This window comes from Ixodes scapularis, unplaced genomic scaffold (genome assembly GCF_016920785.2).
Source record: "Ixodes scapularis isolate PalLabHiFi unplaced genomic scaffold, ASM1692078v2 PGA_scaffold10__122_contigs__length_95168666, whole genome shotgun sequence".
NCBI classification, from domain to species: domain Eukaryota; kingdom Metazoa; phylum Arthropoda; class Arachnida; order Ixodida; family Ixodidae; genus Ixodes; species Ixodes scapularis.
The window spans coordinates 30,566,336-30,627,283 of NW_024609836.1; the positions used below are offsets into that span (position 1 = coordinate 30,566,336).

A 60,948-nucleotide genomic window follows, 5' to 3' on the forward strand; every position below is an offset into this window, starting at 1 on the left:
AAATTCCCGGGAAGCCTGGAAGCCGACATTTCGTTAAGGGGCTCCTGCCTTCCCCAGGGATAAGCCTTTTTAGCGAAGCCGGGAAGCTTCGCCGTGAGACCTCGTAAAGATGCCCGCGGGTTGCTTTAAGCGCCCCTTCTCCAGATCCAGGAGAAACCTCGAGAAGGAAGATTTCGCCTTTAATATCTTTCCTTTCTTTTTTTTTTACGGCTAGTGTGGGTTTTGTTTTCTATTTTTCTTAGCTGTGTACGTCTTCCGATTATGTCTCTTCCTTGTTACTTCATTTTGTTTTGCTGCATGTCAACTCGCAGATGAAGTAAAACAGCCGTTTCACTTCATCTGCGAAACTGTGCTCCGGCACGGGAGTGAGGGCATAACCAACACCACCTCTACTCGTTGTCGCATCGAGAAAAAAGGAACTCCTGCGCATTCATTGTGCGCTGCGCGAAGTAGTTTTTACGAGATTTGGTTTGTCGGAGGAAAACACTATGCTTTCTGGGCCCGTTTGCTCGAAGCTGGTTAACTAACCGCGGTTAACCGGATTTCCCTACGAGGGGGAATTTTAGCTCACGTAAGGACGGCGGGGAAACATGGCGGTGCCCCGGTGAGTGAGCGCCCGCTCGCTTTGGAAGTAATACGTCGTTGTAGCTGCAATATCGGGCGCGTTTGTCAACAATGAATGGTGCAGGAGGCTTTCGATTTACGTTACATCGCTTAAAACGCAAAGCATGATTTCGATTTACGTTACATCGCTTAAAACGCAAAGCACGCAAAGCAATTGCCTAAGCCTTATTGAACGCAAAGCGTTCATTTAGGCTTAGGCAATTCCTAAGCCTAAATGAACGCGATAGTTGTCGGCATGGCAACGTCTTTGGAAAGCGGATTGCCTTGACTCAATCGGCCGGGTACTGATAGCACACAAAAGCAGACAGCGTCCCCATGCACCTTTCGCTAAATTTCCCAAGCACCGAGGTGCACGTTACGATACTCCGTTTCACCTTAATGTTGTACCGCAAAGAAGTCTAGAAGCGGGAGCTCATAGCATTAGGAGCTGCTCTCAACGCACGCGAGCTTGTGCCGCCGAGATGTGCCCTAGAGCAAGGAGCTCGCGCTTTTAGCCTTTCCTGCGGTACATCATGAGGTGAAACAGAGTAGAGTGTAGTTACACGCGCTGCGCGTGCTGGCGTCTGCAGTAGTAAGTATTCTAAAGCAAAAAGCCTACAACAAATTTTGCCGTGCACGCGCGTTCGTCAAAGTTTTATTATGATTATTTACTTCGAATATTCTATAGACAATTGCAAGCATGGCGCCACAAGTGGTGCCCCATGCGTGCAAGCGCGTGCAACGCGCGGGTGAACGTAGCTTTGGCAAGCTCGTAATCGCACGGGCGTGCCTGCTCGAGCAGAGACATGCCGGCGGCCAGTCGCCCAGCTTGCAATCGTCTATAAGTGGAAGGCCAGCGCACGCGGATCGTTGAATTACACTTCCAGTGTTCTCCTCGATGTTCGGGTAATTTACTAATAGGCCAATTTTCACTGGAACCGAATTGGAGGTTTTTTTTCAATTTATGACGGTGTTATATACAGTTCTTACATGCTGGCCAACCATACTGCCGGTGTAACGCCCGTCTTTCACTGCTCACTTCTTTCTCATCGTTTCTAGGACTGAACTTCGTCGTCCACTTTCGAACTTGGAAGGAAATTTCAACGAGGCTTGTCTTCACTTCAGACAGCCAAATATTTAAAAATTTTCCAAACAAGGGTTAATTTAGTTTTACCTTACCGATTACCTGTACCACGAGCAATAAAAATTGTTTCCTGAGCTCAAATGTATGCCGCGCTGTGTCGCGAAAACACGTTAGCGCGCATTTTGGGGTCCCCCCCCCCCCCCCCCCCCCTTTAGGGAACCTCTCCACGGAAGCCACTTATATTCGCTACGGCCAGGTGGTGACACTAGCTACCACCCCAATAATAAAACACGGAGCTATCGCTCATCCAGCCCTCGTCAAACTTGGCTAGGTACTTTTAGGTACCTAGTAGGGAAAGGCGGTTAACTTTTAACCGCGGTTAAAGTTAAACGGCTTCGAGCAAACGGGCCCTGGCGTTTCAAATACGGAGGTCTTGATAACACAACATAAAGCTAATCCAAGATGTGCCTACATACATCTTAATTCAACACATGAAACGGGGAATTAGAACCGTTTCCGGAAAAGCTGGATTTTTTTTTTTTTTTTTTTACTACGGTTATACGTGTTTTGGCCACTTCAACGCGGTGCGAGGCGTCTGCTTAGCGCAGCAGCGACTATGGAGAGAGAGAGAGAGAGAGAGGGAACACCTATTTATTGAGGAGAATCAGAGGAGTTCGCTATTTCCAGAGAATATCAACGAACCTCTTTGCCCTTTTTGGCTGAAGCGCGGCCACTGGATCTAAAGAAAATCCAGCGACTGTGGCTGAAGTAATCATTTGTGAGTGTGGGTGTCTTGACTTTTCTCAACTGCGCATCAAGGTTAAATTATTATTCTAAATTGCAGATTGCGCCGTTTTTCCCATATCCAGCGGAGGCAAAAGATGAAAAAGAAAAGATCAGCTAGAACGTTAGGGAAAGAAACACAGAGAGAAGAAACACTTCATGATTAGCGGCGTGTATGTCTGTTTCTTCTCTCTGTGTTTCTGCCCCAAACGTTCTAGCTGGTCTTTTCTTTTGCATAAATGTACCAGCTAGCTCAACTATAACCCGTTATACAAAATATGTAATTTAGACCTTTTTTTTTACTATTATGCATGAAAATGAACGAAACCGATTAATCGATTAATTAGTCGATTGAAGGGTGTTGATTGATCGACTTAAAATGTTTAATCGACGCCCGCCCCTCGGCGACCATTTGCAAGTACAGGCTGTTGACGCCAAGAGCGACTTTCACTTGCTGTTAGCAATTCAAGAAGTTGGATCGGATAGAAAAAAATAAGGTGGAGCTTTTATACATGATGGATGTATCTCTGAAGCAGAAAGTTGTCGCCGCTGCCATTGCTAATGCAAACATCGGAGCGGTCAGAGATAAATTTGGGGTCATGCATATCAAACAAACAAGGGGCATCTGGAACACCCCGGTAGATAGAGGACTGAAGATTAACTTCGACCAACTGGGCTTATTTTGACGTGCAACCGAAATATCGGATTACACGGCGCCTTTCCGCAACTGATTATTTTTTTTTTTTATTCGCGCGCTTTCTTTTTGTTGCACGGGACGCTTGGGCGCGTGGTGCTCATCCTAGCTAATCCTAGCGCGTGTTCTGTGCGCAGCAACTGGGCTTCAACCCGAACATGAGGGTGAACCTCCGAGACCTGACGGCGCAGTTGGAGGAAGAGCTGAGTCCCACGGCCTTCACCGGGAGCGTGTACGACTTTGCCCTGGCGTCGTACGAACACGAGCTGCAGCACCTCAAGTGAGTGACAAACTTAGTGCCGAGTTCTTGCGCTCTCTTGCGACGAGAGAACATGCTGGCGCCATCTATGAGCTGACCCTGGAACTGCATTTCATTTGAGCGGCGGTTTTCCGGTGTTTTGCGGTATGTAATGTACGTACCGTCTATGAGACACACTCGTTTAAAACATTGGCACGATTTTTTTTTTCAATATAAAAATAAGGATGACGCGCGAGAAGTAAGAAAAGGAAATATAGGGTAATTGCCAGTGTTTCCCGGCCTCCCGGTAGATGGAGCCGACGTGGGCTCCATCTACCGGGAGGCCGGGAAACACTGGCAATTACGTATGAAGTTTTTAAGGAAATGCTGAACCGAAATTTGTATCTCACAAAATAAGGCCGCAGGAGCGTTGAACGGGACGCTACAAACTCCAAAACATCAATGACGCATCGAGATCGCAAACGGATGGGCGTATTTTCGGGAAAGAAGGGCGCGATCAAGTGAGGAATATTGACGTCACGATTATCCTGGAACAGTTGAGAATGAGGGGAAGCGGCCTCGCTTCTCCCTTGCTCGCCTCAGTTCACCTGCTCGAGGGGACGAAGCGAAGAGGAGAAAGGGAATGAGAATCGTGAAGTGAGATGCCTCGTACGCCTTGTTCAATCGTGCACTTCGAAAACGCAGCCATCCGTTAGAGATATCGCTATATGAGTGATGTTTTCGGGTTTTGCATCGTCTCGCTTATTTGCTCCAGCCTTGTTTTCGGAGCTTCGAATTTCGGTTTCGCATTTCTCTGACTGGTTTTAAAGGCACACGGTCGCAGGCAGTCGCAAGTGTGGGGACCAGCCTTTATAGGCACACTGCCATTTGTTCTCTTTGGCGAATCATAAACGTTATGTTTGCACGATGTTTCACTTTGCTAGGGCTACCTATGCGGATCGAAAGTTCCTCTGCCTCTAGAACAGGGGTCGCAATGATGTCAGGACGGCGAGCTCTTACTGGCTGATTGAAAAAAATAGTGGGTAGACCTCGAGGCATCTAGCATTAAGGTCTACCCACTATCCTTCCAATCAAAGCCAATCAAGTTTCCTGCGACAAAATCGCGCCAGATGCGGAGTCCAGATAGAGAACATCCAACACACTTCACACGCTTCGTACCAGCATCTTCCGCACTCCCGCACTCTGAGTGCGGATAAGAATCCAAAATTATTCGCACCCGGGGTGCGAATAGAGACAGCCGATCACAGTACAGTGCCAATCGGTCACTATGGATTCGGCAGTGAACAAGTACAAATTTATTCCGTAAACCCTGAAGGGAAGGAAACACGGACGCAGGACAAAAGCTGAGCTCCGAACACAGCTTCTCGCTCCAGAGTTTACACTGTCAATGTAACTAGCTCGCCTGTATTGTTGCTTTAACGTAGTATTGAAAGGTAACTCACCTGTCGCGATGCGCTTTTGGTTTTCAACAGCCTTCTCTGCTCTCCACTTTGTCTTGGGGTCTTCCCAACACTTCTTTAGCTGAGCCTCGTCCCGCTTCTAGAACCCGTGAGTGCTATTCAACTCCACGGTAAGGGCAGCCCACGCCTCCGCCTTCACCTGGGCCGTCGTCTTGTTTGTGCCCTTACTTTCTATAAGTTTGTATTCCGGCACTAGCTCCGCGAGCAAGGCTTCCTCGTTGTCCGAAAAAAACTTCTTCGGCTTGTACATCGCGTGGCAGATAAACAAAAGGAACTTTAGGAAAAAGAAGATAATGAGAAGTGAAAGATTGAGGATTCCGAGGAACCAGTGCGATCGTGAGAAACCAGTGCTAGCGCGAGGGACCGACAAAGTTCGCTGAAGAGTGAAAAATCCAGGATACCGAGGGACCAGTGCGAGCGCGAAGAACCGACAAAGTGCACTGGAAAGGGACAAATTGAGAATACCGAGGAACCAGTGCGAACGCGAGGAACCAGAGCGAGCGCAAGAGACCGATTTGCTGGTCGTATGTTGCCAGACGAGAATAACGAGGACGCGATGTGGAGTCAAAACAAGCCAAACATGCGTTTGTTTAAATTAAACACTCGCGTTCTCAGCTGCATACAATTCCAAAACACTTTTCACGACAATTGTTTTATAATCTACTTGTTCTACGTACTCATTTCGAGTTCCGACATAAAAATGTACTATTATCTCGACACCGGACACGCTCGGACTTTCTTTATACGACGGCTGTCGTATTAAAACGAGAACGTTTAGTGATGACCCAACGTGACAAAAATACTCGTATAAATACAAAGCTTCCCGAGACAATCTACTGGGCTTTCAATAATTTAGAGTAATTTAAAATAATTCTGTTATACAGCTGTGTCGTGCTCGTATGTCTTGTCCAACAGCATGCCTGGTAGCAGTTCCGTAAATGTTTTACACACATTTCTTGGCTTTATAGGAGGTCGGGGGATTTTTTCAACCCTGCTCCTGCCTTCTTATGGAAAAAAAATAATTATAATAATGTTACATAGTGGGGCCTAATTATTTCTTTATATGCGCAGAAATGTATTAGCATTACAAATAGTTTATACATACGATGTCAACTGGTACTGTGGTATGTACATACAAACCATGTGAGCAGAAAACATTTTTATTTATGATGACATAGTAACTGAAATAATGACACAGTATGATGACATACTGACTGATATGATGCCACAGTGACTGAAAGTCAAACAGTATATATATATATATATATATATATATATATATATATATATATATATATATATTAGTAACTCCGACAGTACGCATCTTTCACTTATATATATATATATATATAGATATATATATATATATATATATATATATATATATATATATATATATATATATATATATATATATATATATATATATATATATAAGTGAAAGATGCGCACTGTCGGAGTTACTAATTCGAAGTTTATTACGACGTTTCGAGCGGGAAGAGCAGTCCCCGCTCGAAACGTCGTAATAAACTTCGAATTAGTAACTCCGACAGTACACATCTTTCACTTATTAACTTTTCCCGGTCCATTGTTTTTATATTTACCTTATTTTACCTATATATATATGTATATAGTAGCGTTTATAGGACATAAATCAATTTTGATCTATACACTCGCACCCGTCTTACAGGCCTTACAGGTATTACAGGTAACGTGTAAGGTACTTCGGGCAGTCAGGGAAAATGCTTGGAACAGCGTCTACATAAAGCACATGCTTCTTTGCAGCGTGCAGGACTCTCCCACTGAACTACGCATGATACCATTTCGATATCAGTTAGTCGGGGAAATGCTTGGCACAAACATGATCACTATGTAGTAACTTGCAATCGGCCCTCGGGATTGCACGACGCCACTGCTCCAGGCGAGCGTCATTCGATGGAGTTTTAAACAAAGACGCCCGCTCTGCACAATTTCGGTACACCGAATTGCAGTTGGGAACGAAGCACGTCTTTCCCAGCCTTATAGCATAACTTGTTCTTTTTCGGGTTAAGGCTCACCTTCGTGCACGATGGTGGCACCTGTGATCGACTGAGCACCAAAGCAAAACACGAGGCCAGCCACTGACCGCACACCGCCCCCACACCACCGCACCGCGAAGAAGGCGAGCACGCCACGCCGCCGACACCGTAGCCGCCGAGGAGGGACCTCATACCTACGGTGTTTATAGCTCAGCGCCGTCCGCGGCGGCGCGGAACTAACTACTCCTGGATCGAGGCTAGCTCCGAACACGATCTGGTCGCTCGCTCCCCGCGGGAAGAGCGCCCAGAGTCATCACCTAAATGTGTTTCTTCCACCGTAATTCAGACAAACCGATTGAGATGCTCTATAAAGTACCTCCGGTTCGGAATGCGAAACCGCCTGAATGTCGCGGTGGTGGACGCGCCAAAATCAAAACGAGTGCAAGAAAGGTGACAATTTTTCGCTTTTAAAATTTCCCTATGATGCTTCTAAACTTGAACAGCTTGCGAGGACTGTACGTGCTGCCGCCAGATAGTTCAGAAGAAAGCCCGCGCATTTATCCTTTGTTTATACTATTGCTTTTGGAAACAAAACCCGACTACCGGGAAATATCTTTTGAAACAAGAAATGGACCGTCAAAATGTATTGATATGACCTAGAAAACTAATAAAATAAACTTTTACTAAAAAAAAATTGCGTCGCGAAGTATTTTTAGTAAGAAGACATATCTCGGGGTCGAGATCTCGAAATAGAATCATGTTTCGGAATCGCTCCTAACACAAAACGAGTGTCGCTATGTTATGATTTTATTTGTAGCCAAGTTTACTAACTTTCGAATATTCGCGTGGATATCTTTGGGTAAAGTATGTGGGTTTTCCCTTGCTGCTACCCGTCCCGGAGAATGACACAAAGCACCGGTTCGTCAAAACGTAATCATTTCTTTAATCTTACCGCTACGCGCCACCATCAAAGGAAGCCCTCACGCATACGCAACGACGGCGTTTTATCAGCGGCGGAGCGCCGCTCGTGTGGGCTAGGGTGCTCTTACGTGGCCGATTGCATTTGGGCCCCCTCGTAATGAATAAGCACAGATGATTTAGCATCCGGGCAACCTGATCCAACGCTTTGGATCCCCAGGTGGCCCACAAGTGGTGTATGTTTGTAAATATGTACCTTTCTCACTTTCCCGCAGTAATACTCTCTGGGCGTTAAGCATATAATGACTGAATGAATTATAAAATATTGCGCTATACGCCTCGCAAGTGGGCTCATTTTCGTCTTCTGCGCATGAGAAAGGAAGTAGCGGTGACGTCAGAACGCCGAGCCCTGATTGGCTGATCGCGACCCCCTATCTCAGCGTCGTCTGCTCCTTTGCAACGTCGTCTGCTCGCAACCTCGTCTGCGTCTCTCTCACCTTTTCTGCGACTTTCGGAAGTGCAGGTCTTTACGAGCGAGCTCGACTTCGGTACGTTGTTTTTGTCTAAGAACTAGCAGACGCGCATCAAGGAGGGAAGTCAAATGACTCACTGGCGAGGTGTCCCGAAGCGTCGAGGTTTGTTTGCTAAAAACGGAGAGGGTGTGAGCGTGTTAGTGTCCGCAAGTTCCCTTCCAAATACTTTTTCCCTCCTTTCGTGTGCGGCGAGACCCCTGATTCTTTAACGGCGTCGGCGGGTTGGCGCAGTTAATATCGTCTGCGTTACGCCTGCTAGTCAAAGCGATGGCTGCTTTACCTTTCCCGCGTCTGCGGGAGATTCACCGCTTTTTCACCGGCGAGAGTCACCGTTGCCTCGGGAAACAAGGAGATAACAAGAGGAAGAAAGTGACCTCTTAATCTAAAACTGAGGTCAGCGATTAAAGTATAATACGGGAAGGGTTCACAAGGGTCGCGCGGGCATATTCCATTCAGCACACCAGCCGGCCGTGGGCAGACGGTCGCCGAGTCGCGGAGTGCCTGCTAGGCCTAACTGCCGTGCTCGCTTGGTCGCGTTCGGTGGAATCGTGGCTGTTGGAGCTTTTCCCGGGTGTTTGTGAATCCAGCGTTCTTGTTCGTCGTGGTCTGTTTCAAGTACTTTTTACTTTTTTTTCTTGCTGCTTGAAGTCGGGACGCGTGAGAAGCGCACGTAGAAAAATAAACTTCCGTTGGTCGTCGCGACCGCGACGCTGTCGGCCATGCTCATTTGATCGTAAGAAGTGCGTAAGACAGCTTCGGAGCTGTCGTAGGATTTCGTTGTAACCTGCGCAAAACTTACGAAAATTTCGTTTCGTGAATACGGATTTGTTCTTAAGTTATGTCTTACGCACATTTTCGGCGTAAGATCGTCGCCTGCACTTCCAAAAGTCGCAGGAAAGGTAAGACAGGCGCAGACGACGTTGCGAGCAGACGACGTGGTAAAGGAGCAAACGACGCTCAGATAGGGGGGCCGCGATCAGCCAATCAGGGCTCGGCGTTCTGACGTCACCGATACCCCCTGCGCAAGAAGCAGACGAACTTGCCCTCCGCATTCCTTTTCCTTTTGTTTAGGGAGGTGAACGTTATTGTTTTAATAAGAGCTGCCCTCCCAAAACGTCCTGACTACCTTTGACCGCCCACTAATCCGTCTTACGTGCTCCCATATGGAGCGCGAAATGGTTCCCGACCGACAGACGATAGTCGTTTCTTTGTGGACATCCCTTTAGAAGTTCCCCGAAGGGGTTTTTTACTACGACCTTTCAGGGCTTTAAATGTATACTTATTTACTTTAGGCGGATCGTAGAAAAAAGTTGGTGACAGATTAGCAGTTTATAAGAAGATCCTCCCACCTTTTTCAACTTCAGCAAGAACCCCGCAGGGGGCACCTGCATTAGTAGGTGTTTGATGAGTGGCGTCACCACGAACCTCGAGCCATGCATGCGGGTTCGCGCCCACATCTGGCTGTGCGTGGCTTTCCCGTGTTCGGAGAAAATGGCATCTTGGTGGTTCAGCCGAGCCCGGAGTAGGTTTGACCTTTCGGTGCCCCGCGGGTGAGGCAATACACCACTTGGGCCCCCGTTTCTCGTAGACGGGTGTCCTGGCTTGGCCCGACCAAGATGATTCAGTCAGTCGTTTCTTTTCCTCTCCTATCTTTAACTTCACTCTTCTTTTCCTCTTCTTTCCTATTTCATTTTTGGCGGCCAGGGCTAGCCTTTGGTGGCGACAGAACTCTTTCTTGATCCACACTTAGTTATAGCATCCTGGTAGGAGTGGTAGAGTAACATACTCTGGCAAGCCAGACCTGTTATGAGATGTCACCTATCCCCTTGTTGGACTCCGTGGTGGGTGGTGCGCTACAGATGCCGAAGTCATTCCCATTTCTCATGGGTTCTTAACTGAACACAAATCCTGAACGGGCCCTGAAAAGGGTCCGGACCGAAGTACACATTACACAAGCGTTTGTACCTGTGGAGAAGTTTTCTCGATTTCTCGTGATGCATTTCGAAACCGAAAAACCGTTATCCAAGCTATTTCCCTTCCTGGTTTCTAAGACTCTCGAATCTGCAATTGGGAGGAATTTCAAAGCTAAAAAATGCCACCTGGAGATTTCCTGAAATGTAGATAACCTTCTTGACCAAGGAGTCATTGCTGCAAAACGATTTTTTTTTTATTCGTCGGGACGGTCAAGAGATGAAGACGAAGCATGTCATTTTGACTTTTGAGCTGAAGACGCTTCCAGAATCACTGAAATCAGGATATCTAAACTGTAGATTTCGGCCGTATGTGCCAAATCCTCAATGTTGCTTTCATTGCCAGAGGTATGACCATAGCGCCCAGAGCTGCCGTGGAAAGACAATGTGTGCCAAGTGTGACAAAAATTACCACCCAGCAGAGAACTGCTTAAATGCACCTTTCTGCATCAACTGCAATTAACATTGTCTATACGAATGTTTTAAATCGTCACTGCGTTTTTTTTAGAAAGGATCGTGACTCAGACCATTATTCTGGGGATGTTTCCATTGCTGTATGGAGTGGCATAGCGTGTGTAGAAGTACCTCTGTGTACATCACTGAAAGCAGTTGTGGTACGTTTTCTTGCTGTTCGTCTTATTACGGTTGTGTCTTTGTATTTACCACTTCATTGTTAACTGCATCTTCATGATCTTCAATGATTGGTTCGGCAACTTCCAGAGCCTTTTTAGTTTGTGGTGATGTTAGTACTCACAGTCCCATGTGGGGGCAGTAAGCTTATTGACTCTCATGGCGCTGTTGTAGCAAGTTTTTACTTTGCTCAGATGTATGTCGTTTAAATGAGAAAGAACCAACGTTTTGTAGTTCTACTTATAATTACTCCACAGTCATTGACCTCTCCATCTCATCACCATCATTACTTCCTTGTTGTTGTTTTTGTTGTTGTTGTTTTTGTCTAAGGTTTTAAACAACTTATTCTGGAGCGATCACTTCGCGGTTGTAGTTGAAAGCCTCGTTCCTCTGCCGACTATTTTAAAAAGGAATTCCTAGGTGGAAATTGGACAAAGCCGACTGGGCACTCTTTAAACTTGATGCAGTGTTTGGCCCATCAGTCCTAGCAAATTTGTCACCCGAAGGAGCGAAAATGTATGTTACCGAGCAAATCATAAGTGCCGCCGAAGACGCCATTCCTCGCATCTCTTAAAATATACCCAAGCGCTGTAAGCCTTAGTGGAATGAAGAATATGCCACCACAAGGAAAAAGCGGCATAGATCACGGGATACCCTTCGGAGGTACGCTAGTGCTTCAAATAGGATAGAATTTAAAATATTAAAAGCAAAGGCCCGGTGGACTAGGAGAGAAGCTATGCGGGAGTCACGGACCTAGTACATTTCTACCTAAATAGTTTTGTCTCGGAGAGGGAAGTTTGGAATAGGCACAAAAAAGTCAAAGAGGGTTACCATTGTTTTGATATTCCTTTGTTTAGCTCCCCTGCTAATTTGCTGAAAGATGTTGCTAATGTGCTTGGAGAGCACTTCGAAAATTTTTACAGCTCACGAAATTGTCGGACGGAATTTAAACATTGTAAGGCAAGTGCAGGGTGTCACCGTATTCCCATGTCCAGTTGTAGCTCCGAGTCATACAACAATCCTTTCACAATGCAAGAATTAGAGTTGGTTGGGTGATTTCAGATAAGATCGACCAAAGCATGGCTAGTCGACATTTTCAAATCAACTGATGTTTTTATATGTTATTGTCTAGTGTCTGGTATGAACGAATCCAAACTTAGTTTTGACTAGAAAAAATACTTGGGGACAGGAAAAATCGTAAGGCATGAGGTGGTGGACAGTTGCATTAACGCGCACTGATGGAGGGGGCCCGTTTGAGAGTGAATAACTAAAGCGATAACATTAGGAGAACTCTAATACCTTTTAGGCGCAAACTATGGGTAAAGCTTGCTTGTAATATAAAGTAATCATATTTATTTAAAATTTATTTATTTTTCTAAAAATTGACAAACATGCCTGCTCGAACGACAAATGGCAAACGTTGGAGGTCTGTATCTCATGAAATAATTTAATCATTATGATATAATTTGCAGATATTATTCTACTAATATATAGCTCATATTTAAAAAATAACTAAGGTATCTGTGTGATACAATAGTTAGGATATATTTAGTCCAACATTGAAAAAAAATCAAACAAAGAAAAATTCCGATGCGAATAAAAAAAAAACTCCACCCTCGATTTTTTTTAAGTTTAGGTAACCTGTTATACTCTATTTCGGCATTCATTTCCATTAAAAACATGTTGCATCATTTTATTGAGAAAGAAGATACAACTCCCCAAAGTAGGGTCCTTTTTCAAAGCCTACACTTAGCAGTGTTTTATACAAGAACTGACTCTGAGTTCCAGTTTCATGAAACCAACACACATCTTATATATATTTTTATTCAGATGAGGCCAATGATAACTAAAGAAATCGTTCACACACTTAAATTAAGGAGAAACTACTGTGTACAAAGAGGTATCATATTACGGACTAGTGATCCGAGAAAAGATCATGCAGCCATCGGCCACTAGGAACTTTGTTTACTTTATTCTCCTGCGACACTATATGCTATTCCCTCTTCCGCTCTACCTTCATCTCTCTCTCTCTCCCTCATATATATCCCTGATATATATCCAGAACAAAAACATGTTCAAGCATTCCCTTTCTGCGTGGTAGTGTTCTGTGGCTAGCAAAAATCATTTCCTCGCTAAGCTCACGATTATGGCAAAATAGTTGCCGGAAAACGCAGACGACACTCGTCGCTAGTTCTGGCGAAACGGCCGATTCAATCTTTTTTTCGCATTTCCCCGCTCGCTGTCAAGGACAAGGGGGTTCGCTTCAACCAGCAAAACATGGCCGCCGACGCCTGTTTACTGAGCAGTCATGCCTGTCGCCATCTCACTCGCTGGCGTCACGGGCGATAATATCAGGCACAAAGGGGCACACCAACCGGCAGCATTATCCCCAAATACTCGAGCCTCGCGTAAATACATAGAGTGTAAACGCTGTCGCCATGTTATCGTAGTAAGACCGCCCCCCCCCCCCCCCCCCCCCCCCCCAACGGGGGACTGCAGTACGCGACGGCGTACTAACACAACGGCGACGATATCGACATCGCGGGCTCCGAATTTTCCCATAGTTCTACTCCACGGGCATTTCTCGAAACGCTTGATATTGTGTACGCCCGCCTGGAAGGATTTCAGGCGCGTAGTTAAGATAAGGCGGTTCTCCGCGGCAAAAGAAAGCAATTTCACAAAAGCTTAAAAGCGGCGGCGACGCGTGTGCGGTGAACGCTTGTAGTTTTGGTGTAGACAGGGTGTGTGTGTTCTCGTTGTTGACACCAGCCGGCGATAAGGCACTGCAGGCGGTAGCTCAGTACAGCAAGGGCTAATCCGAGTGACCATCAACGTAACCCCACCGCCAACCCCCCGCGAACCGGTCGCCGACATGGCTCAGGCTGTGTCATGAACCACGTGGTAGAAGCTCGGGTGCTTTCATATCAGCGCGTGGAGGGACGACAGTGCGATTCCGGAAAGTCTTTTTCGAAGGCCGCTGACCACAATTTTTTGTCTGGAGACTTTCCCTCTTTCTTCCTTTGACGGGGATCAAGCTTTGCCGACAGCCTCAGTTGTGACCTCTCTTTTCAAATGTACGTTTGCAGTGAGTGAGCTCCTCAGCCTCGGACTTGTCACTTGTGCACCCAGTAGTTCTTTCACTTGGCAATTATACGCCATCAGTTGGGGTTTAATTTCTATTATTTATGTATACATTATGAAGACGTCCTGGAGCTCCGAACGAGTGTTTTGTGCAGATTACTTTTGCAAACACAAAAAGACTATACCAAAGCAGCGGAATTTTCGAAGTGTTGGCGAGTTGGACCTAAACTCGTTGAAGCAAATTCTTCCGCCTGACTGTTCCACCAAAGTGAGTGCGACGGACTACCTGTGCTACCATTGCTTCATGCACATCACTAAGGAGATCTCGATGCGAAGCTCAGAGCAGTGCCCTGACATATTTGTGCCAGCTGAAGAAGCAATTGAAGATCTAAATCGCAGCATACTACCTACAGATGTGTCGCCGCTGAGACAACCAAGCGTCGTAAGAAGTCGGGACAGGCCTGCCTATGTCAAGAGAAAGCAGACAGAACTGGAGCAGGTTGCTGTCAAAAATATACGCTCAAGGCTACGTATTGCGTACGACAGGGACGCACCATCGGGGTCGTCCGAACCAACATGCTCCACATGCACTGAGTGGGTGGACAATTTTCGGCAGGCCTTTGAAACCGCCACCTCTCTCCGAAAACGTTGTCAACTGCTTACACTCCTGCCGTCAACACTGACGAAGAATGAGGTTCAAAAGATAATTCCACAGGCCTCAATGTACCTCATCAGTAAATCCCGAAAACTCAAGGAAAAGCATGGCGTGTGGTATGAGCCGGATCCTTACACGAGGTGCAAGGTGAGCCCTGAGAACCTGTCTGCTGCCCTAGAGTACTTCACGAAAGACGAGCTACAATGTTCGCGCCAAAGTCCCAACCAGAAGGACGTCATCTCTGTCATGCTCAACGGAGAGAAAACGTTCGTGCCAAAGCGCTTCATGACACGCTCAATACGAGAGGCCTTCCGTATATACAAAGACAAGCATCCCGATTCCGGCGTTGGGCTAACGAAATTTTATTCGTTGCGCCCTAGATGGGTCCAATGTATTCCACACCAGGAAGTGTGCGTTTGTGTGCGCTGCGCCAATTATTATCTTTGTATTGCCGCTCTAGAGAATGTTACAGGCTCAACATTCAACACTGGTGAAATGAACTCGGCATTTCTGTGCGACCCAGCAACAGAACTGTGCCTTCAAGGAGACTGTGATCACTGCCCAAAAGGCCAGTTTCTTACACTCCAGGAACTTGATATCCCGGAGGATGAAGAGATTGTGCTTGCAACATGGGAGTCCGGCGACCTTGTGAAAAAAACTTTGGAACCTGAGACTTTCCTAAAAGTCATCCAAGTGACGGTTGGAAGTTGGGTACTTCACAACCATATCCGGCAAACGCAAGGTAAAGCGATCTACGATGAAAAACAGTGCATGCAACGCGGGAGCATTGTCTTTCATTTTGACTTTGCTGAAAACTGGACCACCGTGCTTCCTGACGAAGTGCAAGCATATCACTGGAAAAAAAAAAAAAAAAAAACAAGTTTCGATATTTACATGTGTAGTGACGACAAGAAAATCTACAAACAGCTTTGCCATCATCAGTGAGGACCTGTGTCACGACGCCGCTCACGCTTGCTTGGCTCTAGAAAAAGTGAAGGAGTGGGTTGAAGACAACGTTGCGGTATACTCGTACGTGACGTACGTAAGTGACGGCGCCGCCAGTCATTTCAAGAATCGCTACCAGCTTCACCAATTTGCAAAGGACGATTGCCCACAAGCTTAGTGGTTATTTTCTGCATCTGGACATGGGAAAAATGCATGTGACGGAGTTGGCGGACTCGTGAAGCACCAGGCCACGCTGAACAACCTGAGAGAACGTTCAGTAGGCGCAATTCAGACGGCCAGGACAATGGTGAGCGTTCTATCAAAGAAACTGAAAGGCGTGCATCTTGTATATCTGGACGAAAATGAGGTTGTTCGGTATCGTGAACAAAAAAAAGAAGAGTGGCTGACGGTGCGCGCCTTCCCTGGCATTCAGTCTTGGCACGCGTGGCGGCTCAGCAAGTCATCAACAGAAGGGACCTGTGACGTATATGTAGCACGGACAGTCGGATCTGCTTGGAAGCAACTTTATTAAATGGGTACAGCGAGGAAAACCTTAGCGTAAAGTGCCGAATTTGATTTCCCAAGGACTGCTCATTTTGAATGCAGGGACATCTTATTTATCACATTTTTCTTCACGGGGTATTTAACCTACTGTTTTTGTTGGTGGTTACTAATAATTTTTATCTGATCACTATAAAAAAAATCCCAAAATGTTATCCTCGAGCAGGATAAAATATATCGGCTTGCCACGATTCATTCATACACCGAGAGCATCGAAGCTGCTCCAGTTAGGCACTAAGGCATCCGTCACCTGAAATTGTTTGTAATCGTAAATACACAGCCAACCTAAATATCTTACTATTATATCTTTGTTTTTGTGTGTGGAAGTAAAGTTATTTATTTTACTCTAGATGTAAAATATACCGGAAGGCCCAACTTCACACTGCATCATCTTTTCTCAAATCATTAGTCTCTAATATGATACCACTTTGTACGCTTATGTAAAATGCTGTATATAGTTTCTCCTCCCTTTTACTGTGTGACCGATCGCTCTTTTTATCAATGACCTCATCTGAATAAATGTATATAAAAGATTTGTGCAAGTTTCATGAAACTGGAACTCAGAGTCACTTCTTGTATAGGACACTGCTAAGTGTAGGCTTTGAAAAAGGACCCTATTTGGGGAGTTGTTTCTTCTTTCACAGTGCAATGATGCAACATGTTTTTAATAGAAATGAATGCCGAAATAGAGTATAACAGGGTACCCAAATTTTAAAAAAATCGAAGGTGGTGTTTTTTTTTTATTCGCATTGGAATTTTTCTTTGTTTGATTTTTTTTCCATGTTTGCCTAAATATATTGTAACTATTGTGTCACTCAGATACCTTATTTATTTTCTCAATAATAGCCATATATTAGTAAAATAATGTCTGCAAGTTATGTAATAATGATTAAATTATTTCATGAGATACAAATTTCCAAAGTTTGCCATTTGTCGTTCGAGCAGGCATGTTTGGCAATTTTTAGAAAACTAAATAAATTTTTAATAAATATTATTACTTTATATTACAAGCAAGTTGTACCCATAGTTTGTTTGTAAAAAGTTTTAAAATTCTCCTAATTTTATTGTTTTAATTATTCACTTTCAAACTTGCCCCCTCCATCAGTGCGCGTTATTGCAACTGTCCACCTCTCCCTGCCTTACGATTTTTCTTGTCTCCAAATTTTTTTTCTGGTCAAAACTAAGTGTGGATTCGTTTATACCAGACACTAGACAATGTCATATAAAAACATCTGTTGATTTAAAAATGTCGACCAGCCACCCTTTGGTCGATCTTATCTGAAATCACCCGGTTCTTGGATCCAAGAAGAGGTCTGCTTCGGGTCTTGGTGGAATCCTTTATTGAATGCTCAGTCAATTTTGTTGGGAACCATTGAACACACTTTTTTTTTAACTATCGGTGGGAAGCGGCTTACTTTCCTCAAATCTGAGAACAGGCACATGTGATTCCTTTGCTCAAACCTGGGAAGGATCCTTCGGACCCACGTAGTTATCGTCCAATCGCATTGACGAGTTGCCTTAGCAAAACATTTGAACGCCTCATAAATAGGTAATCGATATATAGGATAACCACTTTTTCGCTAATAACCAGTGTGGCTTTCGAGAAGGACGGTCTTCTTTGGACCACATAGTCTGTCTGGAGATAATACGTGAAGCTTTCGTAAATATGCATCATGTTTCAGTTTTCTTCGACCTGGAGAAACCATATGATACGACATGGCGGTATGGTATCCTCCTAGATTTGTAAGATTGTGGCGTGCGTGGTAGCATGTTGCGTTGTATAAGCAGTTTTCTTACAGTTCGCTCTTTTCAAGTTCGACTTGGCACCATACTATGCGATCAGTATTTCCAGGAAAACGGTACTCCGCAGGGAGGCGTATTAAGCGTCACCTTGTTTGCCGTAAAGATTAACTCGTTGTCAAAGGTGATACCACCCTCCGTTTCATACTACATCTGCGTGGATGATATTTACATTTCAGTTTCTTCTTGTAATTTCTCTAGCTGTGAGCGGCAACTGCAGCTTACCATCAACAGAATTAGTAAGGGGGCTGACGAGAATGGGTTTAAGTTTTCTCCCGAGAAAACTATCTGTGTCATTTTTTTCTGCGTCGGGGGCTGTTTCTAGATCCAGAAGTGACGTTAAGCAGGTTTCCTGTTAGTGTCAAAACAGAGCGTAAATTTTTGGGCGTAACATTTGATAAATATTTAGACTTTCTTTCCCACCTGAAGGGCCTGAAAGAGAAATGTCTTAAATCAGCCAGTATTCTTAACGTCTTACGATACAAGTCATGGGGATCCGATAGAATATGTCCGGGTATCAGTTGGTAGAGCGCTCCCCTTGTAATGGAGAGGTCCTGGGTTTGATACCTGGACCAGGCGGATTTTTTCGGTCGCGCACCAGTCACTTATGTTTGGAGTTTTGTGTTTGTCCTTTGTCCCTCTTGTTCCCCTTCTCCAGTGATTATTTTCGTCATCCTTGTCCAGCTCGCCTGCACCTTTGCATTTCATTGCATTATAATCATAACCTTAAATTGCAAGCTTCACCCTTGTTGGTGTTAGACTGGTGGCAGCTGATAAAACCCGTTTGCTCTACTGACGTCTAACCCCTGGTTAGCTCAGTTGGTAGAGCGCTCCACCTGTAATGGAGAGGTCCCGGGTTGGATACCCGGACCAGGCGGATTTTTTCGGTCGCGCACCAGTCACCTAGTTGTGTTTGTGTTTGTCCTTTGTCCCTCTTGTTCCCTTTCTCCAGGGATTATTTTCGTCGTGACTACTCCCCATTTTATACCGATGTGCCAAATCATTGCATTTTGTAGGATCAGCAGTTTATTCTGAAGGATTCAGTAAGGTTTAGCGTCTCAAGGAATGTGCAAGTATTTACATGGCAGAGCTCTATGCGGTGTTGATGGCCTTTGGAGTTTATTATGACCAGCAAAACAATAAAATCTATTTTATTCCGGGATTCTCAAAGTGTGCTCACCACACTTTGCTCAGTGATGGGTAGTAAAAATAGACTCGCACAACTTGTCCGATCTAAGGTACAATGTGGGCTGTGGCTTCGCCGAGACATACAATTTTGCTGGGTGCCTAGCCATATGGGGATCCGAGGTAACGAAAGAGCAGACGAATTGGTCACTAGCTCTAAGCACCTATTGCCAACTGCCTCACAGATACCGTTTCAAGACATAAAGTTCATAGTAAATTCATCAGCTGTATTTTTTTTTTACTATGGCGATTGGAGGGGAGTCTGGAATGTGAAGACAAACTTCATGTGATGAAGCCAGGTCTTGGGATATGGGAAAGTGCATCCCTCAGAACCCGCCGCCATGAAGTTCTTCTGTGTCGTCTTAGAATTCGACACCCCTACCCTACCCACAAGCATCTGCTCAGGGGGGAAGCCCAACCACTGTGTGACGGCTGTCTCGAGCGTTTAACTATGCTACACATATTGTGGATGTGCTCAGGGCTTGATCAAGAACGGCGTACATATTTCCCCGAGTTATATTTTTTTTTTCACGACAGATTTTTTTTTTTTTGCGCCGCTAATTGGTGAGACTTCTATAGTAGTGTTTTGTCGTGTCATAAATTATTTAAGAAAAACCGGCCCTTTTAATGTATTTAAGAAAAAGCCGGTTTTCTACTGGAGTTGTAATTTTATTTACTTCCCCTATATACTTTTAACCTTGTCGCATTAACCTTTTCTAGATAATTTGTATCAGTAAGTTCCGAGTATATGCCTTCCAAATAAACAAGCTTGGCGCAGTATGGCCATAGTAGCTTTGCTTTCTAAAGGCCTTAATCAACAACAACTACTTTAGCAAAGAGAACATTCGAGAAGAGGCGACCTCCTCCCTAGCGTTCGCTCTGCTGAAGTGGAATGAGGTGGGTGGAGCTTCCCTTCAACTCTTGACCTGTCGCCGACTACAGGTAATCGCATATGAGCCGCGCTTCGGTATAACAATCTCGATAAAGGACGATCGCCCAACAACATGGAACGAGCGGAACGGCCTGAAGGGAAAAAAGGCTTAGTGTCAGAGATGACAGTAATCCTTTCATTTTCTTCTAGAGCTGACAACGCGTCCCTTTTTTTTTTTTTTTTTTAGTCAGTTTTGAATTTGTTTTTGGCGAAATGTTCGCGAGGTTGGTCAAGATCGCGCTTCTACCATTGACGCCACTTGGCTTAAGTCTTCTCACCACTCCTGTTTCCTAAAGTGATTTGCTTAGACACCGGAGCGCGGGACGCGCTTGGTTGTGTGAACTCCATTTTGTGAATGTTTGGAATCCCGTAAGCGTGTAGGTCATGTCTGTCATACAAAGACGATTCAGGAACGTCGAAAATTATGTTGAGTATGAATATCCGGTAACATGCCGCTTAATGCCTTAACAGTTTAGATAGATATATATAAAGATGATAGGTGGAGGTCTTCTTAGTAGATTTTATTTGCTATTATTTTTGTTCAGTGTGCATGGACTGCACGTTCTCGTGCACGAGCATTAAAATGATGTTGTGAGGCGAAATATGTAAATGAGTAAACGTGAGTAGACTAGCCATTACCATTAGTAATATCATTACCACTATTTAGTTCGCCGTTAAGGGGCGTCCAATAGGACACTTCCCGAAATACATTCTTCGTCGAGATAATGTTGACAGTGTTAGTCGGGTCGCGGAAAGCGGTTAATATTAACCGTTGCTATCGACCTTTTCACCTTCCGTCTCACGGGCGCGGCCATTTTGGATTCACGTGACGCGGCCGCCATAAGGTGGCTTCAACTCGTCGCTCTGCTCTCCTCTCCGCGCCTTGGCGAAGCCGTTCTATTCGTGCTTCTCATCGCGTTCCATCGCGTTCTTAGCATTACTCTGTAAAGCGGCGTCTGATGCTTATATTTGCTACCTAACTGCATTCCACTATTGTGTTCTGCAGTTGATTTTACGACAAGTTCTGACTATTTTCAGCGTCGGCTGGCCGGATACATGTGAGGAGGTTCGAGGGACTACATGAATCAGTACTTGCGCAGATTGAGTATGTAGGTGACTCTAGGACAGCACAACGGTTCAAATGCCAATTACCTATGACAGCTTAGGTTTGCTCAGGAATGATCATCGTATGAAGCCAGTATGTATATTCTCTGAAAGCATCGTGCTTTGCATTCATAAGAAGTCGAGAACGGTGCTGTTTTTTTTTTATTAGATATAGAATATATGAGATGGGCGACGAATGTTTAACTTTTATTTTACCTGACGCTCGCAATAATGGTAACCTCAACATCAGCTGATTTGTTTGTTTATAATATTATACACCTAAGCAACAATCACGGGCTGGTGGGCCATGAATTCGTAAATATTGAAACGCTGTATGCACGCAGGCAGTGCTAGGAAATATAAGTAAAAATAAGCAATACGTATAAGTTCGTCTGCTGTCCGTCGATGTCACACATTTTGGACCGGCTTGGCTCACTTAGTTGTTGGGTGGGCGGCTGGGCCACTGGGTGGCCAACTCGCATCGCCGAATTCTTGGGGCGAGATCGTTCGATAAAGCTAGCTTGATAGACTTCTATCTCTTCTCAATGGGCGGCATTATATGGGCATCGTTTGCACTCAATGAGTCTCGATCAAAGCAATATTCGCTTACAACTGCGTCTACGCAATGAACCAATATAAAGAGCGACACAACAGGTTTACGCACTCGCGTCGCCGAAGCGGGCTGCCAACGAACACAGCACGTCTACGCACTACCGTCTTCGGATGAAATCTGCGAGGTACTCCCGATAATGTCTGGTGGGTTTCACAGACCCTTTAGAACGGCCCTGACAGGTCACGCGGACCTTTTAGAACGACCCTGAAGGAACGCACACCTCTCAGAAAGATATCTTGATGGGCCCCACAGACCTACTAGAGGAGCCTGGTGGGCCCATCAGACATTTCAGGATATCCTAAAAGGCTTCTCAGGCCCTCGCAGGAAATCTTAGTGGGCCTCGCAGACATTTTTTCAATAGGGAAGTAATTCATTTTTATTTAAAACCACTACAGAGTTCTCAAAGTGACTCAGTAGCACTATTTCATTAGTTGTGTGCTCCAGCTAGCATATTTGTATGACAAACTGAAACGAAAAGTACATTAAAGGGGGTTCACACACTTACGTCGATTCGGACAGAGTGCGAGGGTTGCTATGGCAACAGCTGTGTCGGCTCCGACAAAACGGGATATAAACCGGTTTCGTTGGAGCCGACGCGGCTGTGAGCAAACGCATTTTCTATCCATACGTCAGGTAACGACTCAGATCCAACGGCTGCGTCGGATAGCGGCTCCCTCCCCTCCCCCGCCTCCCTCCCGGTCACATAAGCACTTCCCCAAAAAGAGAAATGGAACGCGTTTTAAATCGAAAGACAGGTCACGGTTTGGTTGTCTTGTGCTGCTGCTACCTTACGTAACGTTGGACTGCTTTTGACTCGGATTGATTGAAAATTAGTTCAAGTTTCGTTTAATGCTTTGGACAAAAGTTTGCCCCCCCCCCCCCCCCCCCTCCCCACGCGGCTCTTGGATGTTTCGTGGTTTTGTTTGCGGCTGTTAGGCCGGGTCAGCCTGGCCACCCCTGATCTATAGTCACTCACACGATGAGAACGGCAGGAAGGTCTTTTTCCTCCTTCGGTGCGAACTTGCTACCTTCGGTAACACTTTAGCGTGTCGTGTGTCTCATCTCGCAAATGAGTCTTGAGCTCGCAATGAGTGCGTGCTGGATGCCGAGCATCCTGATGAGACGCTCTGCAATTTTCGTCCTGGCAGTGACTGCACAGAGTTCGAAATATGACAGTTTTCTTTCCAGCAAAACTGGAAATATTCTTGACGTCTTGGTTGCAAGGCCCTGAAAGTGTTTGCCGTGTTTTCCGCTGCTTCCAGACTGAACTTCGAGCAAGCGAGGGAAGAACGAGACCGTCTACGTGTGAACGTGTCGGAGGCCAACACCAGGGCGGCGCTGCTGGCGCAGGAGGTCGATGAGCATCACGCCAAGCTGGAGAAAGCCTGCGAGAGAAAACTGGCGTAAGATGCCCGCTCACGAAATTCTCTCTAGCGTTGTCCTCGGCGAATGCCGGGACGCTGAATCGGTCTGCCACTTAGTGCGAGCCCTTTCCATTACATAATCACAGTTATGGAATTAAGGCGTTTCTATTCCCTCCCAGTAATGACTTTATCATCGCTAGCTCGATATTTTGCGCGTTTTGTAAAGTGCGGCATTTGGGATTATTTCGCGCCGCAAAATGTTCGCGATTAAAATGATGTGCTATAAAATCGCTACCATGGGGTGGTATATTCGGGTAATTACATTTTCTTGATATTTTACAGGTCGCGAAATTCGCCAAAGTTAAGTCCTCTTAAAGATTAAGTCGTTTACATATATTAAATTTTTTTGGTATTTGAACTTAAAAGTTTCCATTCTCAACACGTCTGTCCTTGCCTCGAGAAATAACGCGCTTTCGCTCCAATTTATTTATTGATTCATTTATTTGAAATACTGCAGGCGCTTTTCGCATCATCATGACTTTCTTACTCGTGTACACGTTTCTTAACAAAGTGAGCATACCCCTTTCTAGTCCTGGTTTTCCTGAAATGCGCCATAGCTTATCCCGGTTACGTTATTGTCAGCTTCCTTGGTGTCGAAAACATTGAGCAGATATTTCACTTCTGAGGGACCTCGGGAGGCACACGACGGCGTATACGTGGTGCCGCCGGCGCATGCGTGGTGAAACCCTGGTAGTCGCCATGCCCGCCGCGTCTCCTGCAAGAACCACGGTTGCTTCCCCCGCTGTACTTGGAGTCAAAACTTCGAGACCGTCACGATTCTTTGCTCCGAAAGCGGAGCATGCAGTTCCTCAACCTATCTCTATTGCGAAAACGAAAAAAAAAAAATAATAATAAGTATAGCTGCGAAAGACGAGAGCTGTTCATAAAGTTTGCCCGCCGCTGTGCACTTTCGTTTGACGTGGATCCTGCATTTACGGGGAACACATATTACTGGCAGGCTCTAGGTACTTCGTATAGGCCAGCACGCTGTCTACAAACATATCTGCGTTTGCTCACACCGGATGCGGGTACTCCGCATGCGCAGAAACCACATCCCCAGGAGGGAAAGTCTCTGAGCACGCGCCTTGCTGACAGCAGCGCCAACGTATCGGCGTGACGCCAGGGCTGTGTATTGATGTATAGACGCTTGGCAGCAGCTGCTCATGGGCGCCGCCATAACGGACCTTTGGTTTTAGCCTCCTCTAATTCCGTTTCCTTTTATTCCGTATCGTTACCATTGCAGGCAAGGTTACTGCCACGTTTGATTCTGTGGTGTCCTTCTCCCCAGCTTTGGCCTTTGTGTAGGCTCGGCAACGCCCGTTTCAGTGCCTAGTATCTGGGTAAGACGAGAGGAGGTCAGCAACGGCGGCTCTAACTTGGCGCGTGTGTAAAGCTTCTATAGAGCAAAACTGTGCACGAAGTCAGCAAAGATAGTAGGGAGTTTTAGCAGATCGTCCGACACCTCCGATAGCGATATTCGATAACAATATCGATACAATGCATACGCAGAAAACGTGAGCGGCCTATACCGGATATTGTTATGGGAGCGATTCGAACGACCTATTAAAACACCGTACAATCTTCCCGACCGCCGTTTAGCATTTTATCCGGTGGAGAAAAAGCAGACCTTTGAGATTGTTCTGCAGACAATCGTTTTGATTAAAGAAAGCTTGAAACACCTCGTTCGCTGTGAGACATATTACTTCTACTCCCCTATTTGTTTAGAGCTTCCGTATTACCGTATTTCTAGTTAACGTTTCAGCGGCATTTAACCTTGTTTGTGCTCGGTCTTACCTGAGCGACCTGCTGACACTTCAGCATTCTGGGTCCTTCGTCTCCGCGTATCTGCGCCGTCAGCGCACTCCGTGCACGATATTGCGGGTTTCTTCCTACGGACCAGTGTCGTAACGCCGAAGCTGTGGATGGGCCGTCTCTGGTTTCGCTGGCGGTGTGCTCTAGAGCCACGGCTCTTCACCCCGAAAGCCACGAAGGAACTGCTCCAATGTCCCTCGGACACCCAACGCGAATCATCGATTGCGAGCATCATCATGGCTTGTGCCGGTTACTGTCGTCTTCTCTTGTCCCCAAACGAGCATCCATTAGCACTTCTTTTCCTGTGTTTGTTTGTCATGTAACTCCCTTCGAAAAGGGGGTCTTTCCCGCTTGTCTTGTTCTTTTCGCCACGCTTTCTTTTTCTTTTCTTTTTTCTCTCCGCAGTTCTTCTGCTCTATTATAGTCTAGCTAGCCTGTACAACCACGAAGTAAAAGCTATATATATTTCAGAGTAATAACCCTTTGGCCATTTTGGTGTTTAAAGTTACTGCTTCCAGTTACATGATACTTTGGCTGGAAACGCAGGAAACGCATGTGTGTCCTCCGAAAATGTTAAAACGGTCCGCGACAAAAAAGGAAAAACCTGTACTGCATGCGTGAGCTTGCTGACACCGCATCTATAAAGCTCAGGAAGTCGCATTTTCATATCTTAGCTTCTCGGTACTGGCGTCCGCTCTACACAAAGCACTAAGATGGCGGTGACCACCAGATAGTTTGGGATTTGGCGACTCTTGTCTACTGAATACCTAGATGACAAGGCCATATAGTGCTGGATTTCTACGTCACCTTCCGGAGGCTATCGCGGGACACAGATAGAACTCGTGTGCTGTGACACGTTCAGCTGGACCCAGCGCAGGTCCCTGGTTGGCGACGCAAAACATCCGATACTGTGGCCTCGTTATCTAGGTGGTGTTGGCTTAGCTCATCTTTGTCTAACGTGTTCGTCGGAAAAAGATGAGTACGGCGTTTGCCATAACTATCTATCTATCTATCTATCTATCTATCTATCTATCTATCTATCTATCTATCTTATCTTATATTATCTTATCTATCTATATATCTAATCTATCTTATCTATCTAATATATCTTATCTATCTAACATATCTAATGTATCTAATCTATTTAATCTATCCTCATTACTAATTATACCTGAGACTGGCAAAAAGGGGAAACAACAGTTACATGTAAACATCAAACAGCTTTTTTATATTATTTTGCTAACTAAAATAAGAGCACCGACTTCACACAACAGAAAAAAAAACAATTTCATTAGACTTTTCGCCTCCCATGCGGGAGGCATCTTCAGTAGTGACAAAGCAAACGCAAGGTTCAACCTCAAGTCAACGCTAAATGCAAGATTGAACCTTGCATTTGCTTTGTAACTACTGAAGATGCCTCCCGCATGCACAAGATTGAACCTTGCATTTTCTTTGTAACTACTGAAGATGCCTCCCAGAGAGGAGGCGAAACGTCTAATGAAATTGTTTTTTCTGTTGTGTCAAGTCGGTGCTCTTATTTTAATAATGACGTCTCCCGGCTTTTGGAATATTTGTTGCATATTTTTTTGGTGTGGATGTGAACCATGTTATGGGCGACATAAGGAATGGGACTGAATAAACGAAGCAGTTCGGTTTAATACGTCGTCTTTTCCCTTTTTTTCGTCCACAACTGTTTGATGTCTCCCTTTTCTTACCACGGTCTCGGGTATAATTAATCATGGTTAGCCCTCACCAGCTCACCTGCACGCTGCCTATTTGTTTGCTTACCTCTCTCTTTCACCATGCTCTGAAGCCTCCAGGGGCTCTAATCTGGAGACTTGGCGAAAAGATCGGCGAGGAGTTTGGCGGCCATGATTGGCCGGTGCCAGGGTCAAGCGCGACGGCGGCCAATCGCGACCGCCAAACTCCTCGCCGACTTTCCCGCCAAGTGTCTAGACCAAAGCCTCAGCAAAACGTCGCTTTGCCGGGCTGGGCCTGCGTGGCTTGACGGCTCCTTGCAGGAACCTGGAGAAGCGGCACCAGGAGCAGTTGCGGGAGCTGCAGGAACAGCTGGAGCGTGAGCGGGAGGCCGCCACCGCGCAGCTGGCCAGGCTCAACCAACGTAGCCACGAGGAGATGGCCACCTTGCGCAGCGAGGAGGCCAGGCTGCGGGCGCAGTGCATCGCCCTGCAACAGGTGGGAACCGCTCTGCCCTATAGAGTAACTGGATCGTTTTAGGATACCGCAACGAAATTTTAGCGCAGGCTAGCGCTAAATTTATTGCTTGTGTTAGCGCACGCTAACACGCGCGGTAAATCCTGGCATGCTTCAAAAAAGGCCAATCAGGGGATAATCAGGGAAATGGCGCCAATCGGGTTAAGACGCGAGAGAATAATTTTACCTGTCAATTTCCTAATAAACTAAAATGTATTAATAAACTTTTAAAGTAATGTGATTCGGGTGTGTGTTTATATTGGAAACTTAGATCCAATTTCTAAAATGCTCGTAATGAGCCCATGTTGATGAAATTAATGCATCCGAGCGCCGTTATTCCTGTCCAGCTTGCTGCCCCTTCCCAGTAATTGCATGAACATCATAACCTTAATATGCAGGCCGTTCACCCTTGTTGGTGTTAGACTGGTGGCAGCTGTTATAACCGGTTTACCCGAGTGGCCTCGAACTCCTGGTTAGCTTAGTTGGTAGAGCGCTCCCCTGGAAATGAGATATCCCTGGTTCGATTATGCTTAGGCGGATTTTTTAGTCGCGCACCAATAATCTGGCTGCGTTTGGAGATTTGTGTTTGTCCCTTGTACCCCTTGTTTCCCTTCTCCGGGGATTATTATCGTTATTAGCCTATGTTTCGAGATATACGTCCGCAAAGTTTGCCACTCAATCCGTCTAGTTACACCTTCCCGGCGTGACGCAAATCGTTGCATATGACATTCCGTATGGCAACGGGACGGAGCTGATGATAGTTCTTCTCTCTTTCTCTCTCCGTCTGTTGCCATACATGCCCAACGAGCTACGTCACACAGCGGGGGGCTTTTGCGCCGATCTCCGCGACTTTGTACGCGTAATTAACCAGATGGAATGGCAAATCAGATGACGCATATCTCGGAACACTGGCTGGTTACGAGAATTTGACGGAATGTAACAGTTTTAGAATACGGCCGCATTGAAGTTATAGGCAGATGCAGACTTACTTCCAGTCATTAAAATGTTTAATAATGGAATTTAGTTAACCAGAAAATTGTCTTCTATGATTATTCTTGCGCTTAGCATCCGCCTGGGAGCCTAACCTAGGTGCAAAGACTGATTTCACGTGCCTCAATCGTCCTTGTTGTTTTTTGTTTTATTTATTTCTAAGATTTAATTTTGAACACCCAGTATATTGCGCTTACATTTCTTTTTTATTGCTACTGTTTGAAACGGTGGCTAACATCAGCTTTCTTGTTATAGTTTTTTGTTCTTAGTAATGCTGTTTTGTATTTTATGCTCGTATGGGCCCAACTAAAAAAGTCAGTAATAAAATTAACTTTTCGGGTTCGGCGACTTCAGCACAGGTCGCTTAACCTAAAGGTTGTTGGTCGCATCTTCAGCCCACGGCGCGTACGCAGGAACCACGCGGAGCACAAGTTTGTCTGCTTCTTTTGCAGGGGTTGTGGTGACGTCAGAACGACGCCGAGCGCTGATTGGCTCTGATTGAAAGATAGTGGGGAGACCTTCAAGGTAGCTTGCCTTGAGGTCTACCCACTATCCTTCAATCTGAGCCAATCAGAGCTCGGCGTTCTGACGTCACCGCCACCCCTGAGGAAGAAGCAGACGAATTTGAGCACCGCATAGCTTTCCTTTATTCCTAATTAGCGACGTGTGCCACCAAAATAGTCGCTGTGGTCCAAGTTCGGGATTGATCAAACCATTGCTTCCTGTATTATAATAATGCTTGTCCAATCGCCGGTTCACGGCGATGCGAATCTTGCCAATCAGGGCGAGGCAGAGACAACTCCTGCCAATGACGTCGAGGCAAATCTTGTTAGTGACGTCGCGAAAGGAAACTATAGGAGGTCGCCACCGAAACATCTCTGCGCTAAAGGCGCTATTCTGATACGATGTGTCCTCGGGAACAGGACGAACAATCAGCGGCGTCTGTAATAATATCCTGGGGGTGATAGACTTAACTACGGGCGATCGCTCACTGGTAGTTGTCCGGGTTTCGAGTCAAGAGGTCCAACGAGTGAAGAAATTCAAAGAGTCAAAAGGCTTAACGTTGGAACTCTCGACTCGTTGGATCTCTTGACCAGAATCGCGTTGTCCTGGGAGACTCGCTGAAAACTGGCGCTTTGAGTGGCACGGGTTTCGCGAATCTCGCTGTTGTCGCCGACAGCTCCTGAAGGTACGCCGACGACGTTTCAGGACAACGGTCGCCTCGAGTTGGAGTTGCAGGAATTCTCCGAGCGGTACAGCGAGCTGCACAGGTTCGGCGAGAGCCAGCAGAAGGAGCTGGAAGGCGTCGCCCACCTCAAGCAGAGGGTGAGCCGAGAGTGTCTTCTTAAGCTTCCGGTAGCAGACAACACTATTATCGGATGCAGCCCACTTTACTAGTACTATACTCGGTTGGGAAACTGCCGTAGAGCCTGCCTTCAAAAGGTGGCTCAGATCCGTACTCTAGAACCGAACTAAAGCGATCGCAACGCCACCATTTTTAACGCAGCGGCTACTCCGGGAACTGCACGGCTCCACGGATACATGGCTTGCACGTGACATCATTCAAAGATCGCTCCTATGACCACCAGAGAAGAGAGGAAGAAGGAGCTCCCCTCTTAACAGGATCCTCTTTTCTGCCTTCCGGATTTGCACAGACGTCGCTACCCTGCTCCCAGAAGATTATAGAAGATAAAGCCGTTACTCAAATTTCTTACAAAAGCAGATTCCTTCTCCTTCTCTTACATGGTGGTCAAAAGTATGCGATGTGACGTCAGTGCAAGCCATGCATTGGTTCAGGTATTGCATTCGATGGCTTCCACTGCGACCGTTCTAGTTTGGCTTTCATCGGCCATTTTGGCGCCGAAACATACACGGTGGAAGATGCCAACCCCCCGTCTCCCAAGCGGACGCGCCTCGCATCACCATAACGAAGTTGGGAAACGCCCAGGTCGGGTCGCGCTACCTGAAATCACCGGTGAGGCATGGCTGTATAAAAACAATATTCTGCCGCAAAACCTTGCAAACTAGTATTTTATGAAAACATCACGCTCCGTCATTCTGTACTAACTCCAATAAACGTTCCTAAGAAAAGAGCCTTTTCGTTTCTTTTTACGCAAAAACAGGCTTTCAAAACTATCATAATAACCACAGTAAAAAAAAAAAATTAGTTGCCATTTTGGCGCCACTGAGCCTGGGCGTTTCCGTACTCTGACTATACTTTAGGTCGAGTCGCGCAAGGGCCGCTGGCGCCATCTCGCGGTGCTATTTCGCAGTAGCTATATAAATGAACTTGTTTGGATTCGTCGCTAAAGGGCGGCGCTGTTATCGTATCTAGTTTTGTCTCGGTGGACGCGAGCGGTCCGGGTTTAAAGGATGAGTTTCCCAACTGAGTGTTTTAGTAACGTTGAACGGAGCCAACCAAGCGGCGCAGAAGTGCACCGTCGCGGCGCTCGTCGTTTTTGCACGTTTGCGATCACTGGCTGAACCAATCGAGCACAGTAAATGTGAGCGATCCTGCTCTTAAACGCTACCCCCCCCCCCCCCTTATTCCAATATTTTGGCCGTCGGTCCGTTTTCCACGAAATTTAGTGGGGAAAGTGGCGTCCCGTGACCTGTACGCCTTGAAAAAATTGACGGCAAGCTATACGTCAACTCAGTTTCCCCACTAAACTTAGCGGGAAATCGACGTCACGTGGCGTATAAGCCAATTCGATTATTCGCTAAATTTAGCCCGAAAATGCACGTTCTGTGACCTACAGACCAATCCAGTTCCTAAAATCTTATAATGCAACGCCCGCAGCCACGTTTTACGTCACGCGTGGCGTTCCGCAAAACTTGGCGGAAACATTTCCCGCCAAATTTAGCGGAAAACTTTCCTCTAAATTTAGCGAGTGGATAGCGTCATGACGTCACAGCCACGTGCGACTTCAGGGGTCACGTGACGCTACCGACTAGACCGCGCACACACGCTTGCACGGCTTGGGAACAAGTGCGGGTTTATACGAGAAGGCTTCGCGAACGGGGCCCGGTAACGCTATCGCGTTCCACCCTTAAAGGCGAAGCTTAAGCGCCCCAAGTTTCTTTCTTTTTTTTTTTTCTTTTTTTTTTTTTTTTTACAGCGGAGCTGTTAAGGGCTAGTTTCCCCAGGATTGTGTCCCCCGCAAAGAAATGAAGACACCGAACTCTGGACACCTACGACCATCTATGAGCGACGGCGGCAAGCCACTTATCTGTTTGCCGCCGTCGCCCATAGATGGCGGCAGCCTTTCCTCTCTGGCTTGCCGACTCGCGGCCGGCCATTACTTTCCATTGTACAGCTCCGCTGGTCTTCCTCCTTCCCCGGAGTGGAAAGATTGAAAGTCTTTCTTTGTTTTTCTTGTACGTGACTGCTCAGCCGTTGGTAGCAAACGCACAAAGCCGACGAGCGTCATGACGATATACTTTTGGCCGTGCTCGCTTGACTCCGCGGGTCGTTGCGTTGCTTGAGGTCGGATATTAACCTGTAAAACGCAGTTTAGATACCAGCGCGGAGCGCAAATTAGACACGAGTAAAGAGTCTGCATCCGGACGATATTCGCGTTTAGTCGGTGCTAGCACGAGTCCCAGTCGAACGCCGACGCTCGGGTCTAATCTGCGCTCCGATAGTTAACGTAACTGTTCGTCTCGTCCGCGCTCGCTTTTGTTTAAACCGCGGCCGTTAAGCCGGCGTCACGGCGCTAACACATCGTATAGAAGCCAGTCTGCAGAGACTGTATGAGGCGTTTTGCTCCCTTGTATGTCGGTCCTGTTGTAGTAGCCTGGAGCGCGGATCGCGAGCCCGTCGGTGGCACCACCACCGGCGGCCATTGCACGACACAATGTCACATTGGTCGTAAAAATCGGCCTTTAAACGTACGTCCGAAGCTGTATGAGAGAAGACGGGCTTCGAACTTGCGTGAGGTGCGTTCGCAGATACGTCTGTAATCCTGTCGTTTGTATGGTGTGAGATTAGTGCGACTGGGGCTTTGGGCTCCCTCGAACGGTCACCGATGCACGCTCGAGCTCGTGGTGCTCCGCCCGCAGGTGGCCGACTTGGAGTCCGGACAGGCGTTCCTGAACGACGAGCACTGCCAGAAGATATTTCACGAACTGGAGTCGACGCAGAAACAGAACAAGGTGCGTGCCAAATATCGCCGGACGTTCGTTCTTGACCTGTCACCGACTATAGGCCTCGCCTAACGCTCATTCTCCACCCAAAGGTAGCACTAGAGGTCACAACCTCTAGTGCTAGTTTCAGCCCGATCCGATACCTTATTCAAAAGTTCAAATTAAAAGTGATTTTCTGAGAAGTGCAATGGGAAAATTGAGCCAATTTTTGCCCGTTTTGGGTTTCTGGTACCATAGAGCCCCAGGCATTTGAAAACTTTGTCGGCCGCCATTTTCCCGTTAAACTTTTCAGAAAATCGTTTATAACTTTTGACTAAGTTATCGGATCGGCGTGAAACTTTTGCGTCTGGTTCTGACCTCTAGCGCTGCCTTTGGACGGAGGATGAGCGTTCGGCAATGCCTAGTTTATTTTTGCGGTAAAAAAAACAACCCTGTAGATATTTTTTTTTCTTTGTGATACCTTGTACAAGCTCATCAGAGGCCGCGAGACCTTTTTCGCCGTTTATAATTAGTGAGACATTCTGACCAAAATACTGCCCGATCGTGTACTGGTGACCTTGTCAAAAACGTATCACGGTTGATTACTGGCAAGCTGTGGCGCCACGTCCAATGAGCAGCCGAGAGCGCTCTCAGCTTGACCAAAATCGGACCCCAAGCACCGTACTTCTGCCATAGAGCAAAGTGAACTGCGTGGGAGAGCAACGGGACCGCTTCTTTCAGGAGCTGAAGGACTGCAACGACGAGCTGAGCCTGGAGCTGGAGACCCTTCGTCAGCAGCTGGCCGCCTCGTCCCGCTCGGCGCACAGCAAGAGGCATCGGAGGTCGGGCTCCTGGGTGGCCGACTACTCGAGGCCGGGCGCCGCCGGGGGAGGGCTGAAGCGCAGGGGCAGCGAGGCCTCGTCCTCCGGTGAGCCCCGGGCAGGATTCCGGGTCAAGAGATACAACGATTCGAGTGACCTGATGGAACTCTTGACTCTTTGTATCTCTCGAGTCGTTAGATCTCTGGACCTGTGTTAGACCTCTTGACTCGTCCAATTTCTTGACCCATATGTGATCCTTTGACTCGGTCTCTTGACTCGTAGGGCATGTTGAGCCATATTGGATATTTTGACTGGTTGTGCCTCATGTTGGATCTTTTGACACGTTGGATCTCCTGACTCCTTGGGCTCATTGGATTTCTTGACCCATAATGGACCGCTTGCCTCGCTGGACCTAGAGAGACCTTAGTTGTGCCTTTTGGGCTATACTGGATCGCTTGACTTGTTCAACCTCTTGATTTGAGGGTCGAAACATATCCTGCGGTGAGACGATGTAGAGTAGTTACATAAATATACGAGGTGCGTCCAAAAAGTTCTGGGACTGATTTTTTTTGCGTAAAAAGAGAAAGCAGCACAGGGATGTTCGCGCAGCAGTCGAATTCAGAGACCTTTCCGCGTTATTATGCCGAAGGGCGTCGCCCCTGGGAACATTTAGAGCCGCGCTATACGAGTTTGTTTGACCACATGCACAAGCATAATGGCGATCTCTCCATAGACTGCAAACCAAAGCGAGAGTGAACATATATTTTACGTCAAACTCGGCAAATCTAAAGCAAAGACCTCCGAAATGATTGGGAAGGCTTGTGTCAAAAAGCAGTGGTGTGCGATGTATTTTGAATGGCACTCGCGCCTCAAGAATGGCAGAACGTCACTGAAGTCAAGGAGAGGTCTGATAAAGTCGCCCTACTTCTCTTCGCCTTCCAGCGATGTTCTGCCGTTCCTGAAGCGCGAGTGCCACCTAAAACACTTCGCCAAATTCACCGCTTTTTGACACAATCCCGCTGAAACATTTCAAAAGTCTTTGTTTTATATTTGTGGAGTTTGATGCAGAACTGATGTTCGCTCTCGCTCTGGTTTGCAGTCTATGGTGAAATTGCCATTGTGCCCGTCCACGTGGTCACAAAAACTCGAGCATAGTGCAGCTCCAGATGTTCAGAGTGACGCCCTTTAGTATAACGAGACACGGAGGTCCCTTGCTTCGACTGCTGCGCGCGCATCGCTGTGCTGCCCTCTCTTTTTACGTTAGAGAATCAGTCCCGGAACTTTTTTTTTTTTCATCACAACTAGTATTTTGTAAGAAATTTAAGTTTTCATACTTTTTTTTAGCGAAATTATGAGGACGGTCACACCTTCCCGAGATACGTAACCAAGGCAACGTAGATCAAGCGCCAGACCGTGTCAAATACTCCTCGAAGTTTTTACACAAAACTTTGACTGATCTACTATCTGGTCGCGCATGAATGTGTTCAGCTGAGGTATTGTGGCAGACGCTCGAAAGTTCTCCTGTTTACCTTCTTGTTCTCCCGCGTCAAAACCCGGACTGGTTTTTTAGCTCCTCTTCACGCCACTGTCAACATTGTAGCCGGACGAAACGCGCGATTGTTTGTCATGAGCGAAGTGTTACTGTATAGAGATATTCGTGGGGAAAGGCTTGCATCTGCTTCCGTGGCTTTCCAATCGTTGCAGTTGCAACCGTCGTCTGCGGTGGAGTTCTCTTGTGATCTAGCACAACCTGTCATATCTGCTTTTTTTTTTGTTTTGTTTTTAGCGCTGCCGAGGCAGCATATTTACGAGCAGATCAGTTGTTTCACACCGCCATTTGTTCCTCTTGTCAGTTTCAGTACGCACATAAACAGCAGCATAAAAGCCTCGTGAGTAGGCGATATGAAAACGACGCGAACTATATGGTGTTGAACAGATTGCAGCAGCACCATGTTCATGGTCACGCAGCAGTCAAAGGCTTGTTGGTTCTTTCTGCTGATGTAGTTTTCATTTAGAAAATTTCTGGATTAGGACAACAAGCCTAAAAACGATTTTAAAACTGGAAATTCCCGTGGCTCTGAACAGGACGTAAATCCAGCACGTGGCGTCTAAGGTGATGTTGGCTTGAAGTGATGTAAACGCTGGGTCCCTTTGGGGGACAGGGACCGTTGAGCTGAAACATGTAATTAGTCGGGTTCGTTTCTTTTTGACCATTTATTTTGAAACCCACATAATTGTAATATCTCCACTGCTATTTTTTTAGCCCAGGTGACCAGCTGATAGGGCGTCATAATTTTGATTCTGAAGGGAACTTTGAAGACTGGCCCTGGCTGCCAAACGCTTCGTGTTTCGCTCCTCCGTCACAAGCACTCTTCCCGTGGGATGAAGCAAAAACATCCCACTCAGCGGTAATGCCGTAATCGTTGCAACTGAACAAAGCCGGTGGCACATTAGGATGAGTAAACACGAGACAACTATCACCCTAGACGAGAAAATTAAATAAGATTGCTCAACTTGCACTTATCAGTATCTGCACGAATCGCAGAATGACTTGCCTGTACCGACTGGCCTCCTTCAAAGTCATTCGAAACGATACCCCTCGTTTTTCTGCTCTTTCTTACAGTTGGTCCTTTCAAAACCGTTTCACCTTACGATGTACCGCAGCGGACGCTACGCGGCACTGTAGCCAATCCAATCCCGTATTAGTGTCACGTGACCTTCGAGAGGGGCACGGCGACGCGCGCGTGATGTGATACGCGCACAACGCTGGATTGGTTGGGATTTCCCGTAGCTTGCCACTGCACTCCGTGGTATAAGGTGAAACGGAGTATTATAGTAGGGATCTCGCTGTATCGTCATCACGTTTCCTGACGAGAAGTCTCTGCCAGGAAATGCCGACGCGTATTAGGCATCTCGTTTTGGAGCGAGGGAGCTGACATCGGGTACAGAGGGCGCAACGAGCCTGCTATTCACATACACACGAGGCGATTGCGAGTCAAGAATACGCATTTGCAGAACCTTCTGCGGAAATCACGTTCCCGGCCATAAATCCCCTTGCTTGCGCGCGAAGCCTCTCCTCTCAGGTGGCGTGTTGTGCGGTGAACAAGCGCTACGAAGCATTGCCAGGTTGCGACGCGGGAGTTCAACTTCAGTTATTTTTTCTTCGATTTGGACAAAAAGCATTTTGATTAAGCTTTCAGAAATGAAAGACAATGGATTCTTTTTGTAAAGCCGTTATGTTTTGTATTTTTACTTGGACCACCTCAAGGTAGAATAGGCGACTGTTTTGGCAGCAAAATGGACTTTTTCTACAATTTAGATTTTTTTTTTTTTTTTTTTTTTTTTGCTTGGGAAGTATTTTGTTGTACGGCTTGAGGCATTTTTTTCTTTATATTTGTAATATATCTACAGGGCAACAAAAATGTTTGAATCGCCGGGCGCAAAGCGAAAATTACGTAAAAAATAAGAAAAGTGCTAATTTTTGTGCATCTTGAGGTTAAAAATATTTTAACGATAAAAATTGCATAATTATCAAACCATATTTTAACGATAAAAATTGCATTATTATCAAACCATATTTTAACGGTAAAAATAGCATAATTATCACACCATAGCAAGCTTCGGATTTTATAACATAAATTGTGAAGCGGTTCGAAGAAAATCTTATTTTTACTCAATTATTGATTGATGCCTAGTTTTACACCCCTTTCTAGAAGTTCAAATTACGCTCTCCCATAAAACAAAAATTTTTCGGCGAAAATGTTTTAGGAAAAGGTTAAGGACCTTGGGATAAAAAGCAACGAATTTTCTTTTAAAAATCGGAAATGATCGAGCGCAACCTCTGGGACGTATGAGATGGAATGAATGACCCAACTTCCAAATTAATTCCAGAATTCCAGTGAGAAAAAGAAAAAAAAAAAACTGAAGGAGGTGAAAAAAACAGCCCGGCTATTCTTGCTCAGTCGCCTTCTTTTTGTCGAGCCGCAAGAACCAAAGGCAACCATAACGTGAAAAATCGTTCTTCATATCCGATCAATTGTAGAATACTTTTTTTGTGACTGCGTCCTTGTTGGGCGTCCCAGGGGCGACACCCTCGCCGCCAAAATGAAGACGGAGAGGGGCGTTTATCTTGACTCCCCCTCTGCCTCCTCCTCCTCCTCTGCTCCGCGCACCCGAAAGCTGAGAGCGCGGTGGGAGCTACACGCTGGCCGGACCAATCAGTTACCTCCCTCTTATCATGTGACTCTCTGCTCGTCGGTACTGGCGAGAGTTTGTGACCACGTGGCAAAAGATGAACCCCACGACTGGTCCAGCGAAGCAAGCTGTAGCTTCCACCGCACTGTCAGCTTCGGGAGCGAACACAGTACAGAGTGTTCCACCTGAACGCCCTCTGGGAGAAATATGTCAGGGAAGATGACGACCATGAACAAAGCTCGTCGTCTCCATCGCCTTAATATTAGCGCATTTGTTTCCTAGTTCTGCGGCGGAATTTATTTTTCTTCTTCTTTTTAACTTTTTTGGTTTTTACGATTTTGGTTCCTGCGGAGTTCGTTCGCTCGCTCGCTCGTCCTTCCTTTTGTTAGTGATTCCGTCGATATGTAGTTACCGTAATATTATTTTTCATTTTTTTTTTTTTTTTTTTTTTCGTGTGCAGAGGAATCGGACGATGACAACCCAGTGGCCGAGAAGATCCGCCGGCGTACCGGATTCCCAGTGAGCGGTGCTCCCGAGGGTGAGATTTGTTACCGACCATTATTATCTCCCTCGCTATCTCTCTTTCTTTTTTTCTCTTTTGTTTCTGTATTTTTTCGTCTATTTCTCGAGTTATTACCGGGCGCGGGCCGCGCGGGCACCCATTTCCCGCGCTGAATCATCGTTACTCGGCCGCCGCCTTCGCCGCCAACGGAAATATGACACGCACGCGCACACACGTGGGAAAAAAAAAAAAAGAAAGAAACACGCTTTAGAGAGGAAAACGTAGACATCCGGGGTTTTCTCTTGTTCGTACCTCAGAGTCCACTTTGCGAAGTTCCGAAGAAGAAGGTAGATGTCTTCTTTTTTTTTCTTTTTTTCTTTTTTTCCCCTGTTTTGATTCCCTTGTTTGGCGCCGGCCGTTACGGTCTCCCTCGCTTTAATTCTTAACGTCTTCGTTTGCACGGGGACTATACTCCCTTCACCTCTAAGCTGACAGTGCGGTGGAAGCTACGTCCTCGTTGGACAAGTGGTTCGTCTACGTTTTGCCACGTGATCATGCTCCCGCCCATACCGACGCGCAGAGAATGGAGTCACGTGATCAAAGGGGGCCGTTTGATTGGTCCGGCGCGCACGTAGCTCTCACCGCGCTGTCGGCTTTCGGGGGATGAACATGCAGCTACTCGCGTATTAGAAATCTCGCACCCCTTTTTTTCTCTTCGTTCCCTCTTTGCTTTCGCACCTTTATGTTCGTCTTTCCCGTGTATATTTTATGCCTCACCGTGCTGTCTGTTTTGATCGCTCTCTTTCTCTCTCTTTAAATCATTTCTCTCACTCTCTCTGTCCGGGACGCCTTCCCCTAGCTTTTCCCCTCTCCTTGTTTCCCGAATGGCGACGCCATTTCCGCTCCAACCGGCTTGCTTCCCTTCTTGCATCTCCCTGGTCGGCAGGCAGTCACTTATTACTTTTGACGGGAAGAACGCTGCCAGGAACCGCGGTAACAGAACATTGTTAAATGCAAGCGTACGAAACAACCAGTCGCGTACGCAGGATTTCATTTCGCGGGGGGCCGGACCAACGAGAGTAAAGGGGGACAAGATAAAAAGAAAAGAAATTCCAAAAGAAAATAAATGGATGTTCATTTTTTTTCTAATAACTATGCCTTCTTCTATTAAGTAATTAAAATAAAGTTGTCATATTGGTTTTGGGATGATTATGATACATAAAAATGATGCCCCGGAAACCCCCCACCAGGAAGGCATTTGCATTTCACTTTTTTTTTATTTACAAGTCACGTCAAAAGAAGGCACCAGAGTAAGCAGAAAACAAGAATCATAAAAACAAATATTTTATGAAGCACGACTCCAATGCACAAAGCCTCCAGTCATCGGGGCTGATAAAACAATGATGCATAAGTAGAAACGCGAAACATCTTGATGGATAAACGATAAGCACTGGAAAGCTGCTCCACCATAAAGTACTCCCTATCTTAACCTGATCTAACCAACAAAAATCTCACGTGATTTGTTCGTTGGTGTCGATTTCTAAGGTTGCCGAAGTCCACTCACAAAAGAAAGTCGAGGAAGTCACACAACGCAACAAAGGGACGATGTAAAGTGGTTTACACACTCACATATTGCACTTGGCTCTCGTCCTGAGGCAGCAGGTCGCACACTCGCGCCCCTATCTCGCGCGGTACTCAAACTGCCGATGACAACTTCCGTACTCGAACCTTGAACCGCAAATCCCGCGCCTTTAGCGCCTATATTCACTTTTCTAAGACTTTTCCCGCCATCCGAGTAGCCAATCAGATATCGCCCTTTTTAGACCATTGGGAGCCACGCGGTACAAAACAAACACATACAATACAAAATCCAATAAAAAAAGGACACGTGCGCATAGGCCCCCGAAAACTCTTAAAAACCTTCGCCCTAACTGTCGACCGTCAGTCGGACACCGCTTCAAGGAAAAACCCCTCGTCGGGGTGCAAGAGCAGTACCGACGCTTCTTCTCAAAATAAAAAAAAAAGGCTACAAAACATTGAGGGGCCCCGCTGCGCTCGAGCGAGGCACAGCGCATGGTGCGCACCCAGAGCGGGGTCCTCGAGGAACAATTAAGACAGGGGACACGGGGCCCGCTCCGTGGCGACGACAAACCAGCCCTGGCGGCTCCGCGAGAGGGACATGGGGCACTCGCGAAGCAATAAAAGTAGAAGTAAAGAAAGATATTCGTTTATTGATTATTTTCCAGTCATATTAGATAAACGACGTTAAAACTACACATTGTTTTATTATTTTTTCTATGTCTTAAATGGCATATTGCATTCCCTTCCTTTTTTATTTCCTTTTTTTTTACAACTTCTCCACGAAGTTTGATATTGATAAACCCGAGAGTCGCTAACCTCGCCGACTCCCCCCCCCCCCCCCCCCCTCCCCTTTTCTGGGAATTTTTTTTTTTTTTTTTTTTTTTGGGGGGGGGGGGATTGCGGCCCCTTCGCCCCCCCCCCCCCCCCCCCCTGTGAAGCAACATATGGTAATCAAAAGCCTTAGTTGACGTTTTTGTTTGTTTGTTTTTTCGCTTTCTGCTACGCCTTTTTTGCAGCGCAGACACTGCCGCCAGCTTTGTTTGTGCGGAATTCGGGATCTCCGAGCGGTTTGCGGGGAGCATTGCGGGATGGCAGAAACGTTCCGCGAGAACTCCCTAATGGGGAATTTTAGTAGATCGTTCCGGTATACGATAACCGGTGACGATACGATCCCTGCACGGGTGTGTCGGAGTATCGGGTGTCGTTATTGGAGTTATCGGAACGGTCTACTAAAACTTCTTAATAATCAAAAGATGTTTACAGGGGGGAAGGGGAGGGAGGAGGGGCGGCACCCTGCGATATCTGCCGTCTTCGTTCGCTCCCTTCTTGTACGTCTAGTTATTCTGGTTTAACGCGGATATAAATAAAGCGCCGCTCCCACATATGCAACCGAGTAAGACCGAGAAAGACCAGACCGGTTTTTAAGCCTCTTGCGACCTCTTAGGACCGGATGCGCTGCTGCGGAGTTGGTCCTAAGGCGTCGCCAGAGGCTTAAAAACCGGTCTGGTCTCTCTGGGTCGTACTCGGTTGCAAGAGCGTGAACGGGCCTGAAAGCTTCAGATGCTATCCTGCAACGGGGAGGAACCGGACCAACGGTTGAGGAGCGCCTGTCCTAGGTGCTGTTTACCCGTTTAGATATTCCCCCCCCTCCCTGTAAAGGTCCGTTCACACTCTTGCAACCGAGTACGACCCAGAGAGACCAGACCGGTTTTTAAGCCTCTTGCGACCTCTTAGGACCGGATGCGCTGCTGCGGAGTTGGTCCTAAGGCGTCGCCAGAGGCTTAAAAACCGGTCTGGTCTCTCTGGGTCGTACTCGGTTGCAAGAGCGTGAACGGGCCTGAAAGCTTCAGATGCTATCCTGCAACGGGGAGGAACCGGACCAACGGTTGAGGAGCGCCTGTCCTAGGTGCTGTTTACCCGTTTAGATATTCCCCCCCTCCCTGTAAAGGTCCGTTCACACTCTTGCAACCGAGTACGACCCAGAGAGACCAGACCGGTTTTTAAGCCTCTTGCGACCTCTTAGGACCGGATGCGCTGCTGCGGAGTTGGTCCTAAGGCGTCGCCAGAGGCTTAAAAACCGGTCTGGTCTCTCTGGGTCGTACTCGGTTGCAAGAGCGTGAACGGGCCTGAAAGCTTCAGATGCTATCCTGCAACGGGGAGGAACCGGACCAACGGTTGAGGAGCGCCTGTCCTAGGTGCTGTTTACCCGTTTAGATATTCCCCCCCTCCCTGTAAAGGTCCGTTCACACTCTTGCAACCGAGTACGACCCAGAGAGACCAGACTGGTTTTTAAGCCACTTGCGACCTCTTAGGACCGGATGCGCTGCTGCGGAGTTGGTCCTAAGGCGTCGCCAGAGGCTTAAAAACCGGTCTGGTCTCTCTGGGTCGTACTCGGTTGCAAGAGCGTGAACGGGCCTGAAAGCTTCAGATGCTATCCTGCAACGGGGAGGAACCGGACCAACGGTTGAGGAGCGCCTGTCCTAGGTGCTGTTTACCCGTTTAGATATTCCCCCCCTCCCTGTAAAGGTCCGTTCACACTCTTGCAACCGAGTACGACCCAGAGAGACCAGACTGGTTTTTAAGCCACTTGCGACCTCTTAGGACCGGATGCGCTGCTGCGGAGTTGGTCCTAAGGCGTCGCCAGAGGCTTAAAAACCGGTCTGGTCTCTCTGGGTCGTACTCGGTTGCAAGAGCGTGAACGGGCCTGAAAGCTTCAGATGCTATCCTGCAACGGGGAGGAACCGGACCAACGGTTGAGGAGCGCCTGTCCTAGGTGCTGTTTACCCGTTTAGATATTCCCCCCCCTCCCTGTAAAGGTCCGTTCACACTCTTGCAACCGAGTACGACCCAGAGAGACCAGACTGGTTTTTAAGCCACTTGCGACCTCTTAGGACCGGATGCGCTGCTGCGGAGTTGGTCCTAAGGCGTCGCCAGAGGCTTAAAAACCGGTCTGGTCTCTCTGGGTCGTACTCGGTTGCAAGAGCGTGAACGGGCCTGAAAGCTTCAGATGCTATCCTGCAACGGGGAGGAACCGGACCAACGGTTGAGGAGCGCCTGTCCTAGGTGCTGTTTACCCGTTTAGATATTCCCCCCCTCCCTGTAAAGGTCCGTTCACACTCTTGCAACCGAGTACGACCCAGAAAGACCAGACCGGTTTTTAAGCCTCTTACGACCTCTTAGGACCGGATGCGCTGCAGCGGAGCTGGTCTTAAGACGTCGCCAGAGGCTTAAAAACCGGTCTGGTCTCTCTCGGTCGTACTCGGCTGCAAGAGTGTGAACTGACCTTTACAGTTCCCCGAGGAGAGTCACAGCAGCACTCACCCTCAAAAGGAGCTCAGAGAAACCCACGAAACCTGGAGTCACACGCGAAACCAGTGGAAGTTGCGCTCAACGCTAGGGCAACACACCCGAAAGGAACAATGAACAAATGACTACAGCATGTACTCTAAACTCAAAAAGGACTTGAAGTTGTCTCACCGCATTTGGCCCCCAAGCCATGGTGTAAGGTTGCGTCCTTTAAAGAGTTGTCCAAACAGGACTCGTTTCCTTTTCTTTTTCGTGCACGACATTTGCTCCGTTTTGTTTAAACAGTTTTTTTTTTTTTTTTTTTTTTTTTTACCATTTACGTGGATATTTTTTCTCAAATAGCGCCACTGCTAGTTTCCGTTATTTTGTGATGGGAAATGTCTTATAGGGCTACGTAATTAGTCGCTTAACCTACTGATGCTTAGATTAATGCGTTAATATACGACTAAGGTATCGACCTGTTAGTCTGTTAAACTGTCCAGTATTGTACAAGGTATTTCGGCCAAATTGCTCTTGCAAAAATTACGCATCTCAGAGAAAATAAAACTGTTAATGTCGGATTTGTTTCTGCCTACACGATCCTCTAAGAAAATTACAAACATTGGGTATAATTAGGTTATAAATTACCTATGAGTGATTGAATTTATTAGTAAACTAAAGCGTGTTTTTCAGTCAGGCAATCTAGGCGTCAAAGAAGTCCACTAACCGTCACAGAAAACTTATCCACCCACCCACCCACGGGTGGGTGGGTGGGTGGGTGTGTTGCGAATTCCCGCTCTGAGTTTAGAAAAAAAAACTACCCCCGCCCCCTCCACCCACACACACACAAAAAAAAAAAAAAAAAACTTTTAGGTGTTTGGGTAGCAAACATTATGCCACAAAATCATACAATTCTGACAATATTTACGTTACAAGACTTGAGCGATTCCGAAGCGTGCTATACTATTTCAAGGTTTACACCTCGAAGTAGAAGTATGTTTTGGAAATGCACTTAATTGAAAATAGCCTCAGTCCCTAATATTGTGACTTTTTTTTTTTTTTCGGGCACTTATAAATTTTTTTTGGGCACTTTTTCGGGCACTTATACTTCTATTCTGGAGTGGACATCCAAAATTGAAGTATGTTACGGGATCGATCCCGTCTCAAAATGTGTCTCGCAACGTAAATATTGCCTTTTCTTTTTTTTTCTTTTTTTGTTAAAATTTGTTTTGTGACACGTGTGAAGCTTACTTAGGCACAATTAAAATAATGTCTTGGAACGTAAATATAGTGTTAATTTTATTTTTTTTTTTTGTGGAAAGTTTGTTTTGACATGCGTGTCCTCTCCAACCACCTAAACTTTTTGCTGTCTTTTTTTTTTTTTTTTGGAGGGGGGGAGATTGTTTAATTGTTCTTTCTTTTTTGTAAAGTGAAGGCAATTTGAGGTTTTAACGAAATTGGCTGCGTCTTGACTCTTGACAGCTGTTTCCCACAATGCGGTCGAAGCGGTAGTCGAAGCCGCAGTCATTCGTTTTATGTTATTTTATTTCGTGAAAAATTTGTTTTGTGACTTGCTATCAGAGCACTCAAAATAATTTTTTTTGTGCGTATAAGGGGTGGTTGGGGGGGGGGGGGGGGGTTGTAGCAGGAGTTCAGTGTCCCTTTAAATCGAGGCAAATTTGAATCTCTTACGGAATTGGCTGCGTCTGGACAGCTGTTTCACACGGTACAGCCGAAGCGGTAGTCGAAGCCAAAGTCGTTCAGTCGGCGCGGGTAATTCGGTTCAGCGGGTGTCGGATAGGCGGTGGCCCACTGCCTGGCTGCGTTAGGCGTTCGAGACCAAGGGTGATGATTAATGACCTTTGCGGCGACTCGGTGGGAGCAACCGCAGTCACCCGTAACTCGGTTTGCCGATTCGTGCGATTCTCTACGGCCCGTGCGCGCTCCGTCGAGGTGCTAGGCTCGTTCGGCGCTGGGATACACGTGGTGCTTAGCCTGGCTGTAATTAATCGTCGTCCTGTCGGGAGAAGCCGATGTCGGTTCCCGTAGGAGCGAGACTTGGTCATTCCTTTCCTTCAAACATGGCGAGGAGTTTCATCTCAAGTTCCCTTCTTCCAAGTAAAGGGAGGTACTGTAAAACGATAACATTAATAATTATTATCGATCTACCAATATATAAATCAACCAGTGTTGATCAATTGCAGTGTCTAGGAATAACCTATAAGTCGTCGTGCTCTCACACTTCAATAAAAATTAAATATGTATACAAACTCACGTGAGAAAAGAGCTCAAGTGCGGAGGAGGACCGCGGTCCACATTTGGATCTGACACTTACATGACAGGTTTAAAGGGGAGTTCAAGCTCCAGGATAAACAAAAAGCATAGAACAGAGACGCGAACAACCATTCCTATTCTAAATGCGTAAAAATAATCTGCTATGACACTGATATACAGTAATAATAGTTATTATCATTATTATATTAATAATAATAATAATTATAATAATAGTAATAATAATTATTGATAATAATAAAGTTTATTTTTAGTGCCCAGAACAGCCGGCTAACAGTTTGGTCGACAAATCGATTTTGCATGCTTGAGTGCCGCCTGCTCATTATCATCATCATAGGTACTGGAGTGTAATCCTATTTTATTATATTAGCGAAATAAATGTCGAGTTATTCCGCCTAATCGTATATATATATATTTTTTTTTAGAAGCGCTTTAGAAGCGCTCTATCACCCAGTAAAGTTTAATCGCGCGCTGGTTTCGATCGCGAACAACCCCGAAGAGCTTCTCTCGTCGACAACCGGCACACTGGAGTGCTAAGTTTACAAACTCGTAAAATCGTGGACACGCTCGACCGTTCAAGAAAAAAAATATAGGCCCCCCCCGTCACCGCTTTAATAGCGGTTCGCAGCGTGCGGGACCACGGTCTCGTCGTGTTTACCGTAAACTCTGACGTTTCCCCCCTTTCTCCGCGAGTGCAAGACTAATGCGAGCTGGTCAAAAGCAAGCTCGGGGAATTTCTCGTACGCAACCGTCCTCTCTTACAATCGAATGCATGCCGCTGATGTAGCGCTGCTGTCGGTGCGGCGCATGCTATAAACTTTTCGCTTCATTCTAACCTGGTTTCTCCGTATGTGTACGGACCACACCTGGTGTGGAGAGACGCGGACTTTTTTTTATAAACAGTGAGTTAATCTGTACCGGTGCCTCCTCTATACCTTCAGTGCCTGGCAAAAGAAGTCGGAAAACAATGAGCCGCCGCCGTCGTCGTCGCAAGTGCAACGTTTTGCCGCTAGGCGCGCCACTGAAGCAGGGTCGTTTCCGTCCGTTCTGGTTCTTCTGAATACACGTGCGGTACGCTAGCGCCGTACCACCCGCGTATTCGAAACAGCACGCGGCCATGAGTAAATTCTGACACTCTCATTGGCCTGTTTGGTGTTTGAAGGTTTCGCTCTTTCGGAAGGAGCGGACTGCATGCGTTTTGGTGCTCGCAGACGAGACACGCCCTACGCTCGCGGTAGTGGCGATGAACGCATGTATGGTCACCTCCGTTTTAAATCGAAACCGAATCCACAACGCCGGGATTGGTGGGCGAGTGTGTTCATCCACCGCAGATCGGAGCACGGCGAAAGCTGCCACTGCAGGGCTGGGTACTGGTTCCACCCCTTCCCTCTTTCGATCTGGATGAGCATTGTGGCGGCGTTCGTTCGTGTATCACTAGTTCACTATGCACGCTAAAGGCCCCAGGCTAGCGGTTGTACTGCACTGACTAAATTTCTGACGTAACTTTGTGTTGGCTAAAGGAATCCACGACACAGGTTACGCTGTTACTTTATGTTCTATTTACTGATATGCTATTTGCACTGAAAACAGGGATAGAAAAAACCTGTATTGACAAATTAGGGAAAATACAAGGGAAGGGTTAGCGCACGAAACATACCTTGCTGCTGTCTAACGGTGCAGCGAGTGCCGCGCAGACAGCAGATACAGTAAATAAAAGTTCGCGAAGCGCAGGCAGACGTCGAACGCCGATCGCCGAACGCAAAGCAGACCGAGATAGCTGAAGCAGACGACGTGGACACAGCGCGTATTTAGAGCGCTTGGATGTGTGAGAGGGATTCTGGGCATAGTTGTAAACCCGAGACTGCAGGGATACGGACAAGGGACAAAACACAGAACGACTCCAGCTAGCTTTCACCATGACCATTGCTTCAGGGATCCTGGGTTCGATCCCCATCCCCTGCCCGTTTCGATCTGGATGAGTTTCGTACTGGCACACGTTTCTATAATCTCTACTGTGTGGTGGACGTTAAAGACCCCAGGTTAGCGGTTGTACCGTACTGGCTAAATTTCTCATCTACAGCTAAGAGGCAAGTTACCCGTTGAGGCATACTAGCATTAAGGCTGTCTAAACATACAAGCAACACAATTTTTTCGGAACAACTGAAACCATAGAGAGCGTTTGCAACTGAGCATGTATTGCATCTTCGCCTGGCAGGAAGGAAAGCGTGCGGAAAGACGGAGACGCTTGCAGGAACATGGCGGCGCCTGAGACATCTATAGACCTTTTCCGCTTACTCTCGCTCCCGACCGCCAAGTGGGCACATCCGGTATGGGCGACGAAAAAATATGAAAACGTTTCAACCTGCAAATAGTAAAAAAATAGAGGGGAGGCAAAACGAGAATGTGTGACGGTTACGATTATGTCCTAAATGGCTTCTATTGACGTGGCGACGGCAAAACAATGTTTTCGCCCATACTGGAAGTGACGACAATTCAAGATGGCGGCGCCCTTGCGAAAAGGGTCTATACTGTCGGCGGCCGCAACCTCGGCAGTAGCGAAACGTGTTCATCCACGCCAGTACACCGCAGACGAATTAAGGCGGCGGAAGAACGACGTTCATAATTTCGCATTCACAACTCATAAGCCGCGCTTAAGCGAGTTTTTTTAAGAGATTGTTTTCAAAAAAGGCTTGGAAAACGTTATTTAACAATAACTATAAGGCTGGCGTGCAGCTATAATAATTTTATGAATATTTTAATGGCGTAATTACGGAAAGCGATTGTCGAAGTGGTCGCAGCTACGGCCGTGAACGTTCAGACATGTTGAAATTGGAACAGCCGAGAGACCAGTTCATATTGCTTCGAGTGAAATCAAGTGGCATGTGTACTCACCCGCTGATAACATATATTAAAAATTATTTAGGAAAGCAAAGATTAAAAAGCCGAAGCTTTAAAACGTCCGCTCTGATCACGTGTTTTGATGATTGGAACTTGGAAACAGCCGCTATTAGACTCCTGAATTGATTCTGAAATCTCCAGGACGTTTTGGGGAATGAAGCGATTACATAGCAGGCGATAGGCAAATAGACAGCGCTGAAAAATATTTATTCCACCGATTGTTATGAAGGCCGATCGTGTTAGTTTCGCAGTTTTAAGCGCTGTCAGTTCATCTCAACACCACGCTACAAAAGACGCTTTGAGCTACTGCCGGTGCTAACTCAATTTTACAGTAGAAATAGAAATTGCACGAAGTAAAGAACCGGACAGAAACACTCCATACGGTGGCATAAATCCCGAACATATATCAGCGGTCTCTTTTTCCTCGGTTAGGGCTATCTGCTCTGTCAGCGAATGAAGAACCTTTTGATAAAATAAGCGTGGAAAATACTTCCCGGTGTCAAGTTTCCTAATCGCAATCACTGGTTAATGTCAGCCCGTGGTAATGTACGGCCCTTCGAACGCACTAACACTTTGTTGAGTCACATTTCCAGCGAAGGTAAACAAACCGTGGTACAATCACACAACACCCAACCCGGCCGTTTTTTTTTTTTTTTTTTTTTTATATTAGGGGGTGTTAGCAGTAACGAAACAAATAAACGATACATTTTTATCCTCATCGCGCCGTCGGCCGGAGGTTTACGCCGACTCGGCGACGCCAAGCTCGTATTAGGCACGAGGGCTTCGTCATCGTTCGGCGGGGACCCGGCTGAGCTCGTATTGGACACGTGGGTTGCGTCATCGTTTAGCGTGAACTCGGCTGAGCTCGTATTGGACACGAGGGCTGACGTCATCGTTCGGGGAGGACTCTGATTCAATCAGGCGCTTCGTGTCCAAGCAATGGCGACTGCCAGTGTTGCTTGATGGACTTTTGAAAAGGGTCTTATGCAAGCGAGTGAGCGAAATTTAAAAGAATACATAATACATTTTATTAAAATGAACATACTATAAGATTGTTATTTTCCTGGGAGCAAATTTGGAGCTCTTCCTGTGGTTCCATCTTTCAATACGTTCTGTTCCCACAGACGTTTGCTCGGGGCACTCTTCCGTTTTGTTTAAAAATGAAGAAAGGTGATTGTGTACTTAACCAAACGAGGAACTTCAGAAAAGTGAAGTTAAAACCAGTAGGCAGGCGACTTGGTTAAGGTTAGACATGGTAACCTTCGAGCGAGGGGACAAAAAAAAAAAAGGACGGACAGACGAGAAACTCCGCCTCATGAATTTGAGCTTTTGTGCTTGTTCGGGATCACCATCAAATGTTCGGTTTTGATTTTGTTCCGGTTCGCTCAAAAAAAAAAGTTTTGATCCGGTTTTCGACTCCGGTTCAACGCCCTGCTCACATACCCGTGTCTACACAGATAGCACGTGAACGTGGCCGTGCTCGATGAGTTTACGAAAGTTTACGCGCACATTTACACGCTGATACGTATTCCACCTCCACCGAAGTAGAGAACCAGCATACTAAATGCGCACACCAAAGTATCACTGTGTGTATGAATGCAATTCGATCGAAGCCTACACATTATACAAGTAGTGCCAGCCATAGTCATTGACCGGGTGACAACGGCAGGCGCTCCTTGCCTTCCGTCGTGCTTTGGCTGCGCCGTCACGCTCGAAGCTCACGAGAGGCCGAAATATCATCGAAGCTCGGAAGCTCACGCTGGATGCGGGGCAACTGAGAGACCTCCCTGTGTTTCTCATCCTCTCGTTTGTATAGTCTCGGTTCCTCTGCTTCTCCGTTTATTGGTTGGTCTCTGGACAGAAGGCAGAATGCATGCGCCTCTTTGACCACGTTGTTTTCGTGCAAGCGTGCTACTAATTTTTGTTTCACTTCTGGAAGCACGTAAATTAAGGTGTCGCCCTGAAAGCTGAACTCCATGAATCGAATACCGTAAACGACAAATTTATTTTCGCGGGCTCGCTATTTCGCGGTATACCTGAATGGGGGGGGGGGGGGGGGGGGGGGGGGTGTTTGGAATGAGTTTGCGGCCACAAAATTTGGCCGTTTAAAGTGATGTGCTGTGTATTCGGTACCGTTGGATAATGTATATTTGTTGCCCATTTGTTGCGATATATTTCAGCTCGCGAAAGTGGTGCAGATAAAGTCTTCGCAAAAATTTAGTTGTTCACAGTACGCAGTGAACGACCATCGAACTTCTCCCGGCTGCACGCTTGCTTCGCGCGAGGCACATCAGTCATTGTTCATACTCCCCGCGCAAAGTGAACGCCGCCGGGAGAAGTTCTTCACTTTTTCAAACATATTCACTCGATCGAGTCCGGCCTCTAAGGTCATACTCGTTTCCAGTATCGGGTTGACATACTCTTTGTATTTTAATCCTTGATTGGTGTTTCAAAGAAGGCGGCGCTGCTTTGGTGAGCAACTATTCCCTCCACGTACTGGTACTTTCTCGACACCTTTAAACTTTTTTTTAAAGTATACTGCTGAGTGTATTGCTAGAGCTTAACACAGAATGTGAATGTGTTATATGGCTGGTTTACATGAATTGTACGTGACTTTACGAAAGAACGTCACGAGAAACCTTTACACGCCCGCCGATATTTAGCGGACTTATTGCGCCGCTCGATTTGCCGTTGCGGAAGTGTTAAATCTAGCGAACGGTGGTCGCGTCACCTCATCGGCGGCCACCTGACGCGGCGGTCACCTGACGTCTCAACGTGACGGCGATCATGTGACACTAACAATGTGACCACGTCACGTATAGTGTCGCGTTTTGGCGTCCGTAACAAAACGTGACGCGACACTAACGCGACGTCAGGTGACGCCACGATGGGACACCGGAAATCACGGTGTTACGTGACATTCTGGCGTTATGCGACGTCGCGTAAAGCTGCGTCATATGACGTGGCGTCACGGCATCTTACTTCGTCTGACGGAACGTCACTATATGTGACCACAGGTCATGTTATTCATAGTCTTCTACGTAGGACGAGCTCACAGAAGCTCATATATAAACGTCCAGTGCAGCTCGAAAGACGCTGCTCATTCTGTCACCCGAATATCCGTCGGACAAACATCCAGTAATTTTTTAATGCTTTTACGGGACCCCTTTAATCCCAAGGTTTTGTCCGTCCGGCCATCCGTTTTATTAGTGCATTTCCCTCTAAATTTAGCCGAGAGGTGGACGTCGCATGGCGTGACGTAACCTGACCTATACATCAATTCAGGTTTCCCACTAGATTTAGCGGGAAAATAGACGTCACGTGACCTGTCACGCGACTTAAACACATTCAGTTTCCCCGCTAAGTTTAGCGGCGAAATGTTCGCCACGTGGCCTGGAGTCACGGCACCTATGACCCAATTCAATTTCTCCGCTGAATATAGCTGGGAAATTGATTGAAATGTACGTTCTTCTTCACTCTCCGAAACGACGATTTAATGCTTTCTAAAGAATTTGAAGAGATCGCTTCCTAAATACAGCATTTTATGCATTATAGAGCTTTGTAGAAAAAGGTCTTTGCCAATCTTTTAACAGCATAAAAATAGGTGTTCAGAACGTTTTTTATTTTCTTGCTTTCTGCAGACGCGCACAGGCTGCCCTGGGACGTGGACGACCTGACAGAAGCGCAGCGCGAGGTTCTGGACCAACTCCGCGGTCGCTTCGAGCAGGCCCTGCGCGAGTCCGACGACCGGTGGCGCGCTCGCGTGCACGAGCTCGAGTCGCAGCTGAGCAGTCAACCGGAGGTGGACAAGGACTCCATCGACGGCGCCCAGTCGACCATCGCCAAGCTGCAGGACGAACTGAGCATGCGCAACGTGCTGGCCGAGAGGCTCCGGGCGGACGTGACGTCACTGCAAAACCAGATGGTCCAGCAGCGGGAGCAGTCTCAAGCCCAGCTGGCCCTGAGGGAGCAGGAACTGGGCTTGCTCGGCGAGCAGAGGCGCGCGCTCGAAGACCAGCTGTCCCGCCTCAAGGAGCGGGAGGCCGAGAAGAGGCCTAGCGAGGAGTCAGCGCATGATGGTGCTGTTCGCGGTCTGGAGATGGATCGCAGAAGCATCTGTCTTGAGCTTGAGGCCACCAGAAAAGAAGTGGAGCGGCTCAGGGGCCTGCTGGGTGACGCGTCTCCCGGAGACTCTCTGGTGAAGAAGGAGCAGCGGAGTCTGCAGGCCATGTACGAAACCAAGTTGGCCGAAGTCCGTAACCAGGTGGAACAGGACCTTGTCCGCAAGGTTGGTGCTTTGTGTGGGCTTTTGGACGTCATTCGCGTCGCGTGTTGCTTTCGATGAGCTTGTGAGGTTTCGCTACTTCGCCGGTCACCATAGCAGTCCCTAGGTACGATCGTGTAGCAATATTCAATTAAAGTTGGACGTTGAGATGTGTCTACAAATATCCTCGCTTAGGGTGTTTTAGAAAACAAAAAGTGCTTAAAGTTATTCGTTTATTTGTTCAGGCTGTTAGAGTCACAGACAGGATGAGAACGATCTTACTTCGATAACTTTTCGGCGTCTCATGCACGCGCAGCAAAAGCGCGGCGGTATCCAACGACCGCGTGCTGGAGGCTTGGCATTTTAAAGAGACGCCCTGTCGTTCTTAATCTGTCAGTGACCAGAGGAAAATGTAGAAAAACACAAAATGCACAAGTCGGGGTTGGCAGACGAACTGTCGCCGGCTTGTGTGTTCTTACCATAGCAGTTGTCATTCTGTAGTTTAACAACCATAGAAATATGTAGCACAAAGGGAAGTCCTGGGAGCCAGTGGTCCTTCAACCCTGATCTCGCTTTGGGGCAGGTACGTACCGACGTGGAGCGGGAGCTGCAGACGAGCCTCGAACGGAACCTGAAGCTGCAGCCCAGCTGGAGAGACCGCGACGACCTAGCTCGCAAGCCCCAGCAGGACCTGACGGCGCAGCTCACCGAGGACATCTGCGTCCTGCTCAGGGGCTGTCTGCGGTGCAGCGGCGCTTCTCTTATCACCAAGGACGCCGGAGACGGCGACGGGGCAGTGGTCGTGGGCAACCAGGGTACGGCGTCAGCGCCTCTGATGCCGGGGCACGCGTCGTCCCTCCAGGACAAGCTTGCAGAGCTGATCGGCAAGACACTCGCCGCCATTGAGAGCCACCTGGAGACGCTGCACCTTCACGAGCAGGAACGGCTCCGCAAGACCTGGGAAGACCAGCTTCGCAGAATGAGTGAGTCACTCTAGTCTCTAGTCCTTTGTTGTTTATACCTTTCTTCCCCTTGTCTGTTTTTTTTTTTTTTTCTTAAGTTGAATTATAGCTTTCGCTATACTTACTAAGCCTGGCAGTTCGACGACGGAACCATAGAGTGCCCGGTCGCAGATTTGGAGCGCGAGGGTCCGGTAGCACAGAGCATCATAGAGCCATTTCTCGTGGAGCCTGGACGTTAGCGCACAGCTTTTGCAGCGGTGAGTACCCGAAACACACTTGTTCGCTCGGGAGAAGTGTGTTTCGGCGTCTCGCCGCAACGCAGCGCTAGTCACGTGGCCGCTCCTCCTTCTCCATTTCGGCGGCTTCTTCTCGTGGCGATCTGCCAGGCTTTGTAGGAGGCTATAGCTGAACACTGTTTTCTAAATGTCGGTTGGTAGCGAGGCCACCGTGAAAACATTTGATGTATCACCTGCTTTCAAGAAGTAAGCAGAAGGTAGGATGGTTCATGTCGACGCCGATCAAGCCTATTTCCTGCCACTTTAGAACTAGCGCGCGTGCATTGGGCGTGTGACCCTTTGGTTTGCTACGCTGTCTGTCATTGCCTGTTCTAAATGTATGCATTTTGGCTGTAGACTCGGCCATCTTCATTTTACATGTCCTTTGTCGTGAATTGGAGTCTTACGCAATCAAAGGCTGAGTAAACTGTCCTGATCTCGCGTCCCGCATTACCGCGGTACCATAGCACGTTATTAAGCTCATACCTAGGAACTGCGTTACACTGAACCTACCCTGACCCTACTTATTTTAACCGACGACTCACTTCATTGACCGCCGCAACCGTAGCTGTGCAACGCCTCCTAGATAACCAGGTCGTAGTGCTGAATGTCCTACGTCACCACCTGGAGGCCACCACAGGGCACAAATACGACACGAGTCTTGCGTCAGAGTTCGGCTGTGATCACGTGGCTGGGACGCACGTTCAATCAGTGATAGATGCATGGAGAGATTTATTGTATCTCTAATTCTGCGTAGACCTGTTGGTCATGTGTAGAAAAGGAGGGGATCGGTGAGAAAACTAGTCCTAGCCGAACTCTGACGCAGCTGTCGTGTCGAATCTTTGCCCCGCTCTGTCCTCCAGTAGATGTTTTATGAAACCCAGCACCACGGTCTTGTTATCCATAGAGTGTCGCAAGCGAACCTTCCGCAGCAAAACGAGGCGCAAAAATTTGCGCCCGCAAATGCAAAGCTCAAACGTTCACCGAATATGCCCTGAGCAGGTCAGTTTTACCGTGTGAAATTTCAAGGCGCAGTTGTTTTCCTGTAAAAAATAAGAGCTAACATACTTGCCAAAGTCAAGGCCGGTCGCGTTCGCGGACGACCGAGTTAGCGACGCCATTTACTTGTGGCGCCATCTCTCGATACGCGAAGCGAGTAGACAACAGAGCGCGTCACCTCCTCGCTACGCCTATCGGGAGATGGCGCCACAAGTAAGTAGCGTCGCTAACTCGGTCGTCTGCGAACGCGCCCAACCTTCACTTTTGCAAGCATGTTAGCTCTTATTTTTTACAGGAAGACAACTGCGCCTTGAAATTTCACACGGTAAACTGACCCACCCGCTACCTGCACATTCGGAGACAGATTGAGCTTTCTATGTGTAGGGCCAATTTTTCCGTCCCGTTTTACATCGGAATATCCGCTTTGGACACCCTATATGGTCGGTGATAGGTGAGTGCGACAAGCTCTCTCCGCAAAGCTCTCCACTCTTTCAAGATTGGCAGAGCGAGTGCTGGAGAGAAGGCAAGTCTCTCGTCACCTCCCCTCCCGCGTTCGCTCTGCTAAAGTAAAGTGGAAAGGGTGGAGGGCTTTGCGGGGGGAGCTTAGCCCGCACTCTTCACCTGTCACCGACCATAGGAGGTGTTGAACTGTGTCGCCCGTAGGCTACCCGACTAACGTGCCGCTCGTTCCCCCTCCCCTTCCCTCCGACCTGCTCACTCACTGCTGTCCGTCGACGTCTGCTACGACGACGGCCGCCACCGCCAACAGAGCAGGACCACATGATGGAGCGACTCGAGTCCGAGCTTCAGCACAAGGACGAAGTGGCCAAGCTCAAGCAGCGCCAGACGTCCTCGGGTCCCCTGGCGGCCGAGGTTGGTACCGGTGGCGGGCTCCTCGGACTGGTCTCCTTCTTGCTGTGGTGGTGGTACCGGCCGGCACTCTCGCTTTGCGCGCTCTTCTTCGGTCTCGCAAGAAGGATGCTATCGAGCGCGTGAACCCCCCGATTCCGGTCTCTCTAACCTTTATCCCCCGCAACCTGACGTACCTTTTCCGTAACCTCCCTATAGACTGTCGCGTTGCATGATCTATCTTCCGCCGTTTCTTTTCATCTTTAACGTACAATGCCAAAAACATGCGGGCAATACAAAAAAAGTAGACGGCGCTTTTTAGTTTTGGCGTACTACGTTAAACATGGACAAGCAACTATGGTCGCCGACAGAATGACAACGACAGGGAGTGTCTTTCGAACGCCCGGCCCCCAGTACGCGCTTCATGCCTTCCGTAGTGCTTTACCTACGCGGCCGTGCGTGATGTGCGGGAGACGCCTCTGCGTTGTCGAAGGTAGAAAGCTTGCGCTGGAGGCGGCACAGCTGAAGCTTCTCCTTGTCGTTCCCATCCTCTCAGCGACTATAGCCCAACTAGCCGTAGGACCGCTTCGCATTGACAATATTACGTTTGCGCCCTGAGGGACTGGAGAGAGTGCATGCTTGCCGGCGTTTGTTACCACAATGTTCGTTGCACTTAACACCGGTCAAAACAACGAAAAATATATTTATTCTAAATTGAGTCTGGCAAACCCTGTTACGCTCTCAACCCCTCCATGAGTTTCGCGGTGACAAAGAGCCAGCTTTGAAAAAATCACCCCTTTTATGAGTATGAGTGGAATCATACTTTCCACTATAAGGTCGTTCCACGTTGGTGCATTTAGCTTACTTTCGTTGCCGTGCGAAACCTTTAAGGTTTGACTAAGGGAAATTAATCCTGCTGAAATAGTGACCGGCGAAAACATTTCACCGACCTCCGCGTAAACGACGGCAGCTTTCGCGGCGAAGTATGCGCCACGGGAACTCTCGCGTGACGCGCAAAGCGTCGCTTGACCCATGAAGGAGCTTGTTCACGCGCTTGCGCTAGGTTACAACCGAGTGCGTTGCATTCCACCTTGTGATCGCTTACGAAGCGAAAGCACACAGGCGCCATCTATCGGCTAGTCCGGGAACCCTTGCGATTTGCGTTTACTTCCTCATTTCCTTTCGCTTCATTCTTTCACCATAAGTTTTAAAATCTTTTCTCACAATGTTATAAACGGTCATTTCTCATATAGATAGCACACTTGCATTTGATCTTGCGAATACTGCAAAACCCTCACTCTAGTTAGATGAAGGTTCAAGGCTGGCTCATAGATGGCGCCAGCGTGTCTGGTCGTCGTAACTGATCAAAAGGCTGCAGAAGTCCGCACAAGGCTGCGCAACGCATTCGGTTGCCAACCAAACGCTGTGCGAAGCAGGCTTTGCAGGTGGACATGGCAGATCAGTTTGAACGGGCGTTGCAGCAACGACTCTTGCCCTCTGTTGCTCAACTTCTACTGCCATGCTTCGGTTTTTGTGTCTTCCAAGATTACCCTAGTCTATTAATTTGCATTCGAATTTTAATTTTTATTATATTTATTTGCAACTTGGTAACCCGCTCCTCTTTTCTTGAGGGCTTATTTGGCCATCGTGATAAGAGACTAGATCAGACTTGGTCAAGCTGAGCAGGATAAAACGGTATGGCGCATGGTCGAGAGAACCGTTGACGTACCGCACTGCTGGACGCTCAATGTGGGTGGGGGACATTGATGCATTTTTGTTTGTCTCGTAATTTTTTTCGTTTGATGTTTGGTAGTATGTTATTGCTCTTAAGCGTATTTTAATTCAGCTCATGTCTTCTAGGTTTTTCATGACTCATTTGTTGGTTATTGTTCTAGCCTTTTCGCTGCGCTCCTTTTAGCCCCTGGTTCCTGGGCCATTCTCATTGCTGCGATTCAGTCGCGACGACCCCTATGGTGGATTGTGATACCGTCTTTTTATGGCGAAAATTTAATCTGCGCGCGCTGCACATCCTAGAGAACCAAAAAGTACAATTGTGGCATGTTGTTGTTGTTGTTGTTGTTTTATTAAAAACGCGATCAATTATTGTGACAGGCGCTCTTCCCCTTGGATATATCTAAAAAAAAGGGGCGTAGCGCAATATTTCGACGTGTTTTAATAAATAAAAAGGTCATAGACCATTGTAATGATGCGTTTTCTAGGATACTTAGAGCACGCAGGTTGAATTTCCGCCATAAAAAGACTCTTCCGAAATCCAGTCTAGCGCTCCTTTAAACTTATGAAACTGGACATTAGAAAGGTTGTGACGCCACTTCGCGACACACAACAACGAAGTCAAAGCGAAATGGCCCTCTTGGAAATGCATTTCATTACGCAATCAGTGGTTTCGCAACAATGCGTTCCTAGTCTTTAGTAACGACTAGCTTGTCCGTTTTAACCATCATCTCTACTCTGGGGTAGTAATAATTCTGCAAGCGGTTGTTTAATCTTTTTTTTTTTAATGTGCACTTAAGTATGTGGGACATTTGCAGTTCGTTGTAGGCGGTGGCTGCTAATAAAGATACATCTCACTACATATATTTTAGCGAAATCTTTTGTCCGCCGTCTTTGTTCCGTAGTTGACCTGTTTGGCGTGCCTCGTATTGTCAGTACAGCAAACGCGTTTTGCGAGCTTGCGATTTTACCTTATACCCCCCCCCCCCTCCGGTTCGATTTGGAGACCCTAATTGCTTAATCAACTGACACAAAATATCCCAGTTTTGACGTGAGCTTCGATTTCAGTTTGTTACGCACGAAAATATGCTATGTAGGTAATGCCTAATTCTGAGGATATATCTAAGTCGCGTACATATTTTCATTAGTTCGCCTCGAGAATGAAATGATATGTTAATTAGTAAAATACTAATTTAATCGTACTGCGTATATGACTGCACACTGTCTAATCCAGGGATTATTTATCTTTTGTTTTATCTTTTTACGTTGATAGTATTTTTTCCTCTCTATATTTTTTGTTGCCTGACACAGCGGCCGACGTCTTTCTTCTGGTGATCATCCTACGCAAAGTCGCTGACAGAATTAGAACAGTAGGGCGTCTCTTTCGAACGCCAAGACTCCAGCACGCGCTGGTTGCCTTCCGTCGTTCTTCGGCTGCTCCCGGTCGTTCTCATTCTGTCAACGACCACAATTGTGTTGTGCTGTCTTACGTATACTTGTATTTACTAACTCACAAATGCATCACGTGCTGTCTTTGAACTCCTACGCCTCTTTCTCGGTGTGTCTAACGCATCTCGTTTCTCTCTCTCTTTCTCCCTCTCTCCCCTTCCCACTTTGTCCTCTTGGTGAACTCTGACCGACCATGACCTGTGACTGACCCCGGCTGGAACCTCGTCTTTCGTGTCGACGACCACGTCCAACTCCGCGATCCCCCCGGCCAGCCGACTGGCGTCGTCCCCAGTAAGACGGACTCGCTGCTGCGGGACCTGTACGTGGAGAACGCCCGGCTGCTGCGCTCTCTCCAGTGGGCCGAAGACGGACGCCGCCGAGCGGAGCACAACAGCGCCAGGCTCCAGTACAAGTGCCGCGTGCTCAGCAAGCTGCTGACCGACGTCACGCGAGCCGCCGTCGACGGCAACTCCAGAGTTGCCTGCGCCTGAAGTGCGCGCGACATCGCCGTCCGCTTTTCCTGGCTGTACCCACGTGTGTCGTGGCCAATGACATTTTGAGTCTCGTGACATTTCACGAGGGTATCATCACGTGCACGAGGGACCGCGTTGGTTTAGCGAAAACCCGCGTGGTTACTAATTTATGCCATTGTCTTTTCGCGCTAACTGGATGATAAAGAGCAGTCCGTTGATGTGGAGAATATCGTGATGGGTGGGGCCGCCGTTGCAGTTTCTGCGTTTATACATCAAATCATCCCGTTTGTTTGTCCTCCCGCCTTCTTCTCGACCTCTGAAGCCGTGCGTTTCACCAGGCTTCTAGCGACGGATCCAACGCCACCGAAACGACAAGCAAATACTTTACTAGGGATAGTACATTCCACTCCGCTCCTTTTCATTAGTCTTGCATCCGAGTAGGCACGCACATCGCGCTGCCGTCGGTGTCGCGCAATCGTGCGGCGCCGAGGGAGAAGGTTGCCGCCGGCACACCGAAACACCGGGTTCGCCGAGGCAGGCGAGACGGCCGTCTCGACTGGCACTCGGGAAGACGACAGACGCCAATAGCCGACCCCGCGCCTGCGTACAGAAAAGTGACGCGAACCTTTTTTCCACAGGCCGGTTCATCCTCTCCATGGGGCGATACCCTTTTCTCCCTCTTTCCGCTGCTGACAAACGACGCCATTTTGGAGCGTGACACCATCTAACGGGGCAAACGCTGGGCACAGATTGGACAGGAGCGTCAGCGTTCGGCGGAGGCTTGTCTTCAACCAGTGAAAACAACTAAACGCTGACGTCGCAGTCGTATTTTTCCCCTCCCGGCGCGCTCAAAAACGCTGTCGTCTGTTGGGGTGGGAAAGAGGCATATTAGTGGTTGAGGTTGTTTGAAAGAAGGGAAGCTGAGTACAAGGGTTCATGTAACTTCAGTATGGAAGGGCATTCACCCCTTGCAATTAAAAGGGGGAAAAAAAACCGAGGCTGCGGAACATCCAGCCGTTCGATGTTCGAACTACGCAAAACCTGTCCGTGCCAAGGTAATTTGCATTGTCCCGGAGTGAGGCGTATTCCTCTCGTAGAGTATCTGCGACGACAGTGGCGGCAACCACGCTTTATTCCATCCGCCTTTGCCGTTGACTTCGAGAACCAGCCAATATCACGAGCATCTCTACTTCCCCCGATCGAGTGACCTTCATGCTCCATTTCATCGCAAGAGCGCATTCATATGCTAGAACCCACACGAAATACTGGGGCTCGCAACGTCGACTGCGAGCCCGAGTCACGGCTCGACGCAGGCATATACAGCCATGTGAACATGTGAGGACGCCGTGTCATAGATACGCTCAAAATGCTCGACTCTGAGCACGCGAGTGTCAAAATTGTTTGAAACGAGAGGACGACAAAATCTAGCTCGAACCGACAACACTTCAAGTGCCAACGCACGTGCACGCAAACCAAACTCGAAGGAACTGCGGTTTCTGTGAATGCGTGTGCTCACCTTGGGAGTCCTTTCGGTAGACATATCGGACTAGATTTTGCGGTCATTTCATTTCGAGCAATGCGGCCGACAAGAACCCGGTGGCAGGCCGTACTCCCGGGGCGCCTAATTACGTGATACCTTTAAAGCCCTGGATTGGCTGGAGCTTTAAAGGTATCTGTCCTTCGTAAGGTGAAGGGGAAGAGAGTTCGTAACTTCCGCATTAGACCTTTTTTTTTTTTTTTTTTTTCAAAAGTCCGTTTGCTTTTGCTTAATGATCGCATGCTCTGAGCGTATATTGGACACGAGGGTGACGTCTGCGTTCGGCGATGGTTCGGCGAGAGCTCGTATCCAATCGCGCGCTTCGTGTCCAGGCAATGGCGACCGCCAGTGTTGCTCGATGGAGTTTTGAAAAGGGTCTAGTGTACACCCCGCAACGCCTACTGTTAGCGCAAAACAAGTCATCGCCTGTCCTTTTTTTTTTTT

General features: G+C 47.4%; 2 protein-coding genes across 2 annotated transcripts in view; both read left to right on the plus strand.

The window, feature by feature from the left end:
* Positions 1–3,448, plus strand: part of LOC120851169 — a 534,438-nt gene extending 530,990 nt beyond the window's left edge. Inside the window, exon 10 of the mRNA XM_042288512.1 lies at positions 3,302–3,448. Coding sequence (XP_042144446.1) covers positions 3,302–3,448 — 147 coding nt within the window. The remainder of the gene's footprint in view (positions 1–3,301) is intronic.
* Positions 3,449–23,092: 19,644 nt separating this feature from the next.
* On the plus strand, positions 23,093–60,708 carry LOC8031422 (ninein). Its single transcript, XM_040205766.3, has 10 exons — positions 23,093–23,230; positions 27,085–27,259; positions 29,477–29,593; positions 32,330–32,422; positions 33,134–33,320; positions 37,868–37,945; positions 51,607–52,253; positions 52,813–53,212; positions 55,235–55,338; positions 58,767–60,708. The coding sequence occupies exons 2-10, from the start codon at positions 27,200–27,202 to the stop codon at positions 58,983–58,985; spliced, it is 1,905 nt and encodes a 634-aa protein (XP_040061700.2). The 5' UTR covers positions 23,093–23,230; positions 27,085–27,199; the 3' UTR covers positions 58,986–60,708.
* Positions 60,709–60,948: the final 240 nt, after the last annotated feature.

What these genes read in the sequence shown, in the direction of transcription:
- LOC8031422 (XM_040205766.3), top strand. Translation starts at nt 27,200, where the DNA reads ATGGCCACCTTGCGCAGCGAGGAGGCCAGGCTGCGGGCGCAGTGCATC. An exon ending in AGTGCATCGCCCTGCAACAG is followed by an intron (nt 27,260 to 29,476) that starts GTGGGAACCGCT and finishes ACGACGTTTCAG; the next exon opens with GACAACGGTCGCCTCGAGTT. An exon ending in CAGCGAGGCCTCGTCCTCCG is followed by an intron (nt 33,321 to 37,867) that starts GTGAGCCCCGGG and finishes TTTCGTGTGCAG; the next exon opens with AGGAATCGGACGATGACAAC.